The sequence below is a fragment of the Nelumbo nucifera genome, chromosome 1 (assembly GCF_055504915.1).
Source record: "Nelumbo nucifera cultivar China Antique chromosome 1, China Antique-T2T, whole genome shotgun sequence".
NCBI lineage: Eukaryota > Viridiplantae > Streptophyta > Magnoliopsida > Proteales > Nelumbonaceae > Nelumbo > Nelumbo nucifera.
The window spans coordinates 66,583,278-66,654,166 of record NC_142649.1 but is presented as its reverse complement, the minus strand read 5'-3'; the positions used below and the strand labels follow the sequence as shown (position 1 = coordinate 66,654,166).

General features: G+C 39.3%; 6 protein-coding genes and 1 long non-coding RNA gene across 11 annotated transcripts; 4 read left to right on the top strand and 3 right to left on the bottom strand.

The window, feature by feature from the left end:
* Positions 1–1,409: 1,409 nt before the first annotated feature.
* Positions 1,410–5,348, bottom strand: LOC104594169 (rho GDP-dissociation inhibitor 1-like). Of its 2 annotated transcripts, none has more exons than XM_010254348.3 (5): positions 4,616–5,348; positions 4,395–4,461; positions 3,590–3,811; positions 3,377–3,501; positions 1,410–2,041 (listed from the first exon to the last, which is right to left on the bottom strand). In XM_010254348.3, the coding sequence occupies exons 1-5, from the start codon at positions 4,841–4,843 to the stop codon at positions 1,964–1,966; spliced, it is 720 nt and encodes a 239-aa protein (XP_010252650.1). In that variant the 5' UTR covers positions 4,844–5,348; the 3' UTR covers positions 1,410–1,963. The 2 variants fall into 2 exon arrangements, with proteins under 2 accessions (XP_010252650.1, XP_010252652.1); XM_010254350.3 differs by having other exon boundaries at positions 3,590–3,808.
* Positions 5,349–22,546: 17,198 nt separating this feature from the next.
* On the bottom strand, positions 22,547–26,286 carry LOC104594171 (sulfate adenylyltransferase subunit). Its single transcript, XM_010254351.3, has 3 exons — positions 25,999–26,286; positions 23,135–23,356; positions 22,547–23,044 (listed from the first exon to the last, which is right to left on the bottom strand). The coding sequence occupies exons 1-3, from the start codon at positions 26,182–26,184 to the stop codon at positions 22,820–22,822; spliced, it is 633 nt and encodes a 210-aa protein (XP_010252653.1). The 5' UTR covers positions 26,185–26,286; the 3' UTR covers positions 22,547–22,819.
* A 692-nt stretch (positions 26,287–26,978) lies between these two features.
* Positions 26,979–27,392, top strand: LOC104594172 (uncharacterized). Its single transcript, XM_010254352.3, has one exon. The coding sequence runs from the start codon at positions 26,979–26,981 to the stop codon at positions 27,390–27,392; it is 414 nt and encodes a 137-aa protein (XP_010252654.1).
* Positions 27,393–31,206: 3,814 nt separating this feature from the next.
* On the top strand, positions 31,207–31,620 carry LOC104594173 (uncharacterized). The gene has a single exon (XM_010254353.3). It carries the CDS (start codon positions 31,207–31,209, stop codon positions 31,618–31,620), a length of 414 nt encoding a protein of 137 aa, XP_010252655.1.
* On the top strand, positions 31,621–41,962 carry LOC109114483 (uncharacterized). Of its 3 annotated transcripts, none has more exons than XR_016085136.1 (5): positions 31,621–33,957; positions 34,046–35,248; positions 35,342–36,491; positions 36,522–39,073; positions 41,604–41,962. It is a non-coding gene; the product is annotated as an uncharacterized LOC109114483 (long non-coding RNA). The 3 variants fall into 3 exon arrangements; XR_016085135.1 differs by having other exon boundaries at positions 31,621–34,970; positions 35,049–35,248; XR_016085134.1 differs by having other exon boundaries at positions 31,621–35,248.
* Positions 41,963–56,127: 14,165 nt separating this feature from the next.
* LOC104594174 (SWIB complex BAF60b domain-containing protein) lies at positions 56,128–62,194 on the top strand. 2 transcript variants are annotated; one of them, XM_010254354.3, is made up of 6 exons: positions 56,128–56,706; positions 58,019–58,130; positions 58,239–58,410; positions 58,491–58,681; positions 59,468–59,604; positions 61,906–62,194. In XM_010254354.3, the coding sequence occupies exons 1-5, from the start codon at positions 56,258–56,260 to the stop codon at positions 59,588–59,590; spliced, it is 1,047 nt and encodes a 348-aa protein (XP_010252656.1). In that variant the 5' UTR covers positions 56,128–56,257; the 3' UTR covers positions 59,591–59,604; positions 61,906–62,194. The 2 variants fall into 2 exon arrangements, with proteins under 2 accessions (XP_010252656.1, XP_010252657.1); XM_010254355.3 differs by having other exon boundaries at positions 56,133–56,706; positions 59,468–59,608.
* A 4,951-nt stretch (positions 62,195–67,145) lies between these two features.
* LOC104594175 (uncharacterized) lies at positions 67,146–69,288 on the bottom strand. Its single transcript, XM_010254356.3, has 5 exons — positions 68,452–69,288; positions 68,127–68,238; positions 67,955–68,036; positions 67,746–67,797; positions 67,146–67,608 (listed from the first exon to the last, which is right to left on the bottom strand). Exons 1-5 carry the CDS (start codon positions 69,001–69,003, stop codon positions 67,462–67,464), a joined length of 945 nt encoding a protein of 314 aa, XP_010252658.2. The 5' UTR covers positions 69,004–69,288; the 3' UTR covers positions 67,146–67,461.
* Positions 69,289–70,889: the final 1,601 nt, after the last annotated feature.

The following is a 70,889-nucleotide window of genomic DNA, read 5'->3' as shown; positions in this document are numbered from 1 at the left end:
AGTGAAATAGTTTCAAGGCTGGCTCTTTATCCTACGGGTGAAGCTGACAGCTGCATATGGTTATATTATCTGGAGCACTTGATCGACAGAGCTAGTGATGAGTGAGAGATTGGGTTATTGGTTCCTTAATATACCAAAGGTCTTATTGTCCATATGAAGAAGTTAGTGCTGAAGGTGAAAGATACAAATAAAAGGAGAGACGTGAACACCCATCCAACAGTTTTCCTATTCAATGACACATAACTCAGCTTGATCAGAAGTTAAGAGGAAGTTCAGGGGTCGTGATCAGATGTCAATATCTGACACTTGGTGCGAAAATATATAGGCTTTTGGCCGTAGAGGAAGGAGAATAGATGATTGGACTGGTCTAGGAGGAACTAGGAAGGCATTAGGAAGGGCCCACCGCAGCATCTTAGAAGGAAACTGCAATTCTACGTCCATGTTGAGGTAGAGACGCTAGCTGCAGCTGGGGTCACTGACCTGGGAACAAAATCTGTTCAATCTCAAGTCTCAACCTTCAGGTTTCAGAGAAGCCAGAACGTTGAAGGATTCAAAGCAAAGGTTCATGTTCTGACAAAACAATGACTCTTGAGTGGACTGGAATGGTGGAAAAAAATTTCCTTTAGAAGAGCACTTACCAGCTGGGAATTCAGAATTGGGATGGAATGTTGAAGATTGTGTCTAGTGCACTGGTGTGATTCTGGGTTGACTAATACTCCTTTTATAGAATGTTTTCAGTCAATGGACACATAAGTGTCATTTCAGAGACATGTTTCTTCAGAACATTGCACCCACACCCACAACCCGACCTGGCTCAGCTCGCACATGTGTAAAACATCCCCAACCCCCCTCACATGCATGGGAATATCTATAGTCCTTTCCCAAGAGAGTTTTCCCATGAATATCTATGGGTCCCCTACCCATAGAGAGAGCAAAACTATAGATATATTTCACCTCTATTCCTTTCTCAAGCGATATGGAACAAAGAGTCTTCCCATGCATTTAAAGGAGGAAAGATGAAAAGACAGCTCAAAAATACAAGGGAGGGAGGATAGATTCTTGAAATTTTAAATCTCCCTCTAACACCCTTTGAATGGAAATTGGCAAAACGTGATTCCGTAGTTTGACACCAAATAAATATTGGTGGTGGTGGTGGCTTCTCTTTTTTGTTATTTCCTTTCTAAAAGTTTGAAACCATTTTACTTTGGTTTTGGTAGTAGACTGGTAGTGATGGGGATTTGCTGATCATCTCCCCTTGCAAAGTACTGACCAAATCAGGGGCTAGGGAGGGTATTTTCTACAATAAATCAAGACTTCATTTGATTAGATGGGTTTTTGGCATTGACAAGCCTGCCATTTCTCTTTGCTAACAGATGTTACAGAAGAAGCTAATACTTACCAAAGTATAGGCTAATACGATTATCAATTCCTACCCACATAAAAATATACAATTCAGAAGTCACGAAATGCATTTAGAAAAAGAACACAACAAAGAGATTAAAAGAAAGTATGTCTCAGCTAGCTCTAACTAGCTTTACAATTCTAGTCATATGCCACACGTATCGGTGCTAAAGAATACAATACAATTACAAACTACAATGCTTCAAATTTCTGACAATCCCTATACAAATTGTTAAATGCTCATACCATATAAATGAAGATTTATACCCGCTCTGGTTTCCAGACAAGCAGGAAAGAAAAGAAAAAAAAAAAAACATCTCTTTGACAACCTAAACTCTCTCTTATTCAAGAATCCACCAAATGGAATTCTGGAGTTATTTTCCCTCTTCTGCTTCATTGTTCTTACACCAGTTTCAGGTATGCATCTTGTTCAGACAATTGTGACAGGGGAAGTGAGATACGAGTAAGAGGAATATCTGGTTCATTTTTTTCCATTTCCTCATTTTCAATTAGAATGTAATTGAGTGAGGACAAATCTCTGCACGAGATGAACAAATGCTCTTTAAGTTGATGGCCAGTCTTTCTTGATGTCGAAGGTATAATTTATCTCCAAGTAGCATTTGTTGTCATCATCAACAAACTACAAAGGAAAATGAAAGAAAAGTGGATCAGATTAGAACAACAAGAAGAAGAGTAAAAGCAAACACAAAGAAAAAGAGAATAATGTTTAATGCATAAATATTGCATATCTAACAGGATTCACAGGCTATGCTTCTAGAGGTCTTATTTTGTATATATGGTCCATCAATTGATCAAGTTGTTCAATTCATGCTTTATTGTTCGACATGACAATGCCTAGTCTCACTAAAAATTCTTAACCTAACAATCAAGATTGAAAATTGAAGAGCTTGGGTAGTGAGAAAACATAAGGTTTATCAGGAAAAAAGTTTCAATATACCCCTAGCTATAAAAGAGTGGCTGACCACTGACTGACCTAGGTCTCAATTTATGAGTCAATGGGCCATTTGTACAGGTTGATGAAAATTGGACTCGTATTCTCATAGATGCCGGTATACATAATCTGACAATTTTCTACAAAAGTATCTATAGAAAAAGAGGATTCAGATCCCCATGGGAAATGCAATACCAGATGGGGGAATATGGAAGCAGGATTTTGTCATCCTTCAAACCGGGACGTCAGATTGGAAAATTAAGTCCCTTAAGTTTGGGACTATAACCCATCCACCTTGTGTCTGGGGGACATGAATAGTTTGGTGTAGCATTCAGCAGGTAGCATATACAGTAGAATTCAAGGCACAAGCTCCGCTCGTCATTGATGCACTGCTTTTGCTTTATGTAATGCATAAATCAAAAACCATTAAGAATACTAGAAATGAGTGAACCAAAATTGTGAAGTATTGGAATATTAATGTGCCAATGAAGGTAGTAAGCTATCAGTCAGAAATACAGGACACATGGTAAAGCCACTATTTTTACAATTGAATTTAAGTAACATTTAAGGCTCTGTTTCTTTTCTTTGCAGTGCAATTCCATTTGCACTAGTACAGATGCATGGAAGTGAAGATGAGAAGATTGTAGATTCTGATATAATTTTACTTAAGGTTTTTCAGTTAACCTGCACTGGAAACAAATAAAACATAGAAAATCCTAAACCAAAGAAAACCAGATTTTGCATCCCCTCACTTTTGCACCAGTGCAAATGAAATTGCACTGCAAACAGACAAGGCATAATGAACAAACACCATGCAAGCAATAGATGCCGAAATCAGTTTGATATTTAAAACATAATGATTCAGATATCATGATTTAAAGATTCAACACCATGAAACATTTCGCTATAATCTATCAATGTTCCCTGCCCAAATTAGCCTTGAAAAGAATATCCACAGAAACACTTGTTTACAAGTAATACCTATCATGAACCAAGGAACAGAAGTTGTTAATTTCAACTTACTTTTGTTCTTGCTGAATATGATCCTCTAGCAAATATTCCAGAAGGGGTGGTCTCTTCTGGCAACTCATGTGTGTAAATCTCTTGCTGAGGACCAAACGTTCCAAGCATCTCTTTTGTGCTGTCAACTGAAATTTGGCATAAGAAAGAAAAAAAATGTGATCCTTCAATTGCATGTATAGAAGTTTAAAATACATGGGAGAAAAGAGAGCTTACCCTTGACACCAGTTTTCCAAACTGTATTTGAGTATCTTAGGCCAGAAACAATGTTGTTGCTGACTTTGAAGGAAAACTTTAGGCTGTAATGGCTGCCTTCTTTCAAAGAAAACCATAAGCCCTTGGGATTTCCAGTCTCAGGAATAGGAAGAACAAGGTCAGGTCTATCCGGGGAAAGGATTGTAAGACTCAGGATCTTAACATCTGGTTCCAGACTTTCTACTACACAAGAGACCAAGCATAATTGAAAGCACAAATACACGCACGTTATCTCACATGAAATCAAACATGGCTACTTGCAAGAGAAAGAAATTTGTAACCAACAGAGGAGAACGAAATGACCATACATATATAAAAATCATGAATTAGGGAGACAAAACCCCGAAGATCATGACTTTGGTCCAAAATATAAAACACATACATAAAAATTTTAAAAATTCAAATTAGCTAGAACCATAAATAGAGAAAGAAATGCACTCTTGCATGATAAATATGAAAATTTGTTTATACAAACAGAAATTGGAGCAGAATATATGAATTACACAGAATACATACATATATTATACAAACAGAAATACACTTACATGTATGTATGTATGTATGTATGTATGTATGTTAGAGAGAGAGAACTAATGGTCTAATACGAGTACAATTGTTAAAAAAAAAAGCAAATACCCCCTTAAGATATTGGAAATAATTGAAAATTAAAAAAAGATAAATAGAAGGCTTTAACAAGAATGGTAAAAGAAAAAAAAAATCACAAGCCCAACTACAATTTTTTCCCTTTTACGAAGAAAATGAGTACCTCCAACAGAATCCATATCTACACCACCAAGGAGCTGTTCCTTCCACCTCCGCAGGCTCTCGTCTTCCTGAACAATACGACAGCAAACAGAGAGAAGAAAAAATGAAAAAAAAAAACAACATATAAATTGGTGAAATAAAATTGACAATAAAGAGAACCAAGAAAAATGAATTCAAAGAGAGATAACAACAAAAAGATGCAGGCTTTCCACAGGAACGAACCTTGTCCTTCTCAAAGTGTTCTTTGAGTGAGCGCTGAGGACCCAAGTTTATCTTTGCTCCTTCATCATCTTCTTCTTCCTCACTTGCATAAGCAGGAGCCTCACGCATCTCTCTGTGGGGCTTATCACCTGCTTCATTACCATCCTCTTGAGCTTCAGGTGTTGTTTCTTCTGCGGCTGGGAGTCCTTTCTCCTCGTTACCCTCTTTGCTTTCATCATCAAAACCCATGTTCGTGGAACTTGAAGCAGCTCCAACGACCAGAGAAATCAACAGCTCATGAACAGTGAGGCAAACAGAAAAACCCCAAGACCCACCAACCCAAAAACGATAAAACACAGCTCACCGGTACAGAATCCCAAAAAGAAAAATACTTAAAAAAATAATAACTTAAAGCAAGAACCTCGCCGCCCAAGAAAAGTCTCGCAGTGAGAAAAGAAGAACGAGAGAAGCCCGTTACCACAGACACAAAAAAGAACTTTTGTAAAAGAAAGACCTCTGTCAACGAATCCCCAAGAACCAGGATCACGAAACCCACCCACGCTCTTCTAAGAAGATAAAGAACAAATAACTAAAAAAATAGACCCACCAAAAGAAGAGAGACAAAAAGGAAAACTGGTTTTCGTTCTTCGAGTTGTGTGTGGGGTTAATGGTAGTATCTTCCGTTGGTTGGAGTATCGGGGGAAGACAGAGAATACCGTTGCTTGGGGCAGTCTAAACTCTCTAAACAAAGTTTGGAAATGGTCATGTGGTGATCCGAATATAAATAAATTTGCTAAGGAGCGAGAGAGAAGGAGGGAAAGTAGGAGCAATGGAGGTGGAGAGATTGTGGTTCGTGAGGGTCACTTTTGCACCTCCCTCCACGGAGGCCACGGATCGACTCTCCCAGACTTGAAAAATACAGCCTAAGATTGGGTGGAAAATAGCTGCCGGTTGACCTCTTCGTAGGGACCGAGAAAGACATTTAAATGTTCAGTTACATATGATGGGCTGCACTCTGAGGATCATTTGATCCAGTCAATTTCAGATCATTCATGATCATCTGATCCATTCAATGGAGGTGGGGATCATCTGATCGAGTCAGTTTCAGACCAGGTTACGTAGGTAGTTAGTTAGTTATGGAGTGTCTTAAATCTTAATCAATCATTTCTCCAGAGTCCCACTTAATTAATTACATCATTATCATAATTAGTGTGGGATTCGGTTCTTCTTGGGAGATTGTGCCAACTGCCAAATACCGAACAATTCAACAATGTTGATTTGATAAAGAAAAATAACTATTATAAATTGTTACATTAAAAAATACATAGTTTCTTAATAAAAAACATGCAATTATAACTATTTAAGTCTTGAAATTTATATAAAGACTTAAAAGAGATCATCATGTATTCGTTTTTTAAATATTGTTCAACAAAGCATCTCATATAAAAGAATTCCTAGTTGATCTAGACGGTAGGATTACCCCAAACTCGGTCCTTGGCGAAAAATTGTTGAATCAGTCAATGACCCGTTGACCCGTGCGGTCAAATCGTCGACCTGTTCAATAGTTTTGGCCATTTTTTATTTTTAATTATTTTTTTATTTTTAAATTTTTTGTTGTCAGAACGGGCCATACGTTCGAACTGGACGGTCAAACCGTCAATCTGAAAACTGGTGGCTAGAACGGTTTCGTTTTTGGGTTGCTTTTTTTAGATGTCAATAATTATACGAAATAACTTTGTAGCCATAGTCATGGGAATGGTGGACATTGCAAGGGATTCCAAAACCTTGAAAGCTAAATCCAAGGTGACCTTAAACATAGAAAAAAATTGGCGGTAAATCCACCAAACTAGAAAAACCAAGGAAAAACATTAGAAAATCGAGTCCAAAGTTCTGTTTTGAGACGGAGCTAAACATACATGCAATCAAAGAAAGAGAAAGCAGATTGTCTTGTAATAATAAAAAAAAAACATTGCACAAGAAAACCTAAAGAAAAAACATAAGGGAAGAAATAAAATGGTGGTAAACCCTAAACCATTTTGGAGGATCTTGAAGAAGAAGACTAAACACACACACATACACACACACAAAAAAAAAGCAGAAAATGAAAAAAAAAGGAAAATTCTGCACTCTCGAATAAAGCCCACATGAAAATCCAAAAGCATAAAAAACCATGGTTTTGAAATCGCCGTTGACTTGGTCGGACATACATTTTAGCTTGAGAACCATCTAGGCCTGCAACTGGTTCCGTTTTACCCCAATCCCAGTCCCTGGCCAAAAACTGTTGAATCGGTCAATGACCCATTGACCCGAGCGGTCGAACCGCCGACCTGTTGACCCGTTCAATGGTTTTGGCCGTTTTTTATTTTTTTAATTGGGAACTATCCAGGCAACTGGTTATGTTTTATCCCAATCCTGGTCCCTGGCAAAAAACCGTTGAATTGGTCAAGGACCTATTGACCCGGGTGGTCGAACCATTGACCCTTTCAATGGTTTAGGCCATTTTTTAATTTTTGTTATCAGAACGGGTTGTTCGTTCAAACCGGATGGTCGAATCATTGACCCAAAAACCAGTGGCCAGAACGATTTCATTTTCAGGTCATCTGAGTCACACGCTTGAATGACATAACACACATGATACTGCTTAATGGACATCACACACTCAATTTTTTGCCTGTAATTTTTGTTGTTAGAACAGTTTATTTGTTCAAACCAGACGATCAAACTGCCATTTTTTTTTATTTTTTTTAATTAGGAATGTCCAGGCAACCGGTTCCATTTTACCCTAATCTTGGTCCCTGGCCAAAAACCATTGAATGAGTCAACGACCCATTGACCCAAGTGGTCGAACCATCGACCCATTGATCCGTTCAATGGTTTTTGGCTGTTCTTTATTTTTAAAAATTTTTTTTGTCAGAACGGGCCGTCCGTTCAAACTGGATGGTCAAACCGTCGACCCGAAAACTGGTGGCCAGAACGGTTCCATTTTTCGGGTTGTATGAGTCACACGCTCGAATGACATAACACGTATGATACTGTTTATTAGACCTCACACACTTAATTTTTTGCTTGTAATTTTTGTTGTTAGATTGGGCCATCCGTTCGAATCGGACAGTCGAACTGTTAACTCGAAAATCGGTTGCCTGAACGGTTCTATAATTTTTTGCTTGTAATTTTTGTTGTCAGAACCGGCCATCCGTTCAAACCGAACGGTCGAACCATCGTTGACATGTTCAATGGTTTTTGGCCATTTTTTTAATTTTTGTTGTTATAATGGGCTGTCCGTTTGAACCAAAAAGTCGAACCGTTAACCCGAAAACCGGTGGCTAGAACGGTTATGTTTTCGAGTCATATGAGTCATATGCTCGAATGACATAACACGTATGATACTATTTAATCGACCTTACACACTCAGTTTTTTGCTTGTAATTTTTGTTGTTAGAACGGATCGTCCGTTCGAACTGAATGGTCAAACCGTCAACCTGAAAACCGGTGGCCAAAATGATTCCATAATTTTTTGCTTGTAAATTTTATTGTTAGAGGCCGTCTATTCGAACCGAACGGTCGATCCAAAAACTAGGTGGGAGATAAGATATATAAGATTCTTTATATTTATTTATTGTAATTTGAGAATTTTCAATAAAGAATCTTTTATCTATAAAAAAAGAACAATAGAAGCTGTAGTTGTGGGGTCCGAATCCGAGTCTCTAATGTAATGGATAAATTAATCTATGAAATACAAATTTCCATTTCAGCTTTCTATTCTCAACTAAAATGGGAGCCACTGTTGACTTGAGAAGTTTTGACATTCCTCTGATGAATTCTAACTGTCATCAACATATGAACTGAAACAGAACTAACAAATCAGAACCAGAGAGAATAGCTATTGGGCAAGCGTGTTCAGTCCGTCACCATGAGAATTTGTAGAACAAATTTGAAAATTCATTACATTGGCATAGGGGCAACGCAAACCCAAGAGATTCACAACCAAGAAAAGGTTTTCAGTTTGATTCCATCTTTTGGTGCAAACAATCTGAAAGCGCGCAAGGAAGCTTCTAAGAATAGGAAAGGGCACCTTCCACAGGAATCTTTACATCTCTCGATTATTTCAACTTGCAGACAACCAAATTTGCAGCTACAACAGAAAGGGGCACAAAGAGACCTCTCAGATACAAAGACCCCCCAAACGCAACTCAGATACAATAAACCACATGAGACTAAAATCAAACAACATCCCTATCTTCTTCTTTTGAAATACCCCCATTTGAAAATTGACCAAAAAACTCCCTTCGACCTCATTATACTTTTCTAATCTCTGAACTCCACCGTTTGAAGATGAGGTGCGCAGCTCGTGAAGTATTTCAGCCATTATAGGAATAGACTCAGAAACAATTTCTCGTAGAATCCTCTCGGGGCTTGTCAATTTACGTGCTCCTTCCACCATCTGAGTTCTCCAAACCTATTTGTTGCTCAGAAGTTTTCCCCCTCGAGTTGGCTGATAAAGTATCCTTTCTTGGCCTCATAGGTAGTTCAGATGGGAAGAATGAATGGCAACACAGGGCCCCCCGGCTAGTATGGGAATTTTTTTACCGGTCAGGTAGGAGAAAGGTGGTAATATTTACATATGTTGTTGGGATCCAAAATTTGTCTTATCAATATTCAATATGTAGAAACGAGACAAACATGGTTAATAACTACTATTAATGGTTAATATTTTTATCATTTTATATTAATTTATTAATGATATTTAATATCGAAACTGATCCAAATCCAAATCCTGATCTAAATCTGATATAAATGAGATTTGATTATAATCCAAATATTAACAGATCAAATTTGGGTCTCATTCCATCAGTCCATTTGCAACCCTACATATGTCGTGCATTCGTGAATCAGAGCATGTTAATTTATAACACAGAATTGGCAGAGCAATTCTTCCGACCAAATCCCTTGGGTTATCTCCCTTGGATTTGAAAATCACCCCATACACGAAAATATTGAGTGACCATTTCCTCCACTTTCGAGGAATCAATCAGCCTAAAAAATGAATTACCAAATCGGTTGGGAGGGTAAGACCAGAAAGTGGAATTGGCAAATCTCTCTTATCATTTCTTCTTTCTCAAAAACCATATTTCGTAAAGATGTTGCTGCTGTGGTTTTGGTTTTGTGTATAAATAAATTTGGAATTAATATTGTCCGAGATGATTAATAATGAAATCCGTTTTCCAAACAACCCCTTAATTTCTCAAATGATAGGAAATATCTATTTTAATAGGGGTCTGGAATCGAAATGGGTCATTCCATGAACAAAAATCCATAGATTATAGAATTAAACCATTCCAATTCTAATTCTAATTCAGATGGATTTCGATTCAATTCCGACTGTGACCCAAACAGATCCAGCCTAGACCCTAGAAAGGTTCCCTTAAATTGTGGCATTTGTTTTGCAGAATCTCAACTTACCATGTGCCATCTATCCAAATCATCATACCCACCGCTAAACTAATTTCGGCCTGAGCTCTACTTCCTTTATAAGAAATTACCCATCTCTCATGTCTACCCTTCTGCATTACTCTGGAAAATTACTCTACCCTTCTATCATTCTATATAAATAAAAAATCATTATTTATTATCTGATAAAATTCCCATGCGATGATACCATCTGAAACCAGGAAATTGCGAAATTCTGAAACGCTATTCGGTCGTTATTTGGAACCCAATTTCCTTATTTATAATCAGACATTTACATGGATGACCTCGGGCATGCATACAATGGAAGGGGCCCTACTCCAGACAAAAGGGTAGGAGAGAAAAACAAAGAGACTCCAGGAGCCGATTCATGTCTGGAATTCTGACATAAAAGTTAGCTTCTATGTTAGTGTGACCCTTGATTGAGTTCTTCCTTGCCGTAGCCAGCACTGTCTTGTCTGGAATTATAAAATATGCGGAACCGGCCACTGCCACTAGAAAATCGAAGTACATTAAGAAACAGAAATTTAATGTCTGTGTGTGTGAGAGAGAGAAAGAGAGCAGACCTATAGAGATGATGAGAGCTTGAGTAGTGGGGTTGAGATTAGCTCTGGCCCAAGGCAGCCTTCTAACACTGACAAACTGCATGAGACGAAGCAGAACAGAGTTGTGTTATCAATATGAAAGTAATGGGCTGTACTATCTTCTAACCATATTACAGAAGCTTACAGTAGGAATTGCAATAGCAATGGTCGCCAGAGCAGCCGCCTTCACCCCAGCCATTACGCCCTCTGTTGAAATAAGAACAAAATTTTCAAAATCGTGATAGGAGAACTTTGAAAAAACTCCCTTCCTGTTTCAGAAGTTGAAGCCAAAATGAAAATTAGCGACCTAACTAGCAGGATAACAACTCAGCCTGACACGCCAAGTCCGCAACGGATCGAGCTCGGATAATCAGACCACCTCGGAACAGGACCACCTCGGGATAAATCCACCTCGGACAAGTCTACCTCGGGACGAGTACCTCGGTGCAAGGTCACATCAGGACCACCTCGGCCCCAATGCACTTCGACATTCATATCAGGTCGGATCTAAAGAGCACGAGCTCAGGCAATGCTGACCGATCACCGCATGGCAACCCCGGGGATCTCGTCAGCGTACTCCGCGTCTTACGGGATCATACCTTGTAACGGATAATATTATCTCCCCACTCCCCGATTTAGGCGGAAATGGTCAGCCTTACCGGTTGGTAGCATTATCCCCACCTAACACGGAAACGGATCCTGTCACAGCGAGAATTCTGAAACTACTCCACCGAACCCGCAAGGACTCCAATATATAAAGGCTGCACCCCCCAGGGGTGAGGTGGGGCGTAATCCCTGCTCTCTCACAATCTAATACCATTTTCAACTCGCAACCAAGTGCTAACTTAAGCATCAAAGAAACCCCGCCGAGTAAACAACCCCGGGTTCTTTGGTTCATCTTCTACAGGGAGCAGCCGAATTGCACCACATCATTTGGTGCCGTCTGTGGGAAATGCTACAAAAAGCTAAGTTCTCATCATCTAAAAGGCTAAATCTTCTTCTTCCAGAAGGCTAAGTCCTCACTTTTAGAAACTAAAGCTCTCACTTTATAGTTTCCATTTTTTATGAACTCAAAGACTATGCAGAAAGTTGATAGCTAACAGATTAAGCAGCTCTACCAATTTTATTTCAACTCGGATAAAGCCACATCAGTCCTCTTCGCGAGGTCCCCTCTACAGAGATGAGCTCTTCGTGGCTTTCGTAGGAGTTGGCGGCCAACAAACTGCATGGACGCCCTTGTTGGTCGAGCCTTCCAAGGCTCCCGTGCAAGCTGGCAACCTAAAGTCAGTAGTTCTACCCCCGTAGGTCGAGCTCCTAGTAGCTTCTTGTAGGAGTGTGTGACTGGCGTCACGAGGCTGATGCAGTGCAGACATAGCACTAAAATACTGAACTGAAGGGATGAGAGATCCATCATATGGATGGCCGAACCCTGTAGGAAGGTAGGGCAAAATTTCAAAAATTTCTCTCTCTTTCCCATCTAGGAATCACATTCCCTGTTTTAGAAAAATTGCATTTTTCAAGGATCAATCTTGAACCAAGAACGAACCAGATCTGAACCAAAACAGTAGGAGAGGGATATACCTGATACGAAGAAATAATATCTTCCAATGGAGGTGTTCACGCCCAAAGAAGGATCCAAAGACTGCTCCCACTGAAGATGACACAGTGCAAGATGGAGCAGAATCAACAGTGTTCTTCCAAAGAACCAAATCCTTCACCAAGAATTCGCTGGAGTGTAGGTGAGCACGACTCCCAATTAGTTTTCACCAAAAACTGATATCAAGAATGTTTCTTGATAGCTCCTACAACAATGGAGGTCGAACTGGCTATGGCGGCAACTGGAGGAGAACGCAGGGAGAAGATGGCGCAGTTACACTGGTGCTGTCTTCTCTCTGTGTAAACTGAGATATGATATCTGGAATTTGGGATGCTTGGGATGTGATGGGATGAAATGAATGGTTCGCCCCCTCTTCCTTTTATAGACTTAAAGAGATTAACTCCTAATCCCATTAGGAGTTTTCTAATTCAAATCCATATTTGAATCTGGACTCTCTTTAAGTGATAAGGATAAATCCTTATCTTATCTGCAGATTACATCAACTCTCTCCTAATCTCATTAGGAGGTTTCTAGATCTAAATTCAGATCTGGACTCTCTGAGTGGATAGGGATAACTCCCTATCCTATCTACTGATCCAATCCCAGATCTGCCCCTCTCTTTAATTAGTCTAACTAAACCAATTCGAAATGGGCGTTAGGCCCAATAAGTCTATGTGCTCATTAACCTTCCAAATTGCCGCCCAGTTGGGCTTCTTTATATGGTGTAGGACCCAAACATTGATCTACACATAAGCCACATGGGTTCAACCCAGCCTCTGTTACAAGGCCTGGCCGAATTCACTGAAAAGACAGTGAACCCCCTGAAGCCCATCACATGGACTCCTAATGGGCCCAACACTTACACTAAGTGGTCCCTGGGCCAAGCCACCTTATAAAAACCCAGGGACTCTGGGCAGATGCAAGATTAGCCCATAGGTATTGCCCTCAATGGTCTTATACTTAACCTCTCAGCCCATAATGATCAAACATTGCCCGACAAGAGAGGACTGTGAGCCGCCTCTTCGGCATGGGCCAAATCAAGGAGTGGACTGTGAGTCGCTCCCAGAGCCTAAGGGCTAAAGTGCCAAACTGGCAAAGACTTCGACACCACATAAGACCCAGTCGCCTCTTCGGCATGGGCAAAATCAAGGGTAAGGAGAGTGGACTGCGAGTCACTCCCAGAGCCTAAGGAATTGAATCGACGTTTACAAGCTCATCGAATTAGTCATTTCAGGCCAGAAGGAGCAATCTACTCCCTTCGTTGAGTTACTTTCAGCTCGGGAGTGGGGGCAAATGATGAGGGCGGATTTGGCCCTCCAATGATATTGAGACACAACTGGGTGACACCCGGAACCACTTAGGCAACAACTTAGCCAAGATGATGGTGTCCTGAACTGGCAACCTGGCATAGGCGCCGACTTGGCGACCTGGCATAGGTGCCTACCTGGCGACTAGCCTTTATGCCAAATTAGCGACCTAACTAGCAGGATAACAACTCAGCCTGACACGCCAAGTCTGCAACGAATTGAGCTCGGATAACTAGACCACCTCGAAATAGGACCACCTCGGGATAGGACCACCTCGGGACAAGTCCACCTTAGGACAAGTCCACCTCGGACAAGTCTACCTTGGTGCAAGGTCACATCAGAACCACCTCGGTCCCAAGGCACTTTAGCATTCATATAAGGTCGGATCTAAAGAGCACGAGCTCAAGCAATGTTGACTAACCACCGCATGGCAACCCCGGGGATCTCGTCACCGTACTCCGCGTCTTACAGGATCATACCTTGTAATGGCTAATATTATCTCCCCACTCCCCGATTCAGGCGGAAATGGTCAGCCTTACCGATTGGTAGCGTTATCCTCACCTAACACGGAAACGGATCCTGTTGTAGTGAGAATTCTGGAACTACTCCACCGAACCTGCAAGTACTCTAGTATATAAAGGCTCCATCCCCCAGGGGTGAGGTGGGGCGTAATCCCCTGCTCTCTAGCTCTCTCACAATCTAATATCATTTTCAGCTCGCAACCAAGTGCTAACTTAAGCATCGGAGAAACCCTGCTGTGTAAACAACCCTGTGTTCTATGGTTCATTTCTTGCAAGTTCATCGAGCCCGTTGTTGCTGGTAGCCAGATCATCTTCTATAGGGAGCAGCCGGATTGTGCCACATCAAGCTTCATTAAGCTCCAATCATTTGGAATTCCTATTGAAAAAAATAGAGGAAAACCGATATACAGAGCTACCGCCAATAACGAAAGTTTTAGAGTGACAAATCTGGCATTAGGACACCGACTCTGACTGGAAACATCATCCTAGACCCAACTCAGGACAGATCTAGCCGCAGTAGTTGACGGAGATCAGTCGTCGCCACATCATTTTTGTTAGAAACACCCTTTTTGGTGAAGGCAGGGAAAGGGAGAGAACTTGGGGGAGGAGATGCGAAAAACGCAGATCCCGCAAACACACCCTCGACAACCTTTGAGTCAGTGAGATGAATCTATTTCAAAACCATCTCGGTCGACTCCAGCCTCACCCCCCTGTAACAAAGATGAAATACTGTACCAGTCCAAAAAGTTATTATGAAGGAACAAAGATAGATAGAGAGAGAGAGAGAGAGCGAGAGAGGAAAAGAGAGACAAAAAGAGGAGGAAGATGGACAACAAGAACAGGGAGCTGAATAGGGAGAGTGGGAAGAAGGGTTGAAGAAAAAGACCAAAAGAGAGAAGTGGTATTGACACTTGTCTCTCATGCAAATATTTTCACAGGGAGAGTGGGAAGAAAGAGAGAAATGGTTAGAATAGAGAGATACTCATGCAAAATTTTTCATTGAGATTGTTCATACGTGCAAGTCATTGATATACATAAAAGATGGGGCGGGGTTCGACTATGATATGGAAAAGATATGATATCTGAAAAACTTTTAACTAGTCAACTAGAATCATAAACGTTGCAGCCAATTAGGTGTTATTTATCAAGATTCATGGGTGGGTTTTGATTGGTCAAAACTCTTCTCATACCATATCTTTTTCGCATCATAGATTTTTCCGGTAGAGCATTATTTTTTTGGATTTTGAGAGGGGGAAAGTTGGTAATGGGATTTTGGTTCCTATTGACCAAGAATCCCAAAAACGAAAAACGAACGGGGCCTTAATTGGTTCATAAACAAAACAATGAGTCATCTATTGTAAGTATAAACAACTATTTCAGTTAACAATAGAAGCCAACTTCCCATTTGAATTCCCAAAGGCAAAGGGCAGAGGCAATAATCATCCATTTATAGTCCCAACCAACTTTGTTCAATTGCTTGAGACAAAATTACGTCGTCCTATGCTTCTTTATCTTATTCATCTCTTCACCACTTTATTTAAAAATGCCATATGAATAGTATCTGAAAAGAATTCCACATTAAAAAGGAATGAGAAGTGAAAGAAAATTATATGAGTGGATCATAACTCAGTAGCTTAAATTTATGAATTGTAAGTGGTGTCTATGCATGATGAAGGGTGATTTGGCCCGACTTAGCGAAAAGGGGACAGGTGGACACGGCTTGACTAAAAGATGACAGCTCAGCCTGGCAAGCCTAATTCGCAACAATTGAACTCGGGTATTCAAACACCTCGACACAGGGTCACCTCGGCATTCAATCCAATTCGGAACTAAAAGACTGAAGTATTAGCTCGGGGTTACCGACCCGGATTGCCACGTAACGATCCCAGAAGTCTCTCCAACAGATTCCGAACCTCACGGGATCACGCCGTGTAACGACAGGCCTAATCTTCTCCCCGCCTGGATCGGGCGGAATTGATAATCTTTATTAATTGATACATTACTCCCTAATTAAAGCAGAAACGGATCCCATCAGGATGAAGATCCCAGAACCGATCCGAAAAAACCGCGAGGGCTCAACTATATAAAGGCACCAACCCCAATGACACAAGGTATGCATGATTTTTCTACTCTCTGGCTCTTTAGCTCTCAAAGTTTTTTCAGCTCGCATCATAGCTTACTAACTTAAGCATCAGAGCGACCTCGCCGAGTTAGCCGCCCCGGGTTCTCTGATTCGCTGTCTTGCAGATTCACCTAGCTTGGTGCCCGACTGGAAGCCAGATCATCCTCCATCAGGGAGTAGTCAGATTGCGCTACATCAATTGGCGCCGACTGTGGGAAATCGATCGAAAAGTCATCTTCTTTATAGTCATCAACCTTCTTCTGAATCAATGACATATTCTAGTCACGCCGGACAAAGCAGCGAGATGAACGTCTCCGGGGGACAACCCCAACTCCCTTCAGTATGCATCGGCCAGTTCACCATCCCGCTTACTGCGGCTGGGGTTCCAACACTGACCATGCCACCAAACACCATACAGGTGAACGCCCCACTTCCCCCAGTGGTAGGCACAACCTTTTTTGAGCCTTCTGTGGTTCCCCCTGGAGTTGGACAGTCCCAGTTTGACGACTTGGTGCAGTGTGTGCAGGCCATCCAGGTCCAAATGCAGTAGGTTCAGCAATTCCAGCAGTACCAACACTACCTATTCTAACAATAGTACCAGCAGTAGTTTCCCCCACTGTCGTAGAGCCAATAGCCGAGCCACCTCGGCACCTAGGGGCCAGCAGAATCAGAACCGGCCTCGCGTGAACCAGGACATCATTCGATCTCCCCACCGAGGCAAAGAGACTTCCTAAGTCCCAATTCCTCCCAGGAGTCAAGTCTCACCCTGCGGGAGGAGAGACAGTCAGATTACTCCACCTGCTTCGCATGGGAACCTCGGAAACAGTTCCGGGGATACTCAGCCTAAAAGGGCCAATCTTCCTCGGCGTTTGCAGCAAGAAGATGGGTCACTTGCAGGTAACCAGTTCAGGGTTCGGGGTGCGAACTCAAGGCAGGGCTTCTCCATCCATGATAGCCAGCCCCAGAATCCCACGAGGAACCAGGAGCTACCTCGCGACAGAACGGTACCAGAGCATACTGAAATCAATAGCACCAATGCCGAGCCGGTAAAGAGGCAGCAACAGAGGCGTCGCAAGGCACGCCGTACTTCAGCTCATAACAACCAACCAGCAAGACCGAACCAACAAGAAGGACTGGATAAAAGTAAGGAGGAGGCGAGCTTGGTGGCTACAAAGGCCGCTCCTCCCCTACTTTCTGGGTCATCTCCCCTGTCTCCCGAGCTCTTGGCGACCTTGATGCCCAAAGATTTCAAGATGCCTCCCTTGGACAAGTATGACGGGTCTTTTGATCCTAATGATCACGTGGACTCTTTCCAGTCCCAGATGCACCTAGCTGGGGCTGACGAGTCTTGTATGAGCGTGGCCTTTTCCACCACTTTTAAGGGGGTGGTTCGGACCTGGTACCGGAACCTCGCACAGGGATCGATCAAGAGCTGGACGCAGTTCACAGATTTATTTACCTTGCACTTCATCACCAGCCAGAAGTGCCCGAGGTCGCAGGAGAGCCTCCTCAACGTGGTTCAGAGAGAAGGAGAGTCGATTAGAAGCTACATCAAGTGCTTCAACGACACCTGCCTGTAGATCCCCGAATTAGACCCGGCGGTAAGACTCACGATAGCTAAGAAAGGAATAACTCAGAGAGTTTAAATGGCGTGTGGTGGCCAATAAACCAAAAGACATCACTGAATTCCCCAAGCTAGCTGACCAGTTCATCGGAACCGAAGAGGAAATGAACCAGAAGACTGACAACCCGACAGAAAAAAGAAAAAGAGTCAGTGACAACACAGGTAGTGACAGGCACAAAAGAAGAAAGAGCAAGTCCTCGAGTAGGGGAGGAAACAAATTTGGAAGCCGATCTTCTTCGCGATCTTGCAAGTCAGGTCGACGCTCCTAAACTTCACCTATTGAAAGGATGAACTACACACCTCTCAACACTAAGCGAGGAGAAATCCTAATGGCCATCAAGGACTCCTCCTTTGTCAAGTGACCTCCTAAGTTGAGGAAAAATCCTGTAACAAGAAACCGAAACGTCTACTGTCATTTCCACAGAGACCACGGGCACAACATGGAAAACTGCAGAAACCTCCGCGACAAGATCGAGGAACTCATCCGCCACAGATACTTAAAAAATTTTGTACAACAAGAAGAAAGAAGCCAGATCATCCTCCAGCAGAGAGTGATCAGATCGCGCTACATCAATGCACATGTACTATACGAGCCCCCAATTTTAAGCAATCTTTGGGAGAAGGAATGATATGGAAAATGGGAAAAAAAGAAAAATACAGACTAAGATTTCACTCTTTAGGCTTGAAAGAAATAACAGGCAAAGGTCAATGGCATGGTTAGAAGAAAAGAGGAAGGTTTAACTAACGCTTTAGCTGCTTATTAAGCCGTGGAACTAATGATTAGGCTACAAGCTAGTAATAAAATACATGGCCTACACCTTTCACCAATAGCGCCCATGAATTTATTACTGACTTGAAAATTCATCATTAATTCCACAACCCAACAGCCAAAACGTTCAGTTAATCCGAATTTGAAAGAAAATCTTAACTCATGGTTTTTAAAGTCGATCTGGTGATCAAACCGATCAGGGGTCCTGTTACTGGGTTAAACGGTCTGACCGTTTGAACCAAATGCTTAGCCCGTTCTGATAAAAAATAAATAAATAAAGTCAAAACCGTTTAAATAGTTAATTGCCCGATTCAGTGGTTTGTTGACCAAAATCAATGATTTTAGAGAAAAATGGAATTGGTCAAGTGACCGGTTCCCCATTTTTCCAGTCCGGTCCGGTCCGGTTTTGAAAATCATGCCTTAACTCATTCATCATTCCACCATGGATGGAATTAATTTTGCCGGGGAAATCAACTGATGTTGCCTTTGAAATTGGATTTCCGCATGCATATTCATTGAGCTTGTTATGTCTCATGTGAAATGCAAGTCATGACCCTCGACTGACTTTATAGATTTCTTTTCCATTTTCTTTTTTTTTTGTCGGTAAGTGCTGATAGATTGACTCAGTGACTTGACTGACTTAAAGTGGGTAAGCTACTACGACGTAGACTATAGTGCCCACGTCAACTTATGTGTTGGGGTGGGTATGAACGGCCAAGTTACGATAGGTAATCCCACAAATCCCAACAACTCCTATTTGTTCTACAAATTCTGCTTCATATCATAGGCCAGCTGACCATTTTAACAGAGAAGCTTCCTTTAACAGAGAAGCTTCCTGGAAGATGCAGGAAGGATAGAAAACATGTTTGGTAAAAAAGTAAAGAACACTTAAAATCAGGAATGAACTGTATCTTTAATCCAATTCAACCACCCAAAAATAGTACATGCCAAAAACAGAAGTCTGCCTTGAAAAGTTCTGGCAACACTTTTCAAAGCTTTTCATTAGCTTCCTTTCACTTAGACTGCATTTGGTTGCAGTGCAATTTAATTTGTATTAGTACAAATGCGTGAGAATACAAATGAAAAAAATATAAATTCTTGTTTAATTTTGTTTTGGGTTTTATTTTATTCTTTTTTATGTCTTAATTCACTTTATTTATATTGCATTGCAATCAAACAAAATAAGCTAAAATTTGAAACAGAAATAAATCAGAATTTACACTTAAATCGTTTGCACTGTCATAGTTTTGCATCAGTGCAAATTTATTTATATTACAACCAAACACAGCATTAATTTCATTCCTCGGCCTCTGTTAGTGTTAAGCAACAATATTGATCTGTTAAGCTATATTTGAAGCTTTAAAATTTCTTTCCTTCTTTCTTTTTTGTCTGATGAAAAAAAAGGACTTAAGTTTAAGCCCGCCTTAGACATTCTTTGTTGTTAGGATTGTTACTTTTAAGTGCTTTCAGGTTCAAAACAGGAATGGGGGCACTGAGGAATCCTCTGTTTTTCCATTCTGTCCCTCTTTCTCTTAGGCTATGTTTGGTTTGAAAGAAAAGGTGAGGAAAGGAAAGGAAAGGTAGGAAAACATTTAGAAACCTTGTATGTTTTTAAGGCTCCGTTTGGTTTGTAGGATGGGGATGAGAAAAAGGGAATATCTCTTATTTGTTTTGAGGGAAATAGAGGGTAGGGATGAGAAAAATGTGGGATGCGAGATCTCAAAATTGTGGAATCGGGGTCATACCAAAACAATGCGACCTTGATGGAAAAACTTGAGAAACCATTGTTCATTGCCACAATCTCCTCCTTGGAAGGAGTGAAGGTAGGTCCCCTCCTGCCCTCCAATCTCCATCACTGCTCGGGGAAACTCCATTTCTCCATCGCTATCTGCTACCACTGTTCAGTAGGTCCCCTCCTGCCCTCCAATCTCCATCACTGATCGGGGAAATTCCATTTCTCCACTGTTGTCCGCTGTCGCTACTCAAAGAAACTCGACATTATTGGAAGGAGCGGAGGTGCACTGCTCATGGGGTGGGGACTGAGGAAGCAAAGTGCAGATGACTAGGGAGAGGCGGAGAGGCTGTGATTACATGGGTGTGATCCCACGCCACTCTAGTGAGCCGTGACCATTGGAATTTGGAAGCAGCGTACACTACCTTCCCTGTTCCCTGTTCTCTGTGATTACATGGTAGTGGCAAGAGAACTAGGCAGCGGCGAAGAACCAATAGTGCTTCCTTGTTCCTTGTTCTCTGTGATTACATGCGGTGGCAAGAGAACCAGGCAGTGGTGAAGAACCAATAGAGTGCTTTTCCTGCGAAGAATCAGCAGTGCTTCCCTGTTCCTTGTTCCTTGTTCTCTGTGATTACATGGCGGTGGCAAGAGAACCGGGCCGCGAAGAAGAACCAACAATGCTTTTCCAGCGAAGAACCAACAGTGTTTCCCTGTTCCTTGTTCTTCCCTTCTTCCTCCCTCACCTTCTTCTTCTTCTTCTTCTTCTTCTTCTGGCGAAGAACCAACATTGCTTTTCCTTTATTTTCCCATATATAAAACTAAACACTGGAAAGTTAAATTTTTACAAAATACCTAAAAATGGTAGAACGCAGGGAATACAAGACGACATGATTTGTCCATATCCCCTAGTGGTTCAGTTACTTGAGACCATAGAAACCTAAAGTAATTATTAATTCTACCGACCAAAAGGCTTTTCAAATCATTTAAGTTTCGAGTTATCCAGAAGAAGCTAATTACAAACTTAAAACTTTGTTATTAGAGCATGTTTGGTATTTTCCAAATCATTTAAGTTCTAAGTCATACACAAGCAGCTAACTACAAACTTTGTTATCAGACCATATTTGGTATTGTGACCATTTATTTAATTAGTAGTTTTATATTGATTTATCTTGAAAGATGAGAAAGTGATTGATAAATGTTCATTTGGTGTTTTTTTTGTTAATTATTAGGCACCATATAAGTTGAATAATAAATAAATAGCTGGCTGGATGTTGGAAGAGAGATAAAAATAGTTTCTTCCAATAGTTGGCTCTCACACTAATCGAAAAATTTAATGTTACACAAATTGAAAAAATGTTTATTTAATAATCTTGCCGAATAGCATTTTGGAATAAACGCTTATATGACAATAAACTGACACCATTTTTCAAATAAACGGCCATAGAGTCAAACACCATGTAAAGCTTGTATTACAAATACAACGGCAGAACCGCTAATGTCAAAGTGCTGTAGATACCTATACCTTAAGCCAATCACATTTCCCATAGATTTTAATAGTCAAAAGCTCCCTTTTGTAAGATGATAAAAGAGATATTTCCCTTAGTAATAAAAAATTACCATGGAAATACATTTTATATTTTCTCTTAATTGTAATGTTGTCAAAGAATTTGCTTCTAGCTATAAAGACGTGGCTATCTCATGAAAATCTCTGAAGCAAGGCCAACAATATCGCACATTCAGTGGTCAGGTGACTCAGGTCATGTAGAACCTTGTAGCATTCTAACTATCAAACACGCAGCATGCAACTTACCAAGATTTTTATGCTAACAAACACACTATATGAGATTGTTTTGGAATTTGAGAGCTACATGGGAAGATGATGGTCTATCATACAATGATACAAAAATCTGTCAAATTAGAGGATGTGGAAACTTTAATGCTAAAAACTGTACCAATTGGATGAACCCAACCATCCATGGCAGATACAAGTTTCTTAACTGGACACAATTTCTTCCTCCCACGTAAAAGGATGGAAGCATTGATGCTTACAGTCATCGCAGTGATTGGTAAATCAGGGAGACCAATTGAATAGTATGCCATGAATGGTTGGGGAAACCAAATAAACAGTAGGACCATCTTGGTCTTTAAGCTTAAGGGGTGTATGTTCCTTTGTCAGTACCTAAACTACAATTGGAGTGAACTTTTTCTATCATGTAATGTATGCTCCATAGAGGTAATAACAGGATAAATTTCATATTGGGTGTTGCACATTATGTGCAAGTTACCAAGAACAGCGATGTTGCATGTCAGCCCAAGCACGCATGTCCAAACAACTCTAAAATCTCTGAGAAAAATGTCTGTTGTCTACAAATCAATGATCTCCGTAGCAAGGCATATAATCAATCATATATCTGACAAAATTGCATTAACTTCTGTTCCAGTAATTGTTGCAATAGAAGGACACGGTTGGAGAAAGTATTGTTTGCACCTGAAACAAAAGGTATCAATCGCTACCCCATTTCCTTATCACGCTCTCTTTAGCAGAGACAGTGGCATAGGATTCCTTCTTTGGTGTATTGTCAGGATCAATGAAAGTACCAGCTGGGAAGAACTTTCTTGAAAAGCGTGATGTTATGAAGGTGAAGCCATTCCTCGTCCCTCTCAAAGCAAACAGCAGTGGATTAAAGATGATAGCTAGTATTAATTCCCCTTTCGCAATCACAAGATACTGGCAATCCAAAGAGAGAGTATTACTATAATCAGATGAAACAGAAGCTACTAAAATGAAACCCACACAAACAGAGAGGAAACTGCTTACCATGAAAATAATACCTAAAATGGCAAGGCTTGCTTGCTGTGCTTCTTGCCAGAAATTGTCACCATTGGACCCACCAAACCATCTACCCCACCCAAACCAACCTCCCCCACCAGCATTTCCTCCACCAGATGCCTCCTCCTTTCTCTGAATTTCTTTATTCCATTTCTCAAATTCAATTTTCTTTCCACCAAGAGCATTTTCTAATGCCTTTCTCGCTTGTTCCTGCATCAGAGATGTTTACAAGGTAAATAACTAAATATAACTAAAGAAACTTCTATATTAATAGTTGAAATAGTTTCTCATTGGTTTTGCTTCAAACCCCAAAGCTACAGAATTCACAGAAATTTAGGCAACCTAAATTTTTGTTCCCTTTCTGGTACAAGAAATTGAATACAATCACCACAGTAAGCTGTAATAGGTGCAGAAGTATAACATACTATGAAGATGCAACAACTATGGTTGAACACAAATATGGGGATTTTATGTGTTTATATTTATATCCTTAACCCAACTAGAAGAAGTGCCATGTTTCATGTAACTTTAAATTCCTAATTTTACAAGCATCATCATCTATGGCCTACTTCAAAAGTTTGATATGATTTACTGAGTTGAACTACATAGGAAGACGAGTTTAATGGGCATTTAACAGGCGCCAAGGTTGTGTTTAGATTAAGCTATGGAAGTAGGAATAAATTCTGGAAGTACCAAAAATCCACCAAGACAGAATTTCAAAATGAGTACCTCACAGAGGATTTCAAATATGTTCAAGGGAAGGATCTCAATATGATCTGGTCTACCTAAGGATATCAAATTCACTCAATCGGTGCGGTTTGTTCCTTTCAAGTTGACCTTCCATAGATATGCCCCCTAATTTAGGCTGTTTTTTGGATCATGGGAATGGATTTAGATTTGGGTTGCACTTCAGATATTGAATTTGGAGGGAGAAACATATATTCCGGCTGAAAATCCACCATCATCATCATCATCCAAGCCTTATCCCAACTATATGGGGTCGGCTACATGAATCCTGTTTTGCCATTCCATTCTGATTAATGCCATATCCATTGTTAAATTATGAGTACTTAAATCATTTCTTACTAAAACTATACACTTTTTCTCTCTGTTGCCGAGCAGCAATGCCCAAACAGTGGAAAACAGAAACTTGAGGAGTTGACCCTAATTCTGTCTCCAGTTCTGAAAATGAACATAACCCTAATTCTAGCCCCCCAAATCTACTTCATCCGAAAGCATGGTGCAGTTTACTTAACAAGTTTATTTGAATGCTCAGGATAGATAGGAAATACCGGTTATGAAACAGTTGAAGAATTGAACAGGTTGCCTCAAATCAGTTCTGAAAATGAACAACATAACCAGAATTCAGGTAGACTAATTTCATATCTAGCCCCAAAATTTACTTCATCCAAAAGCATGGCGCAGTTTAGTTAACAGGTTTATTTGAAGAATTGAACATGTTGCTTCAAATATGGCAAGTAGTAAAGGATCGCAACTACATGATTACAGGGCATCTCACCAAATGTGTCAAATTATTGTGCTTAAGCAATATGATAGCCCTCCACCCCACCCCACCATCACCAAGAAAATATGCTGCACGACATTAAACATGTCTTTAGTGTAATTCTTTGAAACAAAATTGGAAATCTAAAAGTAAAAAACTAATGTGATGGTGCCAAATTATTGCACTTAAAATTTTCAGTTGTTGCTATTATAGTATTATGTGGTGAAGATAGCAGCTACCTTTCAAATGCATTAATCAAGGTATGCAAATTCAATAATAAATTTCATTTACCTTGGTTTGGAATTGCTAAACAAATGTGGAATTTAAAAATATAGTTCAAAATATGGTGTTTCCTAAAAAATGGTTAATTTAGCCTCAGAAAACCAGGCAAAGCTATTTGGTCTATGCTTAATTTGAAAAATATGGTTTGAGAGGGATTCGAGTATTTTTGAAAACAAGCAATCCTCTGACGATCTAATCCCAAGAAAAGTAGTAGGCAATCTAGATTTTGATTTTCAGTGCAGCAGCATTTCAAGGAAGTAACCTGCCTTTTATTGTATTATTACCTTGAGCCTTCATTTTGATCTTATTGAATTTTTGTTCTCTTTTAAATCTCTACCCCTTTACAAAAAACAAAAGAAAAGAAAAAGAAAAGAAAAAAAAAGGAAGAAGAAAAATCTTCTCATTCCATTAATAAATCTATTGCCATTTCTCCTAGACCAAAAATTGCGCAATACATTTTTTAAAGATGCTCATGATGCACCAATAATTACAAAGGATGTGACAAACCTTAGCTTTAAAAAATGTTTATGCAGTGCTTTTCATTCCCCATGCATTTCAAAGCAGCCTCGGAGTTTCAAGAAACAATCCAATTAATGCCCTTAAGTCAAGAAGGAAATGTTGTGGTTCATTGAAAATATGGGGTATCAAAATTTAGTGCTTGTAGCCAACTAGAGTAGCAGAATAAAAATGCACCTTGCATGGTATAAGCTAACAAAACACTACATTTCGTGTTATAAAATTTATCTTGGACACTGTTCGCTTCATCGCTTGCAACTCTTTTGTTTCATTCAAGAGAAAGAAGTTACTCACTAAATGCCCATTTGATGAGTAAAAAAGGGCGATAATTTTTATCCAGTTAATAGAATAACTCTAGTAGGAATGCAAAACTTTAGTTCAACAAAATTTCTTTTTCATACCAAAGTGATTAAATACTATCAATTTCTTCATTCAGTAAAGATTCAAGAATTTCCCGCTTCGACTTGCGTGAATACAAGGAACTAAAATAAACAAACGGAAACAGGAAGTAAAACATTCAAATTTAAAGAGAAATGAAAGCAGTAGTTACCTCTCTGCGGTTGTCTGAAAAGAGGCAAGAATATCTGCCTCTGCACCTGAGTTTCTGCTGCAGAGAAGTCCAATTATTAGGGTTTTGAGTGTAAAGGAGATTGCTGGATAAGCGAAATGAAGACGAATCGAGACGTATTGAGGGGAGAGCTCGGTGGGGTGGGCTTAGGTTGAGAACCTGCGACATGCTTTCATTCACTCTCTTTTCTTCTCTTCCTTCCGGTGTTGGTTGCTGGATGATGGATAACAGAGACAGCGTTCCTCGGTAAAGTGGAAAAGGAAAACAAATTGTCCCGCAGAGTACTCATTTTCTTCAGGTATACAATATCAAAATAATGACGTCATAATTATCATATCCAACGACCGACGTTGAAAGTAGTGGCGTTGAACTCATCTTGATCCGAATTGATAGATCAGATCATCAACCGTAGGATAGGAAAGAGCTGGTGGCCCTCCAGGCTCCAGCTCATTCATCCGAACGTTCATTTTCTGGCAACGATGAACGATCAAGAATCATCGCAAAAGCAACGCACGGTTTATTTACTCCTGCTGACTTGTGGGACCCTCGAATTTGATAGGATCATCTGATCCGTTCCCTTGAAACGGTCGACGACGGTAGCGGGTAGCCCAGCCCGTGGAACCAAATTTTCTGCCCCAATAAATAAGCCAATGGAATTTGACCGACGACCACTGAAACTTCACGGTCTCAACTCTCAACAAACACGCTGATATGCGAACGGATGACTTTTTTGCGAAAGAAACCGGAGGCAGAGAATTAAACCATTTGGAAAACCAGCGACCTTTCTAACTTTTGGAGCAGAAACCATAAAGCAGTGAACAAATCCACGGCATGAATACTTATATATAGTTTATAGAGTGTGCTCTGCTTTTGTTCAAGCGCGAAATCTTCAATTCTTCTCTCAACTGTTGTTCAAATTCTTCTTATCTTTCTTTAATTTGCTTCAGAGGTTGTTTACAAAGATGAGTGTGGAAGTGTTGGATGGTGCAACTATTCGCAATTTCGTGGAGGACGAGCAAGCATTTGAAGGCTCTGTCCACGACCGTTTCGCTCGCCTCGACACTAATAAGGATGGTCGCCTCTCCTACGCTGAATTGATGAAGGAGCTTCAAAGTCTTAGGGTATTCGAGACCCACTTCGGCGTGGATGTCAAGACGGATCCCAGTGAGCTTTCACTTACTTATAACTCCCTCTTTCATCAGTTTGATCATGACTCCAATGGGTCCGTGGATCTGGAGGAGTTCAAGGCGGAGATTAGAAAAATGATGCTCGCCATGGCCAACGGTCTGGGATTCCTGCCTATACAGATGGTTTTAGAAGAGGGCAGCTTCTTAAAAGAAGCAGTCGAACGAGAATCCTCCAAGTCATCTGCTTAATTAATTCTCTGCTAGCCTCTTCTTCAAGGCACAGTATTATCGCGTGCATATATATCTATTCCCATTTCCCAACTAGGAGTCGTGTGTGTACTATAACTCGAATAAAAGCTATAAAAAAAGATTGTCATCACCATCTGTTTGACGTTGTAGAACAGGGTATGACAATTCAAATTTTGTAATGGGTTGTTGTAGTATGATATTTCAGTTGTTCTAACTCACTGTACGAGGCGTCTCTGCTGGCTAATGTCTCAAATTTTCAGAACCTAACCATTGTAAAACTATTGATGAGGATTCAAATGTCAACTAGATTGATCTTTCATCGTTGACTCTACAGTTGCTATTCTTATTCTAATATAATATTGCAGAATTGCACAGAAGATTTTAGTTTATTTAACTAATATATAATTACAGAGAAGATCAAGTTGATCAACAATGTAAGCATCGAGACAACAGATTGGCTGATAACTAGATATAGAATTTTTTTTGCGTTTAAACACAAAGAAAACAGGTGCAGAGTCTCTTTCCTGAAACCCATTTCTATTTGTTTTTTTTTTCCTATAAACCCGATAATAGCATTTGATGTAACGCAATCCAGCTGCTCCCTATTGGGGATGATTTGGCTACCGGCAATGATAGGAACTGGGGAATCTGCAAGAGATGAATCAGAGAACCTGGGTGGCTAATCCGGTGAGGTCACTCCGATGGTTAAGTTAGCACTTAATTGTGAGCTTGAAGATGATATCAGATTATGAGAGAGCTAGAGAGCAGAGATTACGCATACTCCTATTTTCGCCCCTGGGGGGTGAGGCCTTTATATACTGGTGGAATCCTTGTGGGTTTGGTGGAGTAGTTCCTGGATTTTCGCTGTGATAGGATCTGTTTCCGTGTTAGTTGGGGATAATGCCACCAACCGGTAAGGTTGCCCATTTTCGCCTGAATCGGGGAGTGGGTGAGCTAATATAGCCGTTACAAGGTACGACACCGTAAGACGCGGGGTACGATGGTGAGATCCTTGGAATTACCACGCGACGGTCGAGCTGCCTGTGAGGTGGTGAGCTGCCTGTGAAGTGCTGGGCTGTTGGTGGCGAGTTGCCTGTGAAGTGCTGGGCTGCTTGGTGGCGAGCTGCCCGTGGCAAGCTGCCTGTAAAGTGTCGGGCTGCCTAGTTGTCACGAGGTGCCATGTGTCATAATGTCATTGGAGGGCCAAATCCGCCCTCATCATTTGCCCCCCACTCCCGAGTTGAAAGTAACTCGGTGAAGGGAGTAGATTTCTCCTTTTGGCCCGGAATTCGACGAGCTCCTAAGCGCTGATTCAATTCCTTAGGCTCTGGGAGTGACTCATAGTCCACTCCTAGATTTTGCCCATGCCGAAGAGGTGGCTGGGTCTTATGTGGTGCCGAGGTCTCTGCCAGTTCGATACTTTAACCCTTAGGCTCTGGGAGCGACTTATAGTCCACTCTCGTTGATTTTGCCCATGCCGAAGAGGCGACTGGGTCTTATGTGATGAGGAATTCTTTTATCAGTTCGTCAGTTCGCGCCTAGGCCAAGCCGCTAGGTCGGCGTTCGCGCCAGGTCGGTGCCCGCGCCAGGTCGGCGCATGTGCCAGGCTGCCAGGCCGCTAGGCTTCGCACAGGCCGTCGGGCCGCACGCAGGCCGCCAGGCCGCGCTAGGCTGCTGGGTGGGCGCCTTAGAGCTATGATTGCGCTGCATCAGCCTCGTGATGCTGGTCACCCACTCCTACAAGAAGCTACTAGGAGCTCGACCTTCGGGGGCAGCACTACTAATTTTAGGTCGCTAGCTCACACGGGAGCCTTGGAAGGCTCGACCAGCAAGGGCACCCATGTAGTCTGTTGGCCGCCAACTCCCGCAGAAGCCACGAAGAGCTCATCTTTGTAAAGGGGACCTCGCGAAGAGGACTGATGAGGTTTTATCTGAATTGAAAGTAAAGTTGGTAGAACTGCTTAATCTGTTAGCTATCAACTTCTTGCATAGTCTTTGAGTTCATAAAAAATGGAAACTATAAAGCGAGATATTTAGTTTCTAAAAAGTGAGGACTTAGCTTTCTAGAAGAAGATGACTTAGCCTTTTAGAGGATGAGAACTTAGCTTTTTGTATCGTCTCCCACAGAACCACAGAGGGTTCAATGAATGTCGCGCTGATTGCAAGAGGGAGTGGCGTGTTCACTTGTGCAGTCGCTTGGGGCATCGTCAGCGTTGGGACCCCAGCCGCAGTAAGTGGTATGGTGAACTAACCTATGCAGGTAGACAGGAACTGAGGTTGCCCCCCGGAGACCTTCACTTCGTTGTTTTGTTCGGCATTGCTAGAGGAAGCCATGGATTTGATTCTGAGCTTGAGATTTTTGAATGGAGACAAGGGCTTTTAGTAGCAGTTCCCACAGACGGCACCAAATGATGTAATGCAATCCGGCTGCTCCCTGCTGGGGATGATCTGGCTACCAGCAACGACGGGAACTGAGGAACCTGCAAAAGATGAATCAGAGAACCCGGGGTGGCTAACCCGACGAGGTCACTCCGATGGTTAAGTTAGCACTTAGTTGTGAGCTTGAAGATGATATCGGATTATGAAAGAGCTAGAGAGCAGAGATTACGCATACCCCTCTTTTTGCCCCTGGGGGGTGAAGCCTTTATATACTGGAGTCCTCGTGGGTTTGGTGGAGTAGTTCTTGGATTTCCGCTGTGATAGGATCTGTTTCCGTGTTAGTTGGGGATAACGCCACCAACTGGTAAGGTTGCCCATTTTTGCCTGAATCGGGGAGTGGGTGAGCTAATATAGCCGTTACAAGGTACGACCCCGTAAGACGTGGGGTACGATGGTGAGATCCTTGGAATTACCACACGGCGGTCGAACTGCCTGTGGCGAACTACCTGTAAAGTACCAGGCTGCTTGGTGACGAACTTTCTAATGGTGAACTGCCTAATTATCATGAGGTGCCACGTGTCATAATGTCATTAGAGGGCCAAATATGCACTCATCAGCATTCATAAAAGATGATCCCACACAGAATTAATGCAAAAATACAGCGCTGAAAATCCTTGCTGACAATGGCTCAAATCATTGATTAAATGTCAAATAAACAAAAAGAGGATTGATGAGCTTTAGATCATGAACTCAGTTGGGAAGCTGACCACACTGGATCGTTCCGTGTGATGGGGTGTGTAGACCATTAGAATTTAGAAGTTTCGAGTGTCAACCAATTGGGAAGAATCATGAATCGCAAAACCAGGTGCTGATGCACTCTCAGTCGGTTCGTATATTTTTTAATGGCGTTATAAACACGGAAATAGTCGTTGGTATGTCGGTTTGAAGAAGTGGGGCGGTGCGGTGGGCCTCGCGCCAAATCCACTAAAATCGTTTTGAAGAATATGCCATCGATTCTACCTCTGTGTTTATGAAACGCCAATGGTTTGCAAATGGAATTTGACTGTTTTTCAGTCGTAAGTGCTCACGCGGTCAGCGAATCCTTGACATTGACACCGTATCTGTGCTCTTCCATTCTGTGTCGGTTCTCAGTTCTCACTCCTTCGAGAAAGAGCGGTTGCCTTTGCTTGACGCTTGTTGACTCACTGTAGTCTGTAGATCACAGAAAACTCAATAAATCACAGGTCTTTGGAGGCAGCAGTAATACAATGATACAATTCAACGTTGGAGCATCGTGTATATATAACTGCAGAGCCAACTCTGGTTTTGCTCAGAACAAACCATTAATAGAAAAGAAAAAAGCTTCCACTTGATCTCCTTATTCATCCTATTCTTCTTTGATCGAAGGCTTGAAGCTTGTTTACATTTTACGAAGATGAGTGTAGAAATTTTGGATGGTGCAACCGTTCGCAGCTTTGTGGAGGACGAGCAAGCTTTTGAAGACTGTGTTTACGATCGATTCACTCAGCTCGACAACAACCGGGACGGCTGCCTCTCGTATGCAGAAATGGTGAAGGAACTTCAGAACTTGAGGATACTCGAAATCCACTTTGGCGTAGACGTCAAGATGGATCCCAACGAGCTGGCGATCACGTATCGCTCCCTTTTCCATCAATTTGATCGCGACTCCAATGGGTCTGTGAACTTGGAGGAGTTCAGAGCCGAAATCAAACAAATGATGCTCGCCATGGCCAATGGGTTAGGGTTCCTGCCTGTTCAGATGGTCTTAGAAGAGGGCAGCTTCTTGAAGAAAGCGGTAGATCGAGAGTCTTTCAATGCATCCGCCTAATCTGTGTTCTCCTCTGTTTTCCCTTGAAAAGTCTACGGTACCTGAAACCTTCTTGTTTTATCTCTTTCCAATTTCCATTGGCTTCATTTAATCCACAATAGTGGAGTAATTGTAAGCAACATTATGCCTATAAAGGAAATTTCAGTTAGATTATTACCAAACACCACCCAGGAAAAGGAGGAAATTGGTTATTAATTCTCATTATTGTTGGAATTCTTCAAAAGATTTCATGAATTCAGAATTCTGATTTATGGGTCTATACAAACATACAGTGGATGAGTGAAAAATATCTGTCATATTGCCATACTCTGATTGGTTAGTTCAGGAAGTGCAGAAAATCTGGACACTCCAAAATATTACAATCTATGGTTATCTTCAAAGAATTGTTAGAATTAATACAAATAAGCCATGGTTAGGAAGAATTATTTAGAGCTAAAGCTGAGTTTTGGACTTAATAAGATGGAAGAAGAAACTTGAGTCCAATTGCCAATTACTTGCATGTGGTACTAATATGGGGAATTCAGGTTTTCCAACAGCTAACCTTTGGTGAGATATTATTAATAAGGAACCATTATCAGTTAAAGCTGTTAGAGTTCTACTGTAGATGGTATATTTGTTTTGGAGATCCAATGTAAAGAGATGTTTCTTTATTATAAGGACTTGTTTGTTTTTTGGATTTGTGAACGTCGGGAAAGCACCTTCGCAGGTTCTCTTTACAGCTGAATAGATGGAATCGCCACCCAGGGGAGTGATGGGGCTCCGGGATTTGCTTTTAGTAAAGAATAAATAGTGACTCCATACCACTCGGCTGAGGCAAGGCTCATCTAGGTAGGTTGAGAGGGAGAGAGGGAAGGGGTTAGGCACCCCTCTCTCCAGTCAATGTGAATGTCGAAATCCCTTCTTTGCAGAGAAAATGGATAGGAGACTCGGATCCTCTAGTAGTTCGAAAGAGTGCTCCCTTCTGCATTCCCAGACCAATCCCCTTTTGGATGCAGGGGCCTGAGCAAAAGGATGAGAAATGACTTCCTCCCTTTTCTATCAAAGTTCACACCTTCAGACTCAGCTGAATGGTCTAAGAAGAGATGGAGTGTGAACCTGGATCCACAAGCCTCGAATTGAAAAAAAAAAAACGAATGCAAGAAGCAAGAACGACAATGCAAATAAAAACGGAGAGATAAACTATCAAATAAACAGAGAATACATGACCAGAGCTACAGGTGGGAAACTAAATTCAGATATGAGGTAGTCGAGCTATACCTCTTGTGGTGTGAAATGAGAAACGGTGATGCAAGAGAATGGGAAAACTCGAAGAAGAATTGGAAGCTGAGTATGATGATGATGAGTGATGATTGTTTTGAGGATGAGGCTGAGGATGGTGATGTCACCAGGAACCCTGTTGATCCTGTTGACAATGTTGAAGTAGTTGTTGTGTCAGACATACTATTTGATTATGAGCAGCCAAAGGAGTTGGAGAGTTTATATGGTTCTGATGACAAGGAATGACCTCGATTTGATGTTTTTGCTAAGAGGCAAATGGAGAATCCACAATTGGCTATGGGTATGATATTTTCTAGTCCTACAACCTTCTGAAAGGCCTTAGTCAACTATGCTATCATGGGTGGGTTTGATTTCAAATATATGAAGAATGAGGGTACTAGAGTGATAGCTATTTACAAAAAAGAAAAGTGTGATTGGCGCGTGCATGCATCTTGGTTGTAGAGTAAAGAGGCCTTCCAAATCAAGTCATTTAGGAGTATACACACTTGTGAATGTGTGTATTCAAATACAAAAGTTACATCTACATGGTTGGCAGAAAAGTACAAAGACAAATTCAGGGATGATCTTGATTGGAAGAGTGGTGCACTACAGAATGAGACACTACGATAGTTTGGGGTTGAAGTTTTTAGATCCAGAGCTTACCGCGCAAAGTTTCTAGATCGATATTGAGGGTGTACATGTTGAACAATATAGCAAGCTACAGGATTATTGTGAAGCAGTTATGAAGATAAATCTTGGAAGTGTGATCAAGATTGTATAGGCTGAAGATGTATAGGGGAATTTTAGAGATTGTTTGTTTGTTTGATAGCAATGAAGAATGGGTTTAGAGATGGTTGTTGCCCTATCATTGGGCTTGATGGGTACCATCTAAAGGAACCTCATTCTGGTAAGCTTTTACATGTTGTTGGATTGGATGGGAATAATGAAATTTTCCCAATAGCTTTTGCAATTGTTGAGGTTGAGGTGAAGGATTCATGGGCTTAGTTTTTGACATTGTTGAGTGATTGCATTGGACCTCTAGAGGAATGTGGTTGGACCTACATCTATGATAGGCAGAAGGTACACTGACTTACACATGTAAATTTAAATTTTCTTTTGTTTATTAATTAGTTCTCATGCTAATTGTACAATGCACAATTTCTTTCAGGGGTTGGAGGAGTGCTTTTAGAGTCTTATGCTAGGGGATGACCATAGGTTTTGTGTCAGACACATTTATGCTAACTTTAAGGATAGGTTTAAGGGAAAGGATCTGAGGGATTGCTTATGGAAGGCTGGAATGTCATACACTATGTCAGAGTTTAATTGGCATATGGATAAGTTGAAGGGTCTGAATAATGATGCTTACCAGTGGTTAAGTGTTATGCCAGCTAATGTATGGTCCATAGCTGCTTTTGGACATAAAGCTAGGAGTGAACAAGTGAATTTTGGATTGTAGAGACAAGCCAATAATCACATTGATTGATACTATCTGGAGGCAGATGATGAAGCTGATCCAAACAAGACAAGAGAAGTTAAGAAGGGACAAGGGACTAGTGTGCCCTAATGCTGGGAAGAGATTGGAGAATGCAAGCATAGGCTAGAAGTTAAGAAGGGACAAGGGACTAGTGTGCCCTATGCGGGGAGTGGAAGTTTTGAGGTTGATCATTTCAAGAGAAGAGTGGTGGTGAACTTACAGTCCAAGACATATAGTTGTAGGGCTTGGGAACTAACAGGGCTGCCTTGTTGCCATGCCATTTCATGCATTCAGTCACAACATGGCAGTATTTATGACTGTGTGGATCCACTATACACTAATGAGAGGTGTCTCAAGGCATACAATCATTATGTTATACCAGTGCCTGATGAATCCCAATGGCCAAGGACTAAAGGTGTTCCAATCAAACCACCACCATTTAAAAAAACAACCTGCTAGGCCAAAGAAAGCTAGGAGGAAGGCGCCAGATGAAGTAAGTTACGGGGTCCATGTGTCGAGAAGGTTTAGGAAGATGAAGTGTACAAATTGTGGTGCTGAAGGGAAAAATAGAAGAAGGTGCAAAGGTCAGGGAAGAAGCAATGAAGGACCACCACCTCAGGTAATTCATGATATTTGTAGCTCTCTTCATTACTTAATAAATAATAGAAGTTGATAATATTCTTGTTTTGTGTACAAGAGGGTCAGACAAACATGAGGATGCAGGGTATTAGTGGGAGTTCTACATTGTTATTAGAATCCTAATCAAGTCAAATTAATCTCCATGTGTCTCATGCTGGAGATGTTATGGGCAGATGTAGAAGTATGGCTAGAGGAGTGGCATAACAACCAGCTCCACCACAACAAGTTCCAACACACCAGGATCCAAGACATCAAAAGGTAAATGCTCTCATAAGGAAACTTTTGTACTGTGTTTGTTTTTGGGTGTTATAGCTATCAATCATGATATTGTGGATTTGGTTTTTGTTGCAGGGTATTTCATCAGCTACCGGTTCTAGGGGTAGGGGCAATGGTAGGGGTGGGCCTATATCACTTAATTAGGTTTCTTCACAGGTACAAGGCCACTACATATCTGATGAGAGACGTGGCAACTCGTGACAACTCGTGACAGGCCACTACATATCTAGTGAAATTGCGAGACGTGGCAACTCGTGACAACTAGGCAACACCCAGGCAACAACTTACCAAGTTGGTGTCCCACCCGGGCACTGGCCTGGTGCAACCTGCACGCGGCCTGCGCGCTGCCTGCGCGCGGCCTGCGTGGCCTACGCGACCTGGCCGACCTAGATTAGCCTGGCACATGATCCGACCTGGCCGACCTACCCGCCCATAAGACGCCCACCGATAAACTCGGCATGCATACCCCACGAGCTCGGTAGCTCACCAAGGAGCTCGCCAAGGATCCAGGCAGCTCGACAAAGTTCGCCACAAGCAGCTCGACATAGCCCAAGGAGATCGGCATAGCTCCCCCGGGCAGCTCGGTACAGAAGAGTGGCGTATCGCAGGAAGATCTCCTGCCTAACAACCTGGCCCAGACACTGACTCACCGACTGACACAGGCGCCAACCTGACAACCTGGCCCAGGCGCCGACTTGGCCGCCTGACGCAAGCGCCAGCCTGACGACCTCGAGGAGTTCACCACTGTACCCCAGTTCTGACGGGATGTGACGAGTCTTACCGTTTGGAGGCTTTTCACCCACCTAACCCGCGAGGACTCCAGTATATAAAGACCTCACCCCCCAAGGGGGGGGAATGGAGGTAATCCTTGCTCTCTAGCTCTCTCATTTCTCCAAAATCATCTTCAAGCTCTCTACAATCAGAGTGCTAACTTAGGCGTCGGAGAGTCCCCGCTGGGAAAATACCCCCGGGTCCTCTGATTCAGTTATCGTAGGTCCCTCATCTCCCGCCGCCTACAAAGAGGAGGAAAAGATGGAGTTCTCGCAGGTCCCTCAGCTCCCACTGCCTACAGAGGAAAGAAGGTTACCTCATGCAGAGGGCAGTCGGGTTGTGCTGCACCAGGGAGCTCCACCATTTTTTGAGTCACAGGCCGCATAGTAGGTAGCTCACCACCAGGGAGCTCGTCACCAAGCAGCTCACCACCTCACAGGCAGCTCGCCACTAGGTAGCTCGCCACTAGGCAGCTCGCCACTAGGTAGCTCGCCACTAGGCAGCTCGCCACCAAGCAGCTCGGCACCTCACAGGTAGCTCGCCACCAGGTAGCTCACCACCAGGGAGCTCATCATCAGGTAGCTCACCACCAGGGAGTTCGTCACCAAGTAGCTCACCTCTAGGCAGTTCGTCACCAGGCACTTCACCACTAGGTCAAATGACGAGGTACTTAGCTAAAAAAAATTGATACATCACAAAAAATTGGTATGTGACCAGAAACGGTTACATCAATTGGCGCCGTCTGTGGGAACACGCTACAAAAAGCTAAGTTCTCATCCTACAAAAGCTAAGTTCTCCTCTTACCAAAGCTAAGTCCTCACTTTTTAGAAATTGAAGCTATCGCTTTATAGTTTACATTTTTTATGAACTCAAAGACTATGCAAGGAGCTAACAGACTAAGTAGCTCTACCAACCTTACTTTCAATTCAGATAAAGCCTCATCAGTCCTCTCCGCAAGCTCCCCCCTACAAAGATGAGCTCTTCGTGGCTTCCGCGGGAGTTGGTGGCCAACAGACTACATAGGCCCCCTTACCGGTCGAGCCTTCCAAGGCTCCCGTGTGAGCTGGCGACCTAAAGTTAGTAGTGCTGCCCCCCGAAGGTCGAGCTCCTAGTAGCTTCTTGTAGGAGTGGGTGACCGGCATTACGAAGCTGATGCAGCACAATCATAGCTTGGCACCTGGTCAGCTCGGCACCTTGCAGGTAGCTCGGCACCTGGTCAGTTCGGCACCTCACAGGTAGCTCGGCACCTGGTCAGCCTGACACCTCACAGGTAGCTCAACACCTGGTCAGCTCAGCACCTCACAAGCAAAGCCTATGAGCCACATTACTGCTTAAGACCCGGTCGCCTCTCCGGTACGGACAAAGTCAAAAAAGAGTAGACTACGAGCCACTCCCAAAAGCCTACAGGTCACATTACTACTTAAGACCCGGTCGCCTCTCCGGCACGGGCAAAGTCAAAAAAGAGTTGACTACGAGTCACTCCCAAAGCCTACGGGCCACACTATTGCTAAATACCCAGTCGCTTCCTCAACAGGAGCAAAATCAGCAAAAGTGAACTATAAGTTGCCCCTAGAGCCTAAGGGCTACACTATTGAACTGGCGGAGACTTCCTCGCCTTACTGGCAGCTTGCCACATACAGGCAGCTCCCAAAGCCTAAGGAATTGGATCAGCACTTACTAGCTCATCAACTTACGAGCCAAAAGAAGAAATCTACTCCCTTCGCTGAGTTACTCTCAGCTCGGGAGTGGGGGGCAAATGATGAGGGCAGATTTGGCCCTCCAGTGAAATTGAGACACGTGGCACCTCGTGACAACTAGGCAACACCCAAGCAACACCTAGGCAACAACTTACCAAGTTGGTGTCCCACCCGGGCACCGGCCTGGCGCGACCTGCACGCGGCCTATGTTCTGTCTGGCGTGCGGCCTGCACGCGGCCTGTGCGCTGCCTGGCGCGGCCTGCGCGACCTGGCCGACCTGGATCAGCCTGGCACATGATCCGACCTGGCCGACCTAGCCACCCATAAGACGCCCACCGATAAACTCTGCATGCATACCCCACGAGCTCGGTAGCTCACCAAGGAGCTCACCAAAGAGCTCGCCAAGGAGCCAGGCAGCTCAGCAGAGTTCGCCACAAGCAGCTCGGCATAGCCCAAGGAGCTCGGCATAGCTCCCCCGGGCAGCTTGCCACTTGTAGGGTAGCTCAGTACAGAAGAGTGGCGTATCGCAGGAAGATCTCCTGCCTAACAACCTGGCCCAGACACCGACTCGCCGATTGACACAGGTGCCGACCTGACAACCTGGCCTAAACACTGACTCGCCGACTGACACAGGCGCCTTCCTGACAACCTGGCCGCCTGACGCAAGCGCCAGCCTGACGACCTCGAGGAGTTCACCACCGTACCCCAGTTCTGACGGGATGTCTTACCGTTTGGAGGCTTTTCGCCCACCTAACCCGCGAGGACTCCAGTATATAAAGACCTCACCCCCCAAAGGGGGGGGGATGGAGGTAATCCCTACTCTCTAGCTCTCTCATTTCTCCAAAATCATCTTCAAGCTCTCTACAATCAGAGTGCTAACTTAGGCGTCAGAGAGTCCCCGTTGGGAAAATACCCCCGGGTCCTCTGATTCAGTTCTCGCAAGTCCCTCAGCTCCCACCGCCTACAAAGAGGAGGAAAAGATGGAGTTCTTGCAGGTCCTCAGCTCCCACTGCCTACAAAGGAAAGAGGTTCACCTCATGCAGAGGGCAGTCGGGTTGCGCTGCACTAGGGAGCTCCACCATTCTCTGAGTCACAAGCCGCATAGTAGGTAGCTCACCACCAGGGAACTCGTCACCAAGCAGCTCGCCACTTCACAGGTAGCTCGCCACTAGACAGCTCGCCACCAAGCAGCTCGGCACCTCACAGGTAGCTCGCCACCAGGTAGCTCACCACCAGGGAGCTCATCACCAGGTAGCTCACCACCAGGGAGTTCGTCACCAAGTAGCTCACCTCCAGGCAGTTCGTCACCAGGCACTTCACCACTAGGTCAAATGACGAGGTACTTAGCCAAAAAAAATTGATACATCACAAAAAATTGGTACGTGACCAGAAACGGTTACATCAATATCCATTACAATTTGATAGTCAGTAACCAAGTAATACATTCCCAATTGTTGCTTTTATAGGTTAGTCAAACTGTCACCACTCATGCTATAAGGAATGGTTTTGTGGGTAGGCCTAGGTCATTGATACCACCATCCATATATATAAAGGCTAGGAGTGTGGGTAGTGCTCCAATGACACCAATTGGTGTTTGTAACTTGAGTTTGATTTCTGAATCGACCCTGTCTGGACAGTCCTCTATTGTATATTGTATCTTCTTTCAATTTTAAAATAGTTACCATACCTTTTACAAAAAGAAAAAAAAAAGAAAAAAACAATCAAAGGATAGATCTGTTACAGGTAAGCCTAGAGAGATGCTCAAGTTGCAGTCATTGTGAGAAGAAGAAATAGGATTAGAAATGAGACTAATTACAAACTTGCAGATTTAATTGGGTTACTATTCAGTTAGGATTAGAAAAAATGGGATTAGAAATGAGCATATGCATAGATACCTAGGAGTAGCGTTGTTATGTGATAAAAACATAAGAGAGAGAAGACTATGATGTTTTGGTGATATGCATTAAAAATTATCTATGGAACCAGTAAGAAGAAGAGGTCTATTGCAAATTAAAGGGTCCTAGGGGCAAGCTAAAAGGAAATGGGTTGAAGTAGTGAGAAATGATTTGAGGGATCATGGTTTTACAATAAATATAGCAGTGACGAGAGTGGAATTGGAGAATATGATTAATATAGTCAAACCGATATTGTTAAGACAATGCTTTGCTGAAACTTTGCAGCAATTTTGTGAAGTTGCTCTTTCTGATGTTCTGTTGTCAATTTTGTATCTCCTGAAACTTTGCAAGTTGATGAACGAATTTAACATACTTATGATGGGTTGCCTTCGGTCTCTGAACATATCTGTTTGTTTTTAAAAATGAGTCCAACTACTTTTCTAAAATATACTCTCATCAGTTTGCTGCAAACTCTCAGATTCCCGAGCTTCTTTTTCCCTCTCCCATGGCACCTTTTGCTTCTTCTCTATAACACTTGAACAACAACAGCAGGAAGAAGCTCTGTAGAGGCATATAGCTCTTAATGGGATTGATGCTCGTGAGCAGGCACCAAAAGAGTGGAGGCAGGCTCTCAACCAGATGGGTTTCTCTCTTCTGCATTTTGAGCTTCTGTTTTGGAGTTCTGGTCGTTAATAGGTCATCTCTTTCTTGCTTGCTTTCTCCCTCAAAATGTTGGGATCTCTTCTCTACTAATCACTTTCCAATTTTCATATTTTGTTCTTTTAGTTTTCTTCTTGTGCTTACTGGGCCTTCCCAATCTTCAATGCCGTTTTGAGCTCCTGAGATAGTGAACATGCTTGTTATTGTTTTCTCATGATTCCTGGAGATTCTTTGTTTCCCCTCTTTTCTTGGAGACAATCCCACATGCAGAATGCAATCCATAGTAGTCGGTTCTGGATTCAGATTAGATTTCCAGGATTAAAGCATATTTTTTGGGCAACCATTTCGGTGATTTGGGCTCCCTGACTTTCCCTCTATTTTGTCTTACCTCAGGATTATTTTGTTCCAACCTCGTGGAAGGGGCTTTGCTTTTGTGGTCACAGAAGTTTTAAATTTGTTTATCGATGATATTGCCTTTTCACCTCCTTGGGTATCAAAAGAAGCTCGTTTGATTGTAGCTATTAGTATCAGCTCTTGAGTGCAGCTCTAATTTCCCTCGATCACAGTGGCATGTGTCAAAAGCAAACCTTGCTCAACCCTCAATTCACATTCTTTTTTGTTAGTCCTCAGTCCTTACCTTCACTAGGAGTTCCAAGGATCAGCTTTGAAACTTCTCCCTCTCCCTCTTACTTTAGGTTTTGTATAACAAAGAGCTCTACTAGTTCTCTTTTTTTAATTTTTAATTTATTTTTTTTATTTTTTTTGAAAATGCCTTGGTACCGTCATCTGGGTTGAGCATGATTAGAACAATACAGGAGGTTTTTGGTGGGTAGAAAAGGATGGACCCTAATTTAGAACAGAGAAATTAAAAGCCAAAACACTGTACTTTAATCATATAGTTAAGATGTCATAAAAATCATATAGTTAGGACGCTGGAAGGGTTATTTTGTTCAATGAGAGTGACTACATGGAAATTGGATATGATTCCTGCACCGTAAGGCTCAGTTGAATTGAAATTAACTCATCTCAAAAACAACTATTAGATTTTTTTTTCTTTTCTTTTTTTTGTAAATAAAACTCTAAAGAAAACATCAATGGTTTCAACCCCAAAAGCTAGTGGGCCAATCAACTAATTTGACTTTGATGGAAATTAGAGAATTGTCTTAGTAGAAACAACTAGTAGGTACATATTAGGACTGTAGCGTGTGGAACTAATATGCTATTTCTCTTAAATCTTTTTCATTTAGCTCATTCTATCGTGAAATCTCTTTTTTTCTAGAATTCTTTAACATTAGTTTTCTTCCAATGGTGCAGGAATCATCCTATAGAGTTCATCAGAATTTGGACAAGGATCATTGAGTTTGAATGAAGATGTAGCCAATTTGGCATATGGGTCAATTAAACCATTTTTGTTTGTTTATTTTCATGAACATTCAATACAAGTTGGAACAACACCCAATTCGGCATAGAAGCATATAAAGAATTTTTGTACACAGTGGTTAAGAGCTGAAATGTTTTGGTTGTTGAATTTTTTGTACATTTCACGAACATGCCATACAAATTTTTTGGTTGTTGGAGACTTAGGGGTGCTCATTTTTTTGTAAACATATCAATTATGGAACTGTCATTGCCCAAAAGTTCGGTGCTTGAAATTCAGTTCAAACTTAATCAAGGTTCAAGTTTCTTCTCTTTGTTTGCATTCCCATATTTCAACCTGTCCTTCATTGGCAAATAACACTTCACGAATTTCCTCCCTTTGTTTGCATTCCCATATTTCAAAACACCCCTAACAATAATAATAATGTTCATGATTCTTATCAAAACCCATGTATTAAAGATAAATAATTGAGGCATCATATATTGGTATTGATAGATTTATTGTCTTTTCAACAATCTAAAGACCTAGCTTCAAATGTTTTTACTTATAGTTCATATTGATGTTTTCAAGTTGTGGGTGAATTAGACAATTAGATTAATATATATTGTCACAACTTTCTAAGTACGTTTCAACTCAAACCACTTATGGTAAAAAAAAAAGTCATTGGCTTGATCAATACTTAGATACCTTACAAGTTGAACCACTAATCTATTGGATCAGGTCAATGGATCATGGACAAAACATTAGTTTTCTCTTTTAAGAGAACATTTACTTGTTCAAGACTATCCTTCTAGAATAGGATAAATTCTATGCTTTCCAACTCTTAATTAAGCTTGCTAATAACAAGACCAAGTAGCTAAGGTCTTATTTGGTTTGTGGGAATAGAGGTCTAGAATTGGAATCGGAATGGTCCAATTGTTTGGTTGGGTGGATTCGGAAACCCATTCCCATTCCTGGTGGAATGGCATCCCCTCATGTTTTTTGTAAACATCTACACCAATAGGAAAGACTTATTATATGCATAAGGAACTGTCATTGTAGCTCAAGGAAGTAAAGATGCTGAATTCAAGGCAGTTGTTAAGGGACTGGAGAAATCAAATCAAGAAGGTTATAAACTTATATCTCTCTTCTCTAATGCAGCACAGGTTATAAGGCCATTCAAGAAAGAACAAACATTGGCAACTGGATAACTCAAATGCATATCAGAACCATAATGCACAATATCACAAATTTTGAGAACTTTCAAGCAAAACATATCCCTAGAGATCAGAATACTTTAGCTGTCATCATAATAAAAGTCTTAAGTTCCATCCATAAGTTAGAAGTCATAAGCTTAGATCTTCAAAGGGTATACACTAACACCCTAACATGCAGAAAACACATTGCTTCCTCTCTTCTCCTATAATACCCTACTTCCTAAACATAAACATTAAAACAAAGCCAAAAGAAACAATCTTTCAAGATGTGCATGATCCCAATTAACATCTGATCACATTTGCTCTCCAGAGTTTTCACCCGGTCATTCAGCTCAGCTAGAAACTTCTCCACCTCTCTCACACGGCATGCTTGGACATTATCATTGCACATATGTGAAGTAACCTCTTCTAAGTGGTTGATGGGAATGACCCATTCAAAAAAACCACAAGGCTTGGCATTCGACTGTTTTTCCTGCATGACATATTTCTTCCGACAATCACAAAACTTTGTCTCGAACATCAGATTACTTGGTGATTGCAAAATTGAAAGTTGAGTGTTCACTCATTTCTACAATAAAGAATTTCTTTCATTAACATTATATTTCATTTTACTTAAGGAGAATTAATCTACAATTTCCGAACAATGAACTTCTAGGAAGAATAATATACAAAAAAAATTGAAAACACAAAAGAAAATGACTAAACCATAACACTATGCACATATACAAAGTATAAACCCTAATAGAACTACAAACAAAGTAAAAATAGATACTAATAGTGATAACCCTTAATATTGATCACTCACCGAAGTAGAACAAGGTATTTTGCACTTGCGACTGAAACTCGGGAGGGAGAAATCTCGTGCGGCTGAAACTTGTGAGGGAGATGACCCTTGCTACTGTAACTTGGAGCTTGCGATTGAAACTCGTGAGGAAGAAATCCCGTGCGACTGAAATTCGTGAGGGAGATTTCCCTTACTACTGTAACTCGGAGCTTGGTCACGAAGGAGAAATCCCTTGATTGCAAGGGAGAAATAATGTAAGAAAACGTATAAAACACAAAAAGATGGTTAAAATTGTCCGAATAGTTATTACTAGGGTAGTATGGGGATTACAAAATATTGCAACGACGAATTTCTCATCTTTTTGGATGGAAGGTTAACGAAAGGGAGGTCTTTATCTGGGTCTTTGTCGCAAAACAAAGTATAGGGGGGTCTTTGTCACAGACCCCATAGTACAGGGGGTCTTTGTAATTTACCCTTATAATTAATTAAAACTACATGGTGATGTGTCAATATGCCATGCCTCACGAATTGCTTGGTTCATTCACCTTTGATTCAACCCATATCAGCATGTAATTACTCATGCCAAGTCATTTGTATTAGGGCTTTCGGCTTTGTCTCACTTCAAATTTTTATGCCTTAGGGATATCTTAAGGAACACTTGTTATGAACTAATTGTAGTTCTATTAAAATAACGGAAAAGTACATACAGGCCCAATGCAGATTTTTGATTTTCATTGCAGAGGTATAAATATTCAAAATGTCAACAACCCACACTCTATACATCAACGCCAGCCCGTGAATCGGCATCAATTCCAAGCTGACACCTACCCTAACAGTACTTTGAGCCTACAAATTCTGACACTAGGCTGAACCATCATTCTCCCTTAAAATAATTTAATTTGATGCAATGGAAAACTAAAATTTTCAATTGGGGTATGGACTTGAAGCATGCCCTTGGCTTATAATAGTGCTCCCCTTCCACTTTAGCCAAATGGGATTGGAGTCAACAATGCCATTAAACATCTCAACACTAATATCACTCACTTTTCTATCATAAGGAACCAACCAAAAGACTTCTCTATGAGCGTTTTAATCATTTTGAAAGTATGACTCACTAATATCACTCACTTTTATTTCATATGGGCACTTAAACACAATTGAATCATTTTGAAAGTATGATTCATTAGAGGCCACACAACAGGGGTTCTGTTAAAAGACTTCTCTTCGAGTGTTTTAATCAAATTCAGGCCAGCCCTGTTTTTTTTTATTTTATTAAAAAGAAAAAACAAATCCACTTGAACCTTGACTCGAGAAACTACCGTCAGTATGGACTATTAATGAATCCAGATCTGATGACCTCTTCACAGGTGTTGCTTGAGCTGAGCTACTGTTGCTTATAGGACAATCAACCCGTAAGCATCATTGACCCTACCTTTTTGCTTCCCTTAGTGACTTTTTTGTTTCAATCCACATTGGTTGTTCCTCTTTCTCCATTACTCTTGTATTGTTTTTGTTTGTTCTTTATATGATACTTTTTTTCATCCTTTTCTTCTTGTTTTCCCTACCTATTCATCTGATTTACAAAAAACTCTATCCAAGTTTTCCATTTTTTTGTTCATTTTTTATAATGCTTTTGTCTATGACATTAGTGTTTGGTAAGATTGCAACATAGACTAGTTATGTTAGATGGGGTTGTTACATTTTTGTGAAAAATAGAGATGAACCTTTTAGATCTTATTAGCTTTGCTAACCTCACACAAGTCTAGTAGTTTTTTTTTTCTTTAATTGTTTTGGTTTCTAATGTTTGTTGTCATAGTAGTTGTTGGAGGGGGACAGTGATTTAAAAGGCGCACTTGAGGCGTGCCTAGGCGCACAAGCAAAGCGCATTTTGGGGTATGCACCTTGCCCAGGTCCTAGGTGCACCCCTTTCAAAAGGCCTAGGTGTGCGTCTGATGTGCCTCAGCTCTCAAGGGGCAACTCGTATAATAAAGAATGCAATTTGTTTTACATCACATTAGGTACTTGAAGAAATGCAATTAAGGAGAAAAGGAGATTGTGGGTTTTATACGCTTGAACATGTTTTATATGTTTGCTTTGATTTTTAAATTTTCATTTGAATACAATTTACATGTTATGTTTATGTATTTTAATTTTAGATAATAGGTTTTTTAAAATATTTATTTTAAAATTTAAGTTTATATTTTTATTAACATTATGTTTTATATTTTTTGAATTTTTAAATTTTTTTTGGCATTTTTTTGAATTTTCTGTTTTTTTTTTTTAGCTTGTTTTTGTAATTTTGTGCCTTGCTTAAAAAGGCGCACGCTTCACCTTGCATCTTGTGCCTTAGGTGAAAATTGGCTCTTGCATTTTTTTTTTTGCGCCTTGTGCTTTCAAAACATTAGAGGGAGAATTGTTTGTCTTTCCTTTCAGCCCATTGAAAATAGTTTATTGCTAAAGCTTAAGGGGCACTTGCCAAGATATGGCAAGTATCATTTACTCCAGCCATGATCCGTGTTGAGTACGATGATAATGATTCATGTTGTTAAAATTTGATTGTTTCACATAACTCATTTCTATCATATTCTACAAACATATATGACCTCTTAGTTTGAAGTATTGCATGAAGATAGGACCAATGAGTTGATCACATGGAGTGAGGCTGAAGAATGAACAATCGTTGAATTGATGGTAGATCAGGTGAAGGCTCACAATAGACTAATCTCGACATTTAACAATGATGGTTGGAAATATATTGTTGAGAAATTCAACAATACACACAATAAGGCAACCCATGACCAATTCAAAAACAAATTCCATCACTTGAAGAAGCAATTTAGCAACTATCAACAAATATGTTACCATACAGGAGTTACAATAGATCCACTAACAAAAAAACTAGCTGTTAATGAGAGTGTTTGTGACTTCTTGATTACGGTATGGCTATTTTACATCCCTTTTATTTGTGTTAATTGAGGGGTTTTAATTAATTGGATGCTAACACTAAACTATTATACTTCTACAAGAAGTATAGGTGGGCAAAGCAGATAAAGAAAAAGGGTTACCCCTATCTGGAGGAGTTGAAGATCATCTTCTCTGGAACTATGCTATAGGAAACACATCTATGAGTAATGTTGAAATACCATCAGATAAAGAGAATGATTATGTACCACAAACTCAAGATCCATTTGTTAACCTCTTTCCCAATGATGTTCATATGCCTTATGCATCCATGCCTAAGACCCCCCCTTGTTGAGTCTGAAATTGTAGTAACCAATGTGAGCTTCGGAAAGCTCATGGTTGGTTCAAAGAAATGGAGTCATCACCCATTTTTAGAGGAAATGAGACCTCATTTTTAGATTTGAAAAATCGATTTATATCTTTGATAGTGACTCCATTCTCCCTAGGAAAAGACACACAATTGAGAGATTCTAAATCCGGAAGGATTGAGAGAGGGAAGGTGTTAGGCACCCCTCTCTCCATGCTGCTATAGCAGCCCAATACAGGAGTTGTCTAGGCTTTATTTCATGCAAAAAACAAACAGAAATAGTTGTTGGATTTCTAAAATCTGGAGAAACATGCTCTCAATTTCTCCTAAGGCTGGTTTTGAGGTGATGTTGTTGGGTCTTAGGTACTAACTTCCCTAAGACCCTTACCTCTTTGCCTTTATTCTTAGTCTAGAAGAAGTTGAGAATAATGGTTCTCCAATGTCTCAAGCAACACATTAAGCACAAACTCGAGCTACAAATAGGGTGAGAGGCTTACGTCTTGTATGTGACCTTGACATTGATATTCTAGAAATCAAATTGATCAAAAGAGTAATTGAATGGGCTCAATAGAGGTTTAATATGGATTTATGCTTGGGAATTTTGGGAAATTTTCAAATCTGAAACACAAATTGTGGTTTTGAAGTTTAAGGTTCAAACATCTAGGGGTTTCTCATCAATGAAAGTTTTATAGAGGTTAGGAGTTCTTCTAAGATTTGCCATCTTTAGATCTGCACCCAAAGTTCACCTAAAAGCCCCCCTCATGTTTCCTCCCCTCTAACTCGAGTTGGGTCTGTATTTATAGAAAAGAAGAGGGGAAGAGTTTTGATATTCATTTCATAAGAGAGTCTAGACCTGAAGACAACTTTTACACAAAAATGGGTAAAGATTTTTCAAAGGAAATGGTGTCTAGTCAATATTTATTCTTTGGTGAAAGTTTTCTTCAATTTGGGGGTGGTTTTCATGGGTTTTGTGCATCTAATGGTAGCTTGGGGCATGCTTGTCATGGTAGTCTTCTATTTGGGGCCGTAGTAAAATTGATGAACTTTTAAAAGTTATTTTGTCTTTTCTTAGTCTTAAGTGAATGTATCTTTGGGTTTTTGGGCTTTTTAGGTTCATTAGGCTCATTTTCATTGGTCTAAGTGTTTGAACATGTCAAGATTGGGTTTGGCATCGGCCATCATCCTTTTGAGGTTTTAGGTTGGAACAGATGAGGTGACAATTCGATCTGGCACGTCGAAATGACATCTTCCTAGTTTAGCAGTCAAACGAGTAAATTAGGATGTGAAATTTGACGTGATGGGGCTTTTTGGGTCTCTGAACAGAGTGGTGTGGTCTGATTGGCCAAAAAGGGTCAGGATGACTGAGATATATGGTTGACAAGTTTAGATCAATGAAATTTACTGAAATAGAAATTTTATTTTATGAATGGTTAAACGGGGGAATTTTAGGCTGAAATTTGGTGGATAGGCACTTTTGAACATTCAAAATATGATGAAAGTGATGGATCTTTGATTAGAGGAGTAGATTGATAGATTTAGTTTGGGTCAATGGTTTATCACTTACGAGACGACTCGAAATGGAATATCACTTTTTTAACGGTCAAAGGGAGGAGTTTGGTTATAAAATTTGATGTGCTACGGTATTTTGGGTTTCCAAATATAGTGATGAAGTCTGATTGGTTAAATGAACTTGGGAAGATGGATGATAAGTTTTAATCAATAAGATTTGCTAAAATAGGATGTAGGCTTGATGGTGGGTCAAACATAGGAATTTTGAGCTAAAATTTGGTGGGTATGCATAGATTATGGTGATGAATCAAGTGGATGGTTCTGATCTAAAAAAGAAATGGTCAATCTTGGCAATTGTTCGGGGCCATCAAAATGAGAACTTGGTGTTTTTACATTTGATTGTCATAGAGTTGTGGTAAGATTTTCTAGTTGATTGTATCCTAGTGATCTTGAGGCGATGGATGCATTGGATCAGGGCTGTTAGAAAAAGGGATTTGGTGTGATGAACAGTGGTTGTGTGATTGATTTATAGTTTCTTATGTTTTAGGGTCATGTCTGATAGGATGTCGATATTGATTTGTTGGTTTCAATGTTTTTTACTTGCTCGTGAATTGTGTCAAAAGAGGGAATTTTGGCTTCGTAAAATCTCAACTTGATCTAGTTGTGATTTGGGGTTTAAAATGAAGGTACAAAGAGGTAGGGTGAAGGGACCAAGCAAAAATTGGGTGCTGATAACCAATAAAATGACAGACTTACAAAGACTAGTTTACTCTCTACCTCTTTCAGGAAAGGGAAGATGATCAAGCAGTGGAGACAAATGTTTGTGACATTTGCATCTTAATGCCAACTTGAGTGGCTGAAGAAGGTTTAGACATAGAAAACTTTGGATTATTTGTTTGTTGCTTATGTTTGACTTTTTTGAGTGATTGGATATCTTATTGGTATTGATTTTTGCTTATGCATGTTTTTTTGATTATGATAAATTTTTTTTTTATTATGATTTCCTAATTAGTATGGCAATGTGTGTATGTTTCCAGGAATTTTATGGATATTAATGAAATAGACAACATCCCTTTTAATGAATGGGCTGAAGATGATTACGAGTTCTTTGAATTTGTCTTCGTTAGTGGAGTGGTAAAATAACACAATACATACTTTGTTAAACAATTGTATTGCACATCGAGGATGAGTGGGCATGGATTTGTCATGAAATATTTGGATGACTTAGAGCATCCTGACAATGTGTGTGCCACATTTAGGATGGAGAGACATGTATTTAAAAATTTTGCTAATATCTTGAGATATTGTTGCCTTTGATCCAACAGTCGGAATATCATAGTGGAGGAATCACTTGCTATTTTTCTTATGACTGTTGGTCACCATGAAAGATATCGGTTGATTGCAAGTAGACCTATTCATGGGTCGGGTAACCCGACGGGTTAGCCTGACCTAGTTAGATCTAAGTCGGGCTTGAATAAGATTTCAGGCCCGCAGACTCGGGCTTGGGACTAAAATATCGGGCCCGACTTTTTTTGGGTCGGGCCCTGTCTTTCTCAAATGAGCCCGACTTAATAATGTATTATATTAATAAAAATATATTTTATATAATAAAAAAGCATATATATAATATATTTTTCTTCTCTTTTTTCAAGTAATAATGAGACTTTTCATTCATTTTTTAGGTTTTGAGGTCTTTTAGTATACATAAAATAACTTTTAATTGAATTAAAAAGGAAAAATCTTTTTTTTTTCAAATTTCTAGTTGGGCTCGGGTTTGGGCCCAGGCTTCAGGCTTTATAGTTGGGCCAGGCTCGGGCTCAGGCTTGAGCATTTTTTGTTAATGTAAAGGCAAAGCCCGGCCCGACCCGTGAACAAGTTTAATTACAAGTAGGTTCCAACATTCTAAAAGTATTATTAGTACTCAATTTAGAAGGACTTGCAAAGCAATTTGTAGGCTTGGGAGAGAGTTGATTCGACCACCATCATTTGAAGAAAGTGCAATCACATATTAGACATTCGGAGAAATATTACCCATGGTTTTAGGTATTTCATTTTTGTCTTATATGTCATGTATTATTTATATATTGACCATGTATATGACCACTTAGGATTGTATTGGTGCAATTGATGGTACCCATATAAGTGCATGGGTTCCTTTGGACGAGCAAATCCCATATAGGGGGAGGAAGTCGTGTTGCACCACAAATGTGTTGGTTGTATGTATGTTTGACATGAAATTTACGTCTACGTGGGCTGGAAAGGATTTGCACATGACTCTAGGGTATTTGTAGAAGCAATTTCTCAATGACATTTAGAATTCCCACATCCTCCCATAGGTAATTTATTTTGATATTTTTAGTTAGTATATTCCTATTTACCTATGTCTAATGTATTCAATTGCATATGGCTTTTGTAGGGAAATATTATCTTGTCAGTTTTGGATTTCCCAATGGGTTTGGATATTTAACACCTTATTTTGGCATGCTTAATCACCTATAATTTTATTAAGCAGGAAGCCATTCACAATAAAGACATCAATCAATGGGCATTGGAAGACATGACTAATGAGTATTCAAACAAAGCCAATGAGAATGATTCTAATGGGGAGAATGAACATGCAAAAATACAAATAACCAATATTAAGGACAATATAGCAAATATGATGTGAGCGCAACACGAAATTGAACCGTTTCAGTTTTAATTTTAATTCGAATTTTAGATAATATGGTTAACATATTAGATATGTTTGAAACATTTTGAATTTACTTGTGGTACATTGGATTTATTTTCTTTGTTTGGGTGAAGTAGTCCTATCTCATTATTGTATTTGTATTGATAAATTGATAGATAGCCGGACATATACACACACCAATGTGCTCATGTGGTAAGGGACTAATGGAACTAGTCATGGCAAAAATCAATGCCAATTATGGACGGTGGTTCTTCCGTTGCCCAAAATAGGAGAATCACCCAAATTCATTTCAGTGGGTAGATGAATTAACTGAACGTGATGCTTAGGTAAACCCATGTAGAGATTATAAGTACGAAGGCATACCGAATTCCGTAAGTCGGATATTATGTTACTTGCATGCTATGAGTGCAACATACTTTGCACTATTCATCTTATCTCTCTTATAATGGTGGTTCTATTATTTTTGTTTAAGTACTAATTGTAATATTGGTGGTTTATCCATACACCATTTCAGGAAACTGGTTGACCAATATTTTGATGCTATGCTTGTCTTACAATTAGTATGGAAACTAGTGGATTATTAATTTGCATAAATAGTTTGATGCTATACTTATCCTGCAATAATTTGTTATTTTGTTTGTTTAAATATTTATTTTTTATTATTTTATTAATAAAATAATAATTTTATTTTTAATTAATTTATTATAATTTTTGTTGAAATTAATAATTTTAGTTAATATTGAATTGTCAAATACTTTTTTTAATTTGTTTATCATATAAATTATATAAATTATATATTTATGATTGATTGTGTAGATTACTTTTATAAACTGTATATGAAATACATGGAATCAAAAAGTGTGGTATCCACACCCACCAATTTCTCATTCACACTATATAACACCCCCTAAACTATTGGGTCATTGGTAATGGTCTCTTCTATTCATACCTACTTACTTCCCTGTGTTCTTCTCTTCTAGTCATACCTACTTACTTCCCTTTCATTTCATACTTCCTTAAATTAGTTAGCTTACAAGTGTATCCCCATAACCACAATTTTAGGGGTGTAACTTGGGTGAGCCCAGCTTGAGCCTAAATTGGCCCAGTCTAGAATTTTACATGGGCTAGGCTTGGGCCTAAGAAGTTGGGATTTTTTTTTTTTACTTTTCGGGTTGGACTTAGGCCTAAGCCTTAGGTAGACCGAAATATAGATATATTTGTTTATATATGTAAATATGTATGCAACATTTACATATATACATATGTATATATAAATGTATATAGTTGGGTCGGGTTCGGGCTACCTAAATGTTGCATACATATTTACATATATATATAATTTTAGATTGGGTTCATTGACCAACCCAAGCCCGAGCCTAACTCAAGTGCATCAAATTACAATGTAGGCTAGGCTTAGGTTGGAAAAATCGGACTTGACCTCGGGTTCGGTCCAGACTCGAGTCTTAAGCCCAAGTTTTAGGGTTGGGTCTGGGCTGACCATAAACCTGAACCAACCCGCCTGACTTGCACCCCTGCACAATTTATCTCCTAATATGAGGCTGAATGGTTTACCCTCTTGGCTTCATCTGTTCATAGAGCAAATGTATAGGAACGTGTGGCAAACTCTGATTCACTTTCTTTCAAGATTTTTTTTTAACTTTTCTTTCAAGTTATGCATTTTTTTTTGAAAAGCATGCATCTATTCGTTTGGGAGGAACTAGTAATTAAGCACGTGCATTGCACGTTTAATTTTTTTTCATATTAATTACTTGAATTTTAGATATATCTTAGTTAGGATAGAAATTGAAAATTAATAAAAGTAACAATATGGTAAAAAATAAACTTAAATACCTATATTAAATGTGCACCTGTAAAAATTTTAAATTACAATAACAATTATTATTATTATTATTATTATTATTATTATTATTATTATTATTATTATTACTTCTACTACTACTACTACTATTGTTGTTGCTGCTGCTATTACTAAATTTTGTATTCCATTTGTCTTAAATAAAAATATTTTTTATTTTATCAATTATTTTTATTTAATATGATGATTATATAACATTAGAAACGTTCCAAAATGTCTTTGATAAAATTCTATACTTTTTTATCTTTTGTGTTCTATCTATTTTTTTAAATATTTATTATTCAATTATGATACCATGAATTTCTTTGAAAAATTGGATCATTGATTAATCTATTTGACCCAAACCACTAATCCACGATCCAAAAAGAAAAGTAGTTTGATTTCTAGGTTGACATTAAATTTTGTATTACTTTTCCATTATTGATAAAATATATCTTATGTATAATATTTATTTATGTTAAATATAATGAATGTATAATATTAAATATGTATCCAATATTTTATTTTTTTATAAATATATAACATTATATCTTATGTATAATATTTATTTTTGTGATTCTTTGTATTTTCTATTTTTAAAAATTTTTTTATTTCACTATGACATTTCATTGTTTACAAATATACTTCTTACATTTCATACTTATTTTTGTTCAGTATAATGAATATATAATATTAATGACATGCCCAGTTTTTCCCCCACCAAAAGGGAAGAAAATGATTTTGTTTTCCAATTATTTTTTAAAGTATTAATTTTTATATTATTAAAATTAATGTTGTGGAATTAATTAGTTCAATTTAATGATGAGAAATATATATCTTAAATATAGGATTTAATAAGAGAATATACCTTAGATATGAGATTTAATGAGAGATAATAGCAAAATAGTTTTACTTCCAATTGGTTTTAAATTTTACATTTCATTTCCATCATTAATAAAAACATTTCTTATTTATCATCAATGTTTTCAACTTGTTGTTAACTTGGCTGATTGAACCGTTCGAATCGTCACTCAGCCTTAATTCTAGGTTTGGTTCTGTTGAAACTCTCCCTCTTTGTTAAAAACTGTCTAACTTGGGTGGTTCAACCATTGACCCATTCGACCCGATAACCAAGTCGTAGGTTGTGCACTTAATTATGTGCAAACTTTTGGAAGCCATAATTTTGCACTCTGATATCCGATTGGGGTTATCTTTTTTAAATTTTGAGTAACTTTTCAAGATCTATATGTCCCAAGGGCATTATGCACCTTGTCTTGCTATTTTCACGAAAAAAAAAACCTTTTTTTGCCCCAAATTGCAATTTATAATATTTTTATAAATAAAAAAAAATTAAATGGAATTAAAAAACATAAATAAATGTAACATAGTACATATATTATATGTAATATTTGTAAAACATAACTATGATATATGTAAAACATAATTATACTATTTATTGATAAAATATGTATTTTTTACACACACACACATAGTATTGACATAGAGCGATTTGACTCATTTGACATTGAGATTCGAATTGGTGATCTGTGACTTGAAGGCAAAAGCAAGTTGGCCTACAGGTCGGTTTTTAAAACATTGTTTATCATACTTATTATTGTTTAATATGTCAAATATATTATGTTAAAAACGTTCTATTTTTTAATTTCTATATTTTTTTGCATTTTATATATTTTTAAATTTTATTATTTAATTGTGGCAACATGGATTGATCCATTTGACCCAAATGGTTTAATTTCTTACCACCACCTAGATGAAAACACTATTTTTTACAGGTAGATTTTAAAAGTATAAGTTTTTATGTTTTTGAAATTATTAATTTATTATGTATGTATTTAATTATATAATTTAATGATGAGAAGAAACAAAGAAGCCTTAAATATATGATTTAATGAAGGTGAATGCAAATTAATAATTGAATGTATTGAATATCTTAAAATTAACTCTTTTCAATCCATTTAATATCAATAACTAATTACCCTATTTGCCATCAACTTTTTATCAATAAATTTAAATATAAAGGGGTAAATTTTGTTATCACAAAATTACAGAAATATTCTTGAGGCTATTTGTACTTTTTAAAGTAGTATATATATGATTGCAATTAAAATGGACCATTTTATGTGAGAGAAAAAGTAAAATTATTTGTGTGTCGGAGGAGTAAAATGATGTTGTTCCCACTTTACAAGAAAGCGAGAGGAATGTGATACAAATTTTCCATTAGTTTTGGTGGTGCCCCCCAAGGATGATTGGATAAAAAATCAATGTTGGTGTTGCTTTCAGAAGTGTCGGGTCTGCTAGTTTTGGTGTTTTTGGTTCGTGACAGCCATGGTAGATGTTTTGTTGCTAAATGTGGTTCGCTCTTTGCATCCTCTTCACTTCGGTTCAAGGGGAAGTTCTGGCTTGCTTCAAAGGACTCCTATCGCTCTTTGAATGCAAATTTTGCATTCAGGCACGGCCTTGGTCCAGGCCCATCTGGTCTGAGCCCAATGCCAAAGTTGAGGTGGACCCACAGGCAGTAGAGAACAGTGAGATGGAACCGAGGGTAGGTAGAGCGGCAAGCGCCAACCAGAGACAGACCTCGACCGTCATCTGCCCTGCCTACCATCCGTACTACAAAGAGAGAGAGAGAGATTAGATTCGATACGAAAGGGACGGCTCCCGATTTGATTCGACGGAAGCAAAATGTATCCGAGAATCCACCCAAAAACAAAAAGCAAAAGAAGAAAAAAAGGAAAATGTCTGAGAGGAAAGGAAAAATTAGATAGAGAAGTGTTATCTGAAATCTGAATCTGCTCCCCGGAAAAAGCAATTCTTTCAGTTAAAATAAGCCATGCGTACTGCCTTGGGATGTGGAGTGGAGTCGTGTTACAGGAAGGGTATTATAGTAATTTGAAACTAATCACCTTCGATGTTTGTCTTGGCGAAATGACAACGTCATAACGTCATTTGACTCAATAACAACTACCGGATACGGTATACATTTCCTTCAACACTTTCAGTTACAGCTTTACCCTTGCATCGTCTTCGACGACGTCCCTTTCCGTTGCGGATAAGTCAAGGGTATTGTTGTCATCTAGCTAGTGTTGACAAATTTCAATTATAGTCAAGGGTTTTCTTGTCATTTCAATATATAAAGAGAGAGAAAGAGAGAAGCGGGGAGAGAGAGAGAGAGAGAGAGAGAGAAAGAGAGAGAGAGAGAGAGAGAGAGCAGTGCCTAGGGAGGGAACCGTTTTTTCTGTTAATATATGAAGCTTCAGCCTTAGCAATGGTGTCGGACCAAGAAATAGCAAACGGGGTGGAGACTCTGCTCCGTCAGTCTGGCCCTAACACTGTTACTTCCGTTAATGGCGTCGTTCAACAGTTGGAGGTGAAGCTAGGGTTAGACCTCTCTCACAAGGCAGGATTCATCAGAGACCAGATCGACCTTATCCTCCGATCACATGCCCAACCCCATCCTCATCCCAAAGACCATTTTGCTCTCCAGCACCACCCTCAGTTTCAGACCACCCACCCCCAAATCCCTCACCATTTCGCCCTTACCCACCACCGCCCCGGGGAGCTCAACTTCCGATGTCCTCCTCCGCAGTCACAGCCGCAGCCGCAGCCGCACTCGCACTCGCAACGGCCCCCGCCTCCGCAGTATCTTCTGGTGACGAAGGCCGATGCTTTTGTTCAGAACGTTGCTGCACCCGCTCCCGAAATGCCGAAAGAAAGGTTCTTTTTCACTTTTTCCCTTCATTCTTGTTGTGGGTTTTATTTTGAATTCGCCGCGGAAATGTTGACTTTAGTTTTTCTGCCCCCCTTTGAATTTTAGATTTCTTGTTTTCTTCTTGGCCTTTTTGAAATTTGAATTTACAAATTCTGTATTGAAACGCGAAACTGGGGCCATTTTGTTCTGAAATTAGGGCTTTAAGCTTATTTACTGGCATTCTTCCACAGCCAAGTGGACCTTTGGGTTTTATGAAATATAGTTTCGTATTTTGAGGAGCCGAATGATGGAACTTTGCTACGAGTGCCTATGGTTGCTTTGATAAGAGTAAAAGTTCTTCCTATTCCTAGTTTTGTTTTTTTTTTGGGGGGGGTTTACTATTCATCTATCCCTTATCAATTTCATTATTTTTTATCTTTATTCTGTCATTTGATCTTGCCTGATTTGCTTCATTTCACGATGGATACTTGTGTTCTGAAAACTAAATACTCTTTTTGGTTCTCTGCCGAGTTCCAGCTCTCCATTTGTAAAGACGTTAAGGTTGGCTTCCAAATTGGTTGTACTCGGTAGTGCTTCAACTTTTGTTGGCTCCTACTTATATTACGACCCATGTATTAACAAGTCAGCATTCAGCATCTGGCTTCAAAAGTTTGTATGGCCTGATGAGTGCAACCAGTGCTACTGAGAGTTGATAGTAAAATTGATAGGTACTTGTTCTATTGTCTGATTTGGTACAACCGTGCAACTTGTCTAATTAAAGAGAACAAACTTTTGGCACAACTCAATGGACAATTTTAGTCGACCAAATTGATATTGTCTTTCTACCTTCATCATCTGGTTGCCATGTTGAAGGACCATTTATGCAGATCTGCCTAAATGCTAAATAGTTATTCATGGATCTGGGTTTAACTCCACAAATTTGGACTAATCATCTGCTACATGACTGACTTATGTGAAAGATAATTCATCAGGCATATTTTGTAGTTTGATTGCTTTCCTATTTATCTAGATATTGTTCTATGCCATCTATGTATATTACAGTTGTTGGTTTGGGTTGGCAGGTTATCTTCACCCGTATATGCCTACTGTTTTGTTGTTTTCACAATAATTGGAGCTTAAAGTTCTAAGGTTATTTGATTTACTCATATAATATCTTTGTGCACATTTGTCTTGTATATGCAAGTGCAATTGCAGATGGCATGTCCAAATATTATGGTTCACATAAATCAGTCAAATGCGGTGATACTTTGGTCATTATAATCTGAAACTAGGTGTTATCTGTGCTACTTCCGCTCATATAATATCTCATTATCACAGTGCTCCAGCTGGAACAAAAAGAAGAGGTGGCCCAGGAGGTCTAAACAAAGTTTGTGGTGTTTCACCTGAACTACAAGCGATTGTTGGTGAACCATCCATGCCAAGGACTCAGGTTCTTATTCCAAAACCCTAATTCATTAGTTTTCCTTGTCATATTTAAATATATTAGATTTCTCCTTGACACATGGGAGGATCCTAATGGCACCATAAATTTTTTCAGATTGTGAAACAGCTATGGGCTTACATAAGGAAACACAATCTCCAAGATCCAAGTAACAAGAGAAAGATAGTTTGTGATGATGCACTGCGTTTAGTGTTTGAGACAGACTGTACCGACATGTTCAAGATGAATAAACTTCTGGCAAAGCATATTATCCCCCTTGAACCTACAAGTATGTATGCCATTAAAGATGCAAAATTCTTAGTTCATGTGATAGCATGATGTATAATACATGCAGTTTCATGCCTGCAGAAGAGCCAGGCCAAGATTCTAAGCGGGTCAAGTTGGAGGCGGAATCCACAATTGAAAGTACTGAAGCTGCTCCACCTCTTTTGATAATATCTGATGCACTTGCCATGTTTTTTGGTACTGAAGAAAGAGAAATGCTCCAATCGGAGGCTCTAAAACGTGTTTGGGATTACATAAAACTTAACCATCTGGAGGTGGGTGGACAGGAGTATAATTCTTTACCATATCTAGGATTTTAATCGCTATTATAAGGTTCCTTCTGGGTGTGATATGGAAAAAAAGAGGAAAACCCATAAAACATCTCTATTATAAGATTATCTGTTGCTTACTAAGGTATACTGCATTGGGTTCCAAGAAATATATTCAAGTTGGAACTTAGTTCTGTATCTCTATTTCATTTTAGGTTTGCTTTATGGGTGTTATGTGCATACTTCTTTGGAAATTCTGAAACGGTAATATGCTTTTTTAGAATAATCTCTAAGCATATTACATGATCATCAGAATAAAGTCATAGAAGGTAGTCCCCATGCTTTTGATTGAGCCCTTGTTTCTGTGCAAATAAGAAAGCAGAATATGCATTAAAACAAAATCACCTTACCTCATTGCCTGTGGTTTCATTGAGTGGGAATGCTGTGGTTTCAATTATCAAGAGTGCAAATTCAGTTTATTTACTGATTTTTGGACATTTACTAATATTTCTAGCCTTTTAGAGGCAGCACTAATCCTTGGTCCAAAAAGAAATTTTGCTTTGCACCAACCAATTATCGTACATGTTTTATGTATGCTATTCTTGGATAATGTCTTGTCCGTCTGCCTGGCATAGTATATTACCCATCTTTCTTCCTCTATACTTGAAGCTGTATTTGAATGAGCTCTCAGATAATTTTCCCACTTTTATTGTTTATTAGATTCCCATTTAAATGAATGGTCGGTTGAGATTTAACCTGTAGCATGACTAGTGTCTTTGCCTGATCTATTAGGATCCTCTAAATTCAATGGTGATACTATGTGATGCAAAGCTTCAAGAACTTTTTGGATGTGAAAGCTTTTCTGCACTGGGAATATCCGAGATGCTGGCACACCATTTCTTCAAACAGTCATAACATCTTGTAGTCTGGTTGGTATAATCTCTTTAACATTGCAATTCCCTTTCTCTGATATGCAGATTTAACCTGTAATGCAACTATTCCTTTTTGCGACCAGCTTCTCTCTACTTGGGCACATTCAGTTTTTATATATAACTTAATATCTTCCTTGCTAGTAGCCACTTCCATTTAGATTCTGTAAAGCTTCATTGATTTTTTTTATTGGTTATCCTTGAGGAGAACTTGAAAAAATGTGCTTGAATACCATAAATACTTAGGTTTTAATGTGTGAGTGCCATGTGCCATGGAGGTCAAAGTATATAGACCCCAGTCTACATAAAGTGCATGGTTTCTCTTTTACCTTCGTATGATTGGCTTAAGGCTTGTAATCTAATGGTTCTCTTTTGTGACCTGCTTCTATTTTGTTCTGCACAAAGTGTTGAGTTCACTTGAGTATTTTTGTTCTTAGTTACTGATCAAAATGAACATAATAAATATTCTAGAATATTGTGAATGCTAACATTCTGGATAAGAAATACTTCATGGGAGTCAATAATAATGATTAATCTCTATACGAAGTGTATGCTTATTCTGTATGTGATATTAATGACTGGGCCCCCTTTAGATGGGTGATTAGAAAACAGGATAGGCATAATAAATAGTGTTTTTTCCTTTTTGTTAAATGATAGGGATAATAAAGATAAACACCTTATAAATTGATCAAAGAAAAATGCAGAAAATGTAACTTACAGAGTTCAAGAATTTTGCTGAGATGGATAAATGGCAAAGCTGGAAATGATAGAATTTGAATTGAATTGAGTTACTTGGATGATATCCATTCTAAGGTTCAGTTGACTTTTGGTCAGAGTTTGAAGGTGCAGATTTGAAGAATTTAGACTGCATCTGGGCTGGGCCCCTTCAAAATTTAACAAATCCTCAATCTGGGTCTGCCCAAATTGCATCACTTAGTTGGTCTTTGTTTTGACATTGTATGCTTTGAGGACTTGTATTTGGATAGTAATATGGCTCTTGACAGAGATAGTCTTTTTTGGGCAATGTTGTAACATGATCATCAATCTCAGGGAGGGTTAAGAGATTGTACCCTCCCTCCTTTCTGTTGTACTTTATGATCATTAATAAAATTCTGTTAATTATCCAAAAGAAATATGGCTCTTGACAGAAAGGCTGAATTTAAAATCAATTCGAGTTTTTTTTCCTCTCTTTTTGTACCTTTCCTGGGGGAGGGGGGAGAAAAAGAGTGAATCCTTCTCTTGCTTCTCATGTTCCTTTGACTATATTAATATTTCTTTGTATTTTATATTTAATTTCGCAAATGTATTTCCATCTGGACTTGAGTAACTAAAAATCTCTAGTGTGTGTGTGTGTGTGTGTTTCGTTTCTTGTAACATCCTAGTCGGTGTGTTTGTGAGTGCTTGTATATTAGCTCAATCCAACCCAATCCAATATAATTCATTATGGATGGACCAGGTCCAGTCCAATCCAATAAATACTTTGGACCATTAAGTCTGGATTGGTCCAATTCAATGTCTTGTCGGTCCATCCAATCAGTCCAAATTGATTTTGGATTGGACCCGATCGATCCAAAACCGGTCCATTGACTCCCCTAGTATCAATACTTTGAACCTTGCACTAATCTGCATGATCTATTGAAGAATGTCCCTTTTTTCTGTTCTGATAGTTTTAGTCTGAGGGTCATTGCTTTATGTGATGATTAAATATCGAGCTGACAGTAGTAATACTGGAGGCTAGGTCTCTATACAGTTTTCCCTCCCAAGACCCATGTAGCATTTATGGCTGGGATGAGCATTGGGTAATGGCTTCTATGGCACTACTTCCTTTATTTACTTGGATAACCACTTTGATCTGATTATTCTTCCACTGCCAAATTAGATTGCTGAACCCCAATTTGTCGCTCCATGGTTTCTACAGCAGCAGCCCACCATCTTTCCTCAGTCATCAATTCAGGTGTGGGAACAACGAAAACATTCACCCATAATTTGACGGGTTTGATTAGTGATAACCCAAAATCTTAATATTTTGATAATTATTAGGCCAGTTGAGTTGGATTTCACCAAAGAAACCTTTCTCGTTGTGCTTATTTTCCAACAAAATTATTAGTGGTTATATGTATCCCAGGGGTGTGGATTTATTGTGCCTGGAGTTATCTGATTTTGGTGTACCCTGGGTCTGGAGTCATGCAATTTTAGAATTTGGTAAATGCATTTGATTCGAACAAGTAATGCCTTTCTGTTTTTGTTATGAACTCGAATAAAAAAAGAATTGATGGGTTTTGTCGTTAATGTTACTTGCAGGTGCAGATGTAGGGCGTTGATGGCAGCTAGTCTGTTCTGACAGATACTTGTTTGGTTTTTTGTATGTTTTGATTGGTAGATGTTATTACGTTTACAACTTGGTTATTTATGAACAAAATGAAAATCTACTCTCTGGGTCAGTGGCAAGGAGTCTGTTGTAGTTGATGCCAAGGCCCTGGGTTCTGGTTTTCTCATTTAGCATCTTTGGATTACAGTCAATTTCCTAACCACCTAAGAAATACAAAAAGATGGAAACCCAAGGAAAAGATTAGGAAAAAGTTAATATTAACATCTCTGTGATGAATCTGTTTCTTTGAAAACATTATCATGTTGTTTGCATGTGGGCTGGCATGGCTCTTACCACTTCACAAGAAAACAGAAAACAAAAAATTAAATAAAAGGCATGACCATGGGCCCATGGCACTTAAATAGATACAAATAGTTGGTGGCATGTAGTTGGAGTAAATTATCAATATAAAATCTATCCTTTTCTGAATATTAGGTGTGCGCTTACAAGTTACAAATTGATTTTGCAAGACAGTTCAATTCTTTATATTACAAGATTCTGCTTCTTTTTCCGTGAAAAGATGAACAAAGAATTTTTGAGCCCATGGGCAAGTCCTGAGTGAGACCGGCTTCAGTCAGGGCAAATTCATGACCACACCGTTCTAACAGCCTTTTCCAACCTTGCATTGGAAATATCTCTCCATAAATAAAACATATTAGTATGAAGATATCTCACTGCAAGGCAGTAAAGGCTGCCCGAATAGAGTTTGCCCTGACTGAAGCCGTACTCGTCCTGAGTTTGGGGACAGCTAATATTACATCCAAGCATGCATCTAATTTAATGAGGTACCACTTACAATTTTGCGGCACCAGATGAATAGAATCAATGTTTAATATTATCGGTATATCATATCGTACTCGTAAGCTTGGAAAATAGATAGATATCTTGATACGTTTTGGATACGGTGGAACAAGGTTTTTAAAAACAAAACGAACCGTTCAGGGTCCAGTTCCTGTGCCGAATGGTTCAACCGTTTGAACTGAATGGATGGCCCGTTTTGATAAAAAAATGGCCAAAAATTGTTGGACGGTTCAAATGCCTGAGTGAGCGATTTGCTGACCAAATCAATGATTTTTGGTCAAAAGATGGTTATGGGGTAAAACAGAACTGGTCAGATGATCGGTTTCTGGTTTTTCCGGTCTGACCATTCGATCTGGTCCAATTTTGAAAATATTGTGGTGGAAGGACATGGATGATGTATGGTTTGGATACTTCAACGGTATTCTAATAAATTTCTGATATCTGTTAATAACACATTAAAATTAAATGTAAGGTTGAAATAATTAAGATATAGACACATAGGAAATGAGTTACTAGAAAAAAAATACATAAAAAATGTATACTTTAATACTATAAAAAAAGGGAGAATGACGGTTCAGCCTAGGGTCAGAATCTTTAGACCCAAACTACAGTTGGAATGGGTGCTAGCTCAAAATTGATATTAATTCACGAGCAGGCATTGATGTATAAAGTGGGGTTTTTTGACATTTTGAATGCTTATAGATCTGCAGTGGAATTCAGAAATCTGCATTGGATTTATCGGTACAACTTTATTGATGATGTATCAAGTAAGAGTACTATATATATATATATATATACATAGATAGATAGATAGAGAGAGAGAGATTTTACAATTTATTATTATATATAAAGCTATTAATATATTATCATAATATCATGTTAATTTATCAATTATTAATAACAAAAATCTGTAATTAATTTGAAAACATTAGATTCACCAAAATATAGAAGACCCAATATGCAACTATTATATTTCAATCACCAATCAATTATTTTCTATTGTTTCTTTTTCTCTTCTCATGAATGGTTTTGATTTGTATCTCCCTTATCTATACTACTATAAAGCATATAATTTGTCTTGAATTTAGTGCAAGTCATAAAAGTTGAATTTGATTATACACATATGAACTTAAATCATTACCCTCTTCTCTTGCATAGGTGCATAACATGTGCCCTTACACGAGTATATCTATATAAAGGGTCATCTACTAAAATACTCCTTATAGTTTTATTGATTTACTAAAATCTATCATATAGTTTGTGATCAAATTACTTAGTAGACCTTCCATTAAATGAGAATGAAAAATGATAGTTTTGACCCTAATGTCTATTTGAATAAATTTAATAAAAAAAATAAGGGAAAATTCCTTATCAGTACCTTATATTTTGTCAAGTGAATCCCCGAACTTCAAAATATGTCTCTGTAGTACCCTAAACTTTCAAATTGTGTCTAATAAGTCTATTGTTAGTTGACCATTAGTCAACACTGTCACATGACATGAGGTGCACATTAAATAATTTCAAAATGGCAAAATTACCCTTAATGGTATTTTTCTAACCATTTTACCCATCTTGTTTAAGTGTTAAGGTTTGTTATGGGACCAAGCATGTTGGAATTGCACACAAGCTGATGGCTATCCAAACCTTACTAATCACTGACGAGCTTTTCAGAAGTTGTAATGTGGAGATGAGGAAGAAATATGAGAACTTGGTAAACTCAGTCGAGAAATTGGGAGTGAAGGTTCACGTATTTTCATCATCCACAAAACAACTTGTTGAGTTCTCCGCCATAGTCACCACATCTGAAGCGCTATGCTTGGCTCTTGAATTGGTTTATGTAGAAATGGCAAATAAATAAAATAAGATGACACATGATGAGTATTTCTATCATTCACTTGTTTGTTAATCTGTTAACAGATAGGGACCTAGACACAATTTACACATTTTGAAGTTTGGGAAATGACTTGACACAACCCCTAAAGTATAAGGTACTATTGATGAGGAATTTTTCTAAAAAATAAAAAGAAAAATAAAAATACTATTTTTGCCTTTAATAAGACACAAGCAACCACTCTATTTAGTTAATTTTGTTTTCCATATGAAAAAAATATTAGGGATAAATTTTGGAATAAACAATCACGGCCCATGCTAATAATGCCTTTAAACATTTTTCACTCAATTTAGGTGATCATATTACTATTTTTAGATGGAAAAACAAGCATTCTTAGTGAAAAGTCGATTAAATAAATAGGTTGCAAACTATAAGGAGTGTTTTAGTAAAATGAAAATTATAGAATATGTTTAAGTAAATATGTGAAACTATAAGGGATGTTCTGGTAAATGACCCTTAATAAATATTTCGTAATTATTTCCCATAAATTTCCTGGAAACAAATTATTCTGAGATACCCAATCTAGTTAACAACATGACAAAACTATATAAGGTCTGAAATTGTCTTTTGGTGGTTTCATTTGGCAATAAAAAAAAAAAAAAAGAACCACAACCAAAAAGAGTACTATATATGTATTTTCCTTCTCGCTCTTGCACCTGCTGCACATTTACATTCTTGCAATTAGGGGTGCCAATTGGACTGGATTTGGTCCAAACCAATCCAATCCAATGTCTGTCCATTATAAGTGGACCAGGTCCAATTCAATCCAACGAATATTTTAGATCATTTTGGACCGATCCAATTCAACATCTGTACCATCTAATCTGTTCAAATTCATTTTGATTTAGATTGATTTCAACTCAAACCCATTCCATTGACACTTATATTCTTATCTTATATCAATGTACCAGACATTGGCTTAATCCAACCCAATTCAGTATAAATTTATTAAAGGAGGACCAAGTCCAATCTAATCTAATAAATATTTTGGACTGGATTCATCCAATCTAATATGTCTTATTGATATATCCAATCCGTCCAACTTAATTTTGGACTGTACAGGTCCAATCCAAAACCGGTCAATCAACGATCCTTATTCCTTCATCAATGTTAAAATGCAGTTATCCTCGACTGGTCGTCCACGAGTTGTCCTTCTCATGCTTCCGTTTCTCTATGTAACGAACTACTTTCTCCCAATTTTACAATTGCACTCTGATACTTCACCAACATGTAAAAAATGTTCTGGTTATCCCTTCGAGAAAATTCCCTTCAAATCCCGATTGGATATTTCAACATCTGGCATTCTGGCCTGGAGAAAGGAAAAAGAATCCCTGGGTCACTGCAAATTGCAGAGCCCAATGCCCATTTGAAGCTCTTCCACTTACCAATACACTGCACTTCCCAAATCGATTTAACAGTTCAGGGTTTTCAAGCTCTGAACTTCATTCAGTGAACCGTCCAATCTTAAGAGTAACAACGGACTTCTCACTTCTCTCTTGCTGGAAGAAAATGACAAAAGACATCTGCCACCTTCCCTATATTTTTGAATCAATCACGACCCTTGGATCCTTATGGTTGTGGTCCATTCAATTTCAACTACTATGTCGGCCATAGCAATATACAAAGGAAAGACACGACAACCTTCACCCGGGCCCAATCCTCAGACTCATCTGGTTATTTTCCCAAAAGCCAAAACCCTGAAACGGATTCTCTCGTGGGTCGTGTTTTCTCAGTCCTCACCGTCCAGCGGTTCAATCACAAAACGAGAGACAAGCCCAAACCTGAAATTTCTATTTCCAGATAACTCCCTCGACTCTCCCTATAAATTGGTCCAGGGAGCTTACCACAGACACCAGTTTCACAAGAGTTTTGTAGGGCTGCAGAACGTCAGAAACAAGAACAAGATAGACATGGCTAAGACCATCAGAGTTGCTTTGGTGCTAGGAATGGTGATGATGGTGGTCATGGCACTGGATGGAGCCAAGGCCATGACTATATGCAACATGGACTCGTCTCAGCTCGCTCAATGTCTGCCGGCCATCCGAGGCCCATCTCCGTCGGCACCCACCAGCGAGTGCTGCAACATCATGCGCACAGCCGACCTGCACTGCCTGTGCAGCTACAAGTCTATTCTCCCCAACTTTGGCATTGATCCCGCTCTGGCCATGTCATTGCCTAAGAGATGCAATCTGGGTCAGCCACCGACATGCTAGAGAGGGGTGAGTCTAAGCTTTAGAACCACCTTTCCGACACAGAAAAAAAAAGGAAAAAAAATCTCTATAACCAGCTTGGTTTATCCCTTGTTTACCTCTTTCAACCTCTGCAACTAATTCATGTTGCAGTAGCAGTGCATAATGGCTTTACCCATCTTTTCTGCTAACCCTTTTTCTGTTGATTTTGCAGGTTGCAGAGGCTGGAGGCGTTTGGTTATACTACTCGCAAGAAGTTGTTTTTATGTCTACTTGGCAGTTAGATAGTGTCATCTTGGTTTCTAGTGTCTATGGATTCCTGTGTGGTCGAATTTAGAGGCGTTTTCGCTTCAATTTTCAATCGAAAACCATCACAGAAGCGATCTAGTTTATTATGTAGTACTATTTAGAGGTTGTTTGTCCTCAATTTAATTAAACAGTCTGGTTTTCCATGTTATTGTTTGATGGATTAGTTTTATCTTTATGTGTGTGTGTGTGTGTGAACTGTCTCCTCCTTCTTTTTAGTTGTAACAGTGACTCAGCTCCTTGAATGAATGAATGTACGTAAACTGATCAGAAGGCAGGTGGTACAGTGGACCACATATGGCTCAAAAGAAAGATCGCTTCAACAAGAACAGTACAGCTACAACGATGACTAAAGTGAGAAAAAAGTAAATTACTCTCCGTTGTCTCTCTTTGGTTACAGTAAAGGAACCAATTTTATCCAAAACCAACATCACACGCGCCATAATTTTCTGCAAGACAAAATGATCTCCATTAGCATTCATAAGCTTTGAATTAAATAAATAAATATATATATATATATATATATATATATATATATATAGATAGATAATTAAAAGTAGTATAATAAGCTTCAAGTGTAGAATACCAGTCTCAGGGGCTCAATATGGAGGAGCGGTTCCATAAACATCTCAATGTTCCTGCAGGATTCAAACACAATTAATCTATAGCTAGTTCAGAAGCAACACTTGTCATTTTGTATCTTTCATTCTCTCTCTTCCCTTTTTTTTCCTTCTTTTTGAATGAGTTGCAGGGAGGGGTTAGTAGTTCTTCTGGTTTTGAAAATTTCCTGATCACCTTATCATCACCTTCCCATGGTAGACATGGCACGTATGGAAGCTGAAACCAGATCCCAGAGGCACATGATTCGTGCTCCAATCTGCAAATCAATCATCAAATTAAGTAATTCCAAGAAAAAACTCGAGACACTTAGAATGTGGAAATTAATTCAAAGCAAGGAGGAGCATACTCAGTGTCCATGAGACACCAACATCCATTCCATCATGCAAAGTGGGTTGTACTATAATTTCTATGTTCTTATCCATAGACCGTATTAGGTAAGAAAAGAACTCCATTACTTGCTGCAAGCAAATAGATACATTAGGGTGATCATATATAATTAGGTAGAAACCAAACATAATGCGGGAATGAATTTCTGAAAGATAATTAATCTATTATGATGATTTATAGGGAACTTCGATGAATTCAGTTTTTCTTTTCTTTCTATTAACAATTAATGTCGTAGCAGAAGAACCTCTTTGTAATAAAGTTAGATATATTCTATATAAATGTACCTTCTTCCCAAGGAAAGGACGAAAAAGAGAGACGAAGTTACAGATACATCTGCATTCATCTGCGATTACTTCGGATAAATCGCGAATATTTCTCTGCTTAATGGCGTTGTAAAGCTTGAGTACTGTTTCTAGTGCAATTCTGTCTCCTCCTTCCCCGGATGCCGAGATTTTGGTACCACCACACGGCATTAACGAAAAGCTTGCATTCTGATTGGAAGATAAGTTCCGCTGCACCAAATTCTGGTTTGGCACAGGAGAGTGAAAATTAAAAGAAGTACGAACTGCTTGGACCAGTGGTCTGTTTGTGGGTTTTAGGTATAGAGAAGGGTTACAGTAGTACTGTGCTGCATCTCTTTCTCCACGGATGATTGGGGTGGTGAAGTGCGTTGTGGTGTGGAGTTTTGAGGAGATTTCAGAGCGGGATATAGTGGATGAGGAGGCCAAGGCCATGATGAAGTTGAGTGAATGAAAATGATCGAGTTTGGATGTCAAATCCTGTATATGAAAATGAAGACTTTGTAAAAAGAAAGCACAGAGTACATGTGAAGACATAAGGAAGAGATTTCCTAGACAAATATATGCACCATTGACAAGATAAGGATCTATAAAGTTGAATGTACAGCCAGACAGGGAAGGAGAGATTGTAAAAGATGATGAATGGAATGGGGCAGGCTTTAAGGAATTGCGTAATCTTTACCATTTACTAACAGTTGTATGTTATTATTATTATTAATGCATGCAGAAAAGAAGAAGACAACATTGAATATGCTAGGCTTGTTAATAGCTAAAGCCTAGAGGGAATACCGTCTTATATATCTTTACTTTTAGCTCTTGATTGGCTCATGTCTGGGAAATAGCTTTTTTTTTTTGAAAAGAGAAACCTTAACCTAATATGATTTTAATTTAAATAAAGCAAGTATACTTGTCTTTCCGGCCAATTGCGGTGTGTTCTAGCTAATTAATAATAATCAGCATCTTTTGTTCACCTTGAACTTGATAATTTCTGAAAGCCATTTTTCAAAAGCCTTATCTAGAATTGTTATTATCTTATCTTGCAAGACTCCTATATTATTTAACCATATTTTGAGGCTGGTAATAGTCGAACTGATTGATTAAAAAGATTTTCTAATTGGCATCGTGTAATCAGTTATCAGTAGAATCCGGTTCCAAATTCCGGGAGCTGACCTGACCGTACTCACCTAGGCCGGTTCCATGTTTTGGTTTACCCTAGTCAAATTGGCCTTTATTGGCTTTGGCGTGGAACCGATCTTGGTGGAATGTGTGTGAAGTTGTATTCTATTCGATCAAGATTACATTTAACTAAATTGTTGAATGTATAAAGATTTGCATTAAGATTGTATTTAAATAAATTGTGGAATGTGTGAAGTTGGATTATAGACTAGTAATGATTGTGGTATTATTTGGATTGTTCATGGATTATTATTATTTTTTTTTGAGATTAAATGACTATGTGGATTTGAAATGTAAAATGTTTATGATAGATTGTTACCCAAGGTAAAGCTTTAAAAAATAAAATATATAAAAACGTCATATTATTATTATTAAGAATAGTTTCATAGGTAGACTTTAGAATTGACTTTGGAAAACCTTTGGTTTCAAAAGCCCGGAAACGGCTCCTACAAAATCAACCCATGCTCACTCCTACTATTATGGCTGCATTTGGAAACCATGCAAATAAGAGTAAATGCAAATATGTAGAGTATAAAACGGTATATATAAATTGTAAAGTTGTGTTAGTTTTGCACCGATAAATTTATCTTCTCACCAAAGAGACTTTTATCTGTAATGGGTGTAAACACGAATTCCAATAAAGCTTATGCTTTTTTTTATCAAAAGCCCATTTGAATACAAATTTTCTTATTTTTTATTGATGTTCTTATACATCTTATTATCAATGCAAATATGCATTAAAAAAATATTTTCTATCATTTGTCAATGCATAAATATAACGTTGCCAAACACATGCAAAAGTGAAGTAGAGTGCAAATTTACCCCTAAACCGGGATTTACACTTTATTTACATTATTTCCAAATGCAACTTATCGTTTTGTCTTTTAGTTAATAGGTTGTTAAAGAGGTTCTGTGCTCCTCAGTAGTTGAAGTTGAAGTGTGATAGATTACTATATCTTTCAATATTTTATTATTTAAAGACAAAAAAATAAGTCATTCAATTCAGCAATTTAAGCTATAATCAAACAATCCCTAAGCTAATAAATTGACGAGAGCAAAAATTTAATGCATATGCACTGAAAAAGGGCCATTTTTATACCAAAACAGAGCTTGGATAGTCTACATACAGAGCATGCCCGACAGGTGCCCCGTGCCCCACACCCCACACCCCATCCCCTTGTGCATCGTGAACTTCCCCTGTGGAAGTGTGGGGATGGGCTGTAGGGCACGCTTTGTGGAGAGCCCAT

Bases quoted from the DNA above. Each gene is read 5' to 3' on its own strand.
- LOC104594169 (XM_010254348.3), bottom strand. From the start codon at position 4,843: ATGGGTTTTGATGATGAAAGCAAAGAGGGTAACGAGGAGAAAGGACTC. The intron at 3,502-3,589 runs GTAAGCTCTCTT...GCCAAATTTCAG, and splicing joins TTGGAAAACTGGTGTCAAGG to TTGACAGCACAAAAGAGATG. The intron at 2,042-3,376 runs GTAAGTTGAAAT...TTTCCTTTGTAG, and splicing joins CATATTCAGCAAGAACAAAA to TTTGTTGATGATGACAACAA.
- LOC104594171 (XM_010254351.3), bottom strand. From the start codon at position 26,184: ATGTCGCAGGTTCTCAACCTAAGCCCACCCCACCGAGCTCTCCCCTCA. The intron at 23,357-25,998 runs GTAACTACTGCT...TCTCTGATGCAG, and splicing joins TTTCAGACAACCGCAGAGAG to GAACAAGCGAGAAAGGCATT. The intron at 23,045-23,134 runs GTAAGCAGTTTC...TTGGATTGCCAG, and splicing joins TTTTAGGTATTATTTTCATG to TATCTTGTGATTGCGAAAGG.
- LOC104594172 (XM_010254352.3), top strand. From the start codon at position 26,979: ATGAGTGTGGAAGTGTTGGATGGTGCAACTATTCGCAATTTCGTGGAG.
- LOC104594173 (XM_010254353.3), top strand. From the start codon at position 31,207: ATGAGTGTAGAAATTTTGGATGGTGCAACCGTTCGCAGCTTTGTGGAG.
- LOC104594174 (XM_010254354.3), top strand. From the start codon at position 56,258: ATGGTGTCGGACCAAGAAATAGCAAACGGGGTGGAGACTCTGCTCCGT. The intron at 56,707-58,018 runs GTTCTTTTTCAC...TCATTATCACAG, and splicing joins CCCGAAATGCCGAAAGAAAG to TGCTCCAGCTGGAACAAAAA. The intron at 58,411-58,490 runs GTATGTATGCCA...TCATGCCTGCAG, and splicing joins TATCCCCCTTGAACCTACAA to AAGAGCCAGGCCAAGATTCT.
- LOC104594175 (XM_010254356.3), bottom strand. From the start codon at position 69,003: ATGTCTTCACATGTACTCTGTGCTTTCTTTTTACAAAGTCTTCATTTT. The intron at 68,239-68,451 runs GTACATTTATAT...ATTTGCTTGCAG, and splicing joins GTCCTTTCCTTGGGAAGAAG to CAAGTAATGGAGTTCTTTTC. The intron at 67,798-67,954 runs GTGATCAGGAAA...TGAATCCTGCAG, and splicing joins CATGGGAAGGTGATGATAAG to GAACATTGAGATGTTTATGG.